Source organism: Neophocaena asiaeorientalis, unplaced genomic scaffold (assembly GCF_003031525.2).
Source record: "Neophocaena asiaeorientalis asiaeorientalis breed wild unplaced genomic scaffold, Neophocaena_asiaeorientalis_V1.1 scaffold59, whole genome shotgun sequence".
Lineage (NCBI taxonomy): Eukaryota > Metazoa > Chordata > Mammalia > Artiodactyla > Phocoenidae > Neophocaena > Neophocaena asiaeorientalis.
The window spans coordinates 5,527,214-5,599,302 of record NW_020174268.1 but is presented as its reverse complement, the minus strand read 5'-3'; the positions used below and the strand labels follow the sequence as shown (position 1 = coordinate 5,599,302).

General features: G+C 39.9%; 2 protein-coding genes and 1 long non-coding RNA gene across 8 annotated transcripts in view; 1 reads left to right on the top strand and 2 right to left on the bottom strand.

The window, feature by feature from the left end:
- Nucleotides 1–13,470: 13,470 nt before the first annotated feature.
- On the bottom strand, nt 13,471–22,377 carry LOC112406519 (uncharacterized). Of its 2 annotated transcripts, none has more exons than XR_003004574.1 (3): nt 22,241–22,377; nt 19,393–19,544; nt 13,471–14,670 (listed from the first exon to the last, which is right to left on the bottom strand). It is a non-coding gene; the product is annotated as an uncharacterized LOC112406519 (long non-coding RNA). The 2 variants fall into 2 exon arrangements; XR_003004573.1 differs by having other exon boundaries at nt 13,471–14,652.
- Nucleotides 22,213–60,434, top strand: RCBTB2 (RCC1 and BTB domain containing protein 2). 5 transcript variants are annotated; one of them, XM_024755323.1, is made up of 15 exons: nt 22,213–22,356; nt 30,097–30,196; nt 33,157–33,224; nt 34,475–34,525; nt 38,818–38,973; nt 39,190–39,340; nt 41,563–41,729; nt 42,500–42,658; nt 42,776–42,883; nt 43,939–44,081; nt 48,422–48,612; nt 49,127–49,253; nt 51,003–51,142; nt 55,461–55,591; nt 59,119–60,434. In XM_024755323.1, the coding sequence occupies exons 3-15, from the start codon at nt 33,171–33,173 to the stop codon at nt 59,257–59,259; spliced, it is 1,719 nt and encodes a 572-aa protein (XP_024611091.1). In that variant the 5' UTR covers nt 22,213–22,356; nt 30,097–30,196; nt 33,157–33,170; the 3' UTR covers nt 59,260–60,434. The 5 variants fall into 5 exon arrangements, with proteins under 5 accessions (XP_024611091.1, XP_024611094.1, XP_024611093.1 ...); XM_024755324.1 differs by lacking the exon at nt 22,213–22,356 and adding an exon at nt 22,361–22,495; XM_024755326.1 differs by lacking the exon at nt 33,157–33,224.
- Nucleotides 60,435–66,711: 6,277 nt separating this feature from the next.
- Nucleotides 66,712–72,089, bottom strand: part of RB1 (RB transcriptional corepressor 1) — a 126,677-nt gene continuing 121,299 nt past the window's right edge. The window contains exons 25-27 of the mRNA XM_024755424.1: nt 69,854–69,996; nt 69,306–69,355; nt 66,712–67,179 (exon numbers count right to left, since the gene is read on the bottom strand). Of these exons, the coding sequence (XP_024611192.1) occupies nt 67,106–67,179; nt 69,306–69,355; nt 69,854–69,996 (267 nt within the window). The 3' untranslated portion in view covers nt 66,712–67,105. The remainder of the gene's footprint in view (nt 67,180–69,305; nt 69,356–69,853; nt 69,997–72,089) is intronic.

Here is a 72,089-nt window from a genome sequence, read left to right as displayed (position 1 = left end):
AAGAAATGAGCTATCAAGCCATAAACAGTTATATAAGGCAGAACCTTAAATGCATATTCTTAAGTGAAAGAAGCCAATCTAAAAAGGCTACATACTGTATGATTCCAACTATATGACATTCTAGAAAAAGGCAAAACTATATATATATATAAAACAAACAGTGGTTGCCAAGGGCTTGTTGGAGGGAGAGAGGGCTATAAATGCAGCACAGGTGACTTGGACAGTGAAACTATCCTGTACGATACTGTAATGGAGGGTACATGACATGTATTTGTCAAAACTCACAGGCCTGTACTACACAGAGTGAAGCCTAATGAAAACTGTGGACTCTAGTTAACAAAAATATATCAATATTTGTTCATCAATTATAACAAACGTCTCACACTGCTGAGAAATATTAATAACAGAGGAAAGTGAAGCAGGAAAGGGACAGGAAAAAGGGGCATATGGGAACCCTTTAGACAATCTGCTCAACTTTTCTATAATTAAAATTACTTTAAAAAGTACAGTCTTAATTAGAAAAATAAAGGATAAGAGGGGAAATATGAAAGATAAGAAAGTTAGAGGATTAATTCAGAGACTCCAATATCTGACCCACCATTGTAAGGATACAAGTTTCACATGGGGAGGGATTTTATCTCTTGTTCACTCTCATGTCCCAAGAGCCTAGAACTGTTCTTGGTATAAAGCAGAGCTCTACAAAATATAAAACAATACTAGGTGCTCCAGAAAGAAAAAGCAAAGAGAATGGCAAGGACACATTTATTAAGAAGCTAATACATTTCTCAGAACTGAAGTATGCTCAGAAACAGAAAACTGAAAGACAAAAGGCCCAACAAGGCATGATACTGCACAGCTTCAGAACACCCACAATAAGGAAAAGATCCTGAAAGTTTACAGAAAGGACTAAGAAAGAATGACACTGGATTTCTCGACAACACCAAAAGGTAGAAGGGAATGGGAGAAACGTCTTCAAAGTTTTGAGGGAACTCTTCACCAACCTAGAATTCTCTGCCTTGCTACACTATCAATTAAATATGAAAGTAAAATAAAGCCTTTTTCAGGCCAGCAAGTGTTTCAAAATTTCCCTCTACTGACTCCTTCTCAGAAAGTTCCAGAAGGAAGTGCTCTACCAAAGTAAGGAATTAGACCACAAAAGAGGAAGACACAGATTCTAGGAAACAGGGGCTCCAACACAGAGTGTGAGCAAAGGGTATTCCCAGGGTGCTGGTGAAGAGAAGTTAGAATCATAGCTGGGTAGCAGACCCCAGGAGCAACCAGTCCCAAACTAGATGTATCTCCAACTCAACCTCCACCCAAATACCCATGGAAACCCACAATGCCACTGCCAGATGGGAAAGAATGATGGAAGGGAAATCAGAGAAGAAACAGGATCTTCACTGATTGTGGTTAAAATATCTCTTGCAAATTTTATGTTTTAAAAAACCATATGATCATGAGAACCTATTTCTAGGGCCTTAGAAGGGCCAGTGCAAAGGAAGTGCCCTGCAGTTTAAGCTTCACTCCCTCTGACTGGTAATTAGGCAGGAAACTGGCCAGCACTCCAATCCTTCTGCCCTGATGTAAAGTGTTACAACTTCTGCCCTGAGGATGGGGGTGGGGGAGGAATGGGCTTGGGGAAGGTGAAGAGGTAGGGCTGGCACCTGGCTCACCTGGGCTGACCTTGGCTATATGGCTTAAGGGATATGAGCAGAGGGCAAAGGAAGGAGCATTCCCATCAGTATCACCCTGGAAGCACTTTCCCTGCCAGCTGGCAGGGGAGGGGGCAGGGTGGGGGGAATTGAAGGGAGACAGGAAAGAAAGGAAAACCAGTCTAAGTCTCCTGGTCCCCAGCAATTACTAGTAGGCACCAAAGAAGGTCTCTTCTGGCATTGAATCGTTGTTTCACATCACCAGGATAAATCAATTAATTGATTTATTACCAATTTTTCTAAAAACAACCATCTGTCCAGTATTTGCCTGAATTTATTCATTCTGTGGATTGTGACCACAACAGATTGCCACAAATTGTCCTTTGGACCTGTCTCTCCCATCATCAATTGTATGTGCAAAAGAAATAAAAAGGATATTATTGGTAGGCCAAGGAAAATATAATGAGGAAAATGATTCAAGGCAGAAAGTAACATAATACATTCCATGGTCAAACAGAAATTATTCTTGAAAGTCTCTTTATTTCTGGCTCTTGGACGAGCAAATATTTTTAGGGACTTACTTTGTGCCATTTGTATTATCTCCTTTAATCCTCACAATAATCCTGAGAGGAGGTGTGATTATTTGTATTTTGCAGATAAGGACACAAGCCCATAGTGAAGTAAATCAAAAAGGTTGGGGGCCCTGGACAAGACAACACACTAACAAGGGTTGTCTGACTCCCAAACTGTGTTTTCTCACCACCCCACACTGATAACTGAAAACTGCCCATAACATCAAGTTCCCAGGCTGGCCAGAGTCCTCCCCACTAAAGGTCTTGGTGTCCAGACCTGTCATGCTCTGAGCATCCGGACCTGAAGAAGGCAAAGAACCCAGCCGGATACCTCCCTTGTACTTTACAGGGCTGCTCGGTGCTTGCTGACTGATCCCGACAACTAATGGATATATTTTATTCTTTTCCAGAAGAATTACCACTATCCTCAGAAGCAAACCCTAGAGCTAAGAAAGTCTGTAGAAACATTATTTTAGAAACACTTAAAAACATAAATTTGTTTATTTATTAAAAAAATTAATTTGTTTATTATTTTTGGCTGCGTTGGGTCTTTGTTGCTGTGCACGGGCTTTCTCTAGTTGCAGCGAGCGGGGGCTACTCTTCATTGCGGTGCGCGGGCTTCTCATTGCGGTGGCTTCTCTTGTTGCGGAGCACGGGTTCTAGACGCGTGGGCTCCAGTAGTTGTGGCTTGTGGGCTCTAGAGAGCAGGCTCAGTAATTGTGGCACACGGGCTTAGTTGCTCCGCGGCATGTGGGATCCTTCCAGGACCAGGGCTCAAACCCGTGTCCCCTGCATCGGCAGGCAGATTCTTAACCACTGCGCCACCAGGGAAGTCCCTAGAAACACTTTAAAGGTCCATTTTCAAACTGTAGATTAGGGAGCTTTAAAGGTTAATAGTGCTGAGGTAGATGAGTGGGGAAAAAAATCCTTTCATTTTTGAGCCATTGTAAGTACACAGAGGCATATTTTCACTCTATACCCCTAGGAAACAGCAAAACGCTGGCTTCCTTCTCTGATTTCTTGTATCTGAAACAAAAGCTGCTACTTCTTGCTTGCGTGCCTGGCTGTCATTTCAAAATGAAAGCGGAACGTTCCCAGCCTTCAGGAAGCTCCGGGAGCCACAGAGAGCTGGCAATTCTGCAATCGCAGTGAAGAAGGGTAAGGGAAACTCCCAGCAGTTCCCCACACACGTCACATACTTCTTTTAAAATGAAGCACAGAATGAAGACTCAGAGAAACACAACTGCAGTTACAGACTCAACTACCTACCTGTCCTCGTTTGCAGTCCACTGTGTACGTGGTGTTGTGGCTGAGGAGAGGAAGAGGCCAGGGGCAAGAGCTCCTTGATTTCATCAAAGCTTTAGAGACGTTTCTCGAAGGATAAACTGACTGTCTTATTTTTCTCAAAAGAAATTATTTTTACATAAAACATATGTCAGGGAATGGAGACCTTTGCTTTTTCCCACACAATCACACGTAGCTATTTTAGTCTCTGCGGCAGGAAAATGTCCTCGACCTGCATGTGTTGTCCCATAAAAGAGTAAAGGCCATCGTGATGCCAGACCCACGCCAGCAAATTTTGAATGACTTCAAATGACAACAATAATCATCACGTCTGAGTGACGTCTTTCTCAAAGGTACCCAGTGAGTGATAGCCTTGTCTTTAACTCTGACCTTTCCCTCTAAGACCCTAAATCTCCTTGGCCACAGAACTGTGAGGCATCCGTTCCTGTGTCTCCCTCCCTAGGGCCCCCTCATCCCACTAGATGCCCAAAGCAGTCTGATGGCTCTGGGTTGCTCAGAACCCCCACAGCAGGGCACAGGACTGGTACAGCTTTGCTACTCTATGGCTAGCAGGATTGGCCTCACCTGGGGGCTGGTCAGAAATGCAGCATCCTGGATCTCAGCCCTGACCTGCTGGATTGAGCCTGCATCCTAGCAAGACTGCTGGGGACTTGCGGGCACATGTGTGTTTGTGAAGCATTGGTCTACCCTATCCCCATGGAGGAACAGTGAGTCTTGTCAGCAACTTGCGTGTGAGGCAGATTATGACACATCTCCGGGCCTCAGTTCTCTCATTTGTGAAATGAAGAAGTAAAACCATCTTCAAGTGGCTCCAGAGTCAGGCCATACACTCACCGCTGTGTCAAATGAGTCAACCCCTCCAAGCCTTAGTCTACTCATTTGCAAAATAGCAATATTAAGTACCCATCTGATGGGGCAGTTGTAAAGGGGCAGTGAGAAAACCTGTATTTGTTTCCTATTGCTGCTGCAACTTTACCCCAAAGTTAGTGGCTTAAAAAACAACACAATTTTTATCTTACAGTTCGGAGGTCAGAAGTCTGAAACGGGCTTCACTGGGCTGAAATCAAGGTGTCAGCAGGGCCGGGAAGCTCTGGAGGAGAAACTGTTTCCCTGTGTTTCCAGTTTCTAGGGGCTGCCCACATTCCTTGGACTATGGCCCCCTCCACCTTCAAAATCAGCAATGGCCAGTAGAGCTCTCACATCATATCACTTCAACCTTTGCCGTTCCCTCTCCTTCTCTGACACTGACGCCTGCTTCTGCTTTCACTTATAAGGACTCCTGGGATTACATTGACCCACCAAATAATCCAGGATGATCAACCCATCTCACAGTCGGCTGATTAGTAACCTTCATTCCATTTGCAGCCTTAATTCCTCCATTGCCGTCTAATGTAACATAGTCACAGACTCCAGGGACTGGGACATAGATGTTTTTGGGGGGCCATTATTTGGCCACGACACAGCATTAAGGGGTTATTACTGTGCCTGGCAAGTAGCCAACACCCAATAAATGTTAGGTGTTTTTATCTGTGATTCTGCCCCACTAGTGTAGGAGCCGAGTAGTGGACTGGTTGTGTTTTCATGATGAAATGACCAAGATATTTTCCATACAAGTGTCCTCTGATTCTGGCTTGTCTTACCCTCTCCAATTTTGGCTCCTGTGGCTGGACACACACCCCTAACTAGGGGGCTCCCGCACCCCTGACAAACCAGCCACATTCCACGTCTAAAGCTTGAAAAACTTTCATATATACACTATGCGTGGACGATAAGTTACAGCCTCATGATGTAGTTACAGAATCCCCTGAACCCACTTATCTGAATTCTCTCCTGTAGACCACCTATCCTCTATCACATTCATTCATTGGGGCAATACTGAGTACCTCTCAGGTGCTGGGTGCCAGAGATGAAACAAGGTTGAGTGGGCTTATCTCCACCTCTCGGTAGAACCCTATGTCCCTGCACAGATGCCTTGGAAGGTGCCAACAGGCTTCAGAGGGAAGCTGGGAGGCCCTGGGTTCTCCAAGCCTGGCTTCAACAAAGCAGAGACTTTTGCATGGCCTTCAGTGCAAAGACCTTAGATCAATTCTTTGTATTACACTTGGTTGCCTCTTGGCCATATAACTTCTGAGTGCAAATCACGAACTCTTTAACAAAGTATTGTAGAGAATAAATCATAATGGGTTTTAAAAAAAAGCAGCTTCAATTTTTTTCTGTTTCACATAGTCCAGTACCTAGCACACAGTAGACACTTGTAAATAAGTAAATCTCTAGGTGTCTGAAAACCACTAGTCTAGGATATGGAGCCCTTTTCCAGCTGATTCTCCAGGGTTTGCCCCTGGGGTTGCTGACACCCTGGGCCCTCTGGTCCTGAGTCTCAAAATGCCTTCTCACCTCCCCTCAGTTGTGCAGCCGCCCCTGTGTGCCGTGAGCAGCTATCCCACCTCTGTCCTTATCAATCTTGACTTCCTTTGTTTTCTTTCCACTTCTAGACAACCCCCCCCCATCTTTTGCTCCACTTCCGGTATTTCTGGAGCACGTTTGGCCCCTCTTACCATCCTTCTGTCTCCTGTTAATTACATCCTGGTTCATCATCATAGTTGCAGTCTCAAAACCCCTGTGATAATTCTTGCCTTCTTCAGAAAGTGATTCAACTCTGCCCTCCTTCCTGGGGGAGAGGAGAAATCACCCCGTTCCCCTTGCCAGCCCTACCCTCTCTCCCCTCTTACCATAGAGCAATAACAATATCTAACCCTCACACAGCTCTCCTCGACCCTGAGTCATTTGAAATGACTTAAATTAAGCTGTCTCATCATTTCCTTCCAACCACTTCTAATAACACCTTATATTTATAGTTCTTTAGAGTTCACAAAGCTCTTTGACATTATCACATTTAATTTGAGCCTCGAGCGCCCTTATGAGGTAAGCAAGGTGGTGAATTTTATTCTCATTTTGCAGAGAAGGAAACAGGCTCAGAGCGAACGAGCGCTGCGCTCAAAGCCACTGCTGCCTTAAGTGGTAAAACCGGCTCCAAGTAGAGATTTTCCGAAGCGCAGCACTCTCTGCACCGTGTATTCGGCCTCACCTCCAAAGATTAAGAAGGTTCAGGGACTGTTTCTTTTCTTTCTTTCTTTTTTTTTTTTTTTTTTGGTACGCGGGCCTCTCACTGTTGTGGCCTCTCCCGTTGCGGAGCACAGGCTCTGGACGCTCAGGCTCAGCGGCCATGGCTCACGGGCCCAGCCGCTCCGCATGTGGGAGCTTCCCGGACCGGGGCACGAACCTGTGTCCCCTGCATTGGCAGGCGGACCCTCAACCACTGCGCCACCAGGGAAGCCCGACTGTTTCATTTTTGTTCCAGGAATGGATTTGGCAAAAGAACAAGACAGTGCAGTTAATCCTAGCTGCAGCTGCTGCGTGCCCTCCTTGCCTTAGCTGCATGTTGAATTTGGAACCTCAAACAAAACGCAGTAGGAGGACAAAGAAATCTTCCGTTTGCATGTTTGCATTCTATATTGTTTCCTCCTTTGATTTCATTGAAAGAAGCAGGAAACCTGCACTTCTGTCATTGTTACCATCACTTTAATTATACCATGCCACTTGAAAATTAAGCCAGCTTTGTTACGAAAAACACATTTCTTTTGAGGAAATAGGGCAGCCTTTTGGAGCCAATGAAGATACAAAGTTCTGCAACATTCTCCACAGCACACCCTTGAGGTGCAACAGAAAAGGATAGTTAAGACATTGTATCTTAATTATCTGGTAACAGAAGTAAACTCTCCTAGTCTTAGGACTCCAAATATTAAGAAATACAAATGTAGACTGTAAGAGATCACGGGACAGTCAGCCCATGTCCTTTCTGTTCTCTCTCCTGCGCTCTCCTTGGAGAAAGCTATACAATTTGGGCTGTCCTCAGAACCTTAGAGACATGTGAAGTACTTAGGATCTTCAAAAGCTTTTTTTTTTTTTTTTTTTTTTTTTTTTTTGATATTGATACTAAAAGAAATAACAGATTGCACCTTCAGAGCCAGGCAAAAGGGATGGAAACTATTGTATTCTGCTTGGGAAAAGTGGTTCCCCTAAAAGCTAATCAGTTTTCACATCAGCTTTCCCTTTACTGAGTCAGGCTGGGAGCAGAATAAGAAATAAATGGTTCCAAACTTGAATGCCAAACAAGAAACACTCCTGACTAGGGGGAACTGATTTGAGTTAATGAATGTAGAATACCTTTCCATTAAAGGAAGAACCCTGTGGTTTGGATGAGGAACAGAGGATTCAGTGTGATTCAGCCATGGCTTAAATAAATATATACTCTAACTCTCTCTACTGAAGGGCCCTAGAAACGATGATACCTCAGTAGCAATAAACACACTGTGTGCCCAGATACTGGTTTCTAAATGCCATTATACTGGACTCCGGGCTAGGATGGTGGGGGGATGGAATACAAGATGAGCCTGTGCTATGCCAGAAAGCAGAAAAGCAAAGACTTACAGGCATGTGTAAAAAAGATCATGCCAAGACACATGAGTCTTAAATGCATATTGCCCAGTGAAAGCAGTTGGTCTGAAAAGGTTACATTCCATTTACATGACATTCTGGGAAAGGCAAAACTATAGAATGCTAAACAGAACAATTTGGGGTGGGAGAGGGAATTGAATAGGGAAACTTTTCTGGAAAGTAAAGAATTCTGTGATAATACAAAAAAACCACTTTGAGGGTTATCTGTTTCCCAACTTCAGATTTTACTCTATAGGATTTTCTAAGAGGAAAGAACACACCCCATACTTATATATGTATGTGTTATAGAATATATATGAAGAACTGAAAACTGCAAGTGTTGGTATATGGCGTTTGTAAATGCATGCAGATAGTCACCTTGATGGAAAGAGTATAATAAAGTTCCACTACATATTGCAATTTGTTTAATAGAATATTTGATTCAGACATCACCTTAGGTTTCATACTGCATTGTAAATAGACTGATTGAAGTTTAATAACAAGTGCAACTGAATTAAACACATAAAATTTCTGTCTCCATCATGTCCTACCCCATTGCAGCAAAAGACTTAAAGTCTCATAACACCTAAGGGACCTACGTGTCACGGACCCTGGGGCACGAAAGGCCAGAATATCATTGATGAGGCTATCACTCTGCTAGCACCTATTCAGAAGTCTGGAACCCACCTGTAGTGTCTCTGAGAAGGGGGACATTTTGATTTAATGTGACAAACTCAGATGGGCCCCATCAAATCTTAAGAGCCCATCTTTCATGGTCCCAGTTGTAAGAATGTCTATAAAATATGAAGAGATGAAATATCACCTGAAGTCTACAGAAACTAAAGTCTGAGGCCTCACGCTATCCCTAGGCTAAATCTCACGGTCCTCTGAAGAAGAGCTTCCCCACCCACGAGCGTGCCTCATCTGGGGCACACGCACACACACCCACACTCACACACGCTCACATACGTTTCCCCCTTTCTTCCCTTAATACTCAATTCCAAGGCAAACTCTGCATTGCACCATTTATTTTCATTTCCTTTTGCCTACATAAGTGGCATGGGGCCAAGCTTACTGATAACTGCAAACTTATGCAGAGTTAGTATTTGTAAAACCTCTCAAAGTGCCTCTTATCACTATCAAAATAGACTAGGTCAGCAGCCTGAAAAGGAAGTAAAACACCGACAAAGAAAGATGATCTCCTTAAACCAGCGTAAACATCCTTCTTTATTTGCCATGGTCTCTTATTATCATCACTTTTCTTTGCTGAAATAGCATGATTTTTTTTGTGTGTGTGTGAGTTGTTATCACCAATTACCCCAGAGAAAGGATAGCACTTATTACTCATTCTTTATTTCTACTTAAAAAACCTGAGGATCTTAAGAGTCCTTCTGCTTTTTTTTTATCACAACCTCAGTTTCAATCTCTTTCCAAGATGCTGATTGGCACCTTTGTATCATGTCTTCCCTTGGACAATTTTACCAGCAAACAGTCTAAAACACTAACAGAACCTATTATTTTTGTTTTCCTGGTGAGTCACACAGCTTATTAAAAGCATCTCGAGGCCAGTGCAAGCGTGAATGACTGGATGGTTGATGAAACAGGAAGTTGTTTCAATTAAGTGAAGGGTCACATGGCCTTATGTTAAGATTCCTTTGGCCACTGTCCCTTATAGTTCAAACACATATTTAAATGTGATAATTCCCCTTAAACAATTCAAGCAATTTGGGTTTGGATACAAAGCAACCAGAAGAATGGAACTGATAATTGGAAACCTTGTATAACGCAGGGAGCTCAGCTCTGTGCTCTGTGGTGACTTAGATGGATGGGATGGGGGAGGAGGGAGGTGCAAGAGGGAGGGGAGATATGTATACGTGTAGCTGATTCACTTCGTTGTACGGCAGAAACTAACACAACATTGTAAAGCAACTATACCCCAATTTAAAAAAAGAAATGAGGGTAAGTTCACTCTCTCTCAGTGCTCTACAGAATCAGGGAGTGTCAGAGCAGGGAGGGACTTTGGGGAGGTTATCAAGGAGAAGCCTTTTATTTTATAGATGAGGAAGCTGGGAGCCAGGGAAGTCTGGTGACTCATGTAAGGCCGGCAGTTAGCTGCTGGACAAAACAGATTTGGCCCAGTGTTTTTCCATTAAATGATGGATTTGTATTATTTTTGGCTATTTTGACAATAAAGAGATTTAACTGTTAATTAAACTGCAACCTTATTATAGTCGTAGCGCTGGGTATCATATACATCTCCTAGAAACATGTGGGCAAAGGGCATATGGCTCTAGGCCTTAAACACTGATTTCTGGGAACATTTAGGTGCATTTAAATTCAGAGAGGGATTCAGAAGAAGAAAACCAAGTTCAACATTTTCTGATTTCATTGAAGAATAGATTGCACTAGAAACCATCTTGTCCAACAGAGGAGGCAGTCAAGTACTTCTGGGAACCAAATGTTTTCTGCCATTTACTCTTGGTTTTAGCAATCTTGAGATACCACTGAAAAGGGGGTCGATGGGAAGAATTCAAGGCAAGGAGATCATTATGGTTAAGCGGACAACCATTCTGGAGATCCTAATATCTAAGTCACTGGAGAGGGCAGGAATCGTGGTCAGGAGCCCTCGTTCTGCATCCTCCGCTTCCCCGTTTCAACCCACACCCACTGTGCCTATTAATCTTACCCACCTTCTCCCACATTATACTACTACCATCAGGCTCCTCCCCTTCACCAAGTAAGGAACCATTTAAACATCATTTTGGGGATCTCCCTGGCGGTCCAGTGGTTAGGACTCAGCACTTTCACTGCCGGGGGCCCGGGTTCATCCCTGGTCGGAGAAATAGGATCCCACAGGCCACGTGGTGTGGCAAAAAAAATAATTTTAGTGTTCTCCCATACTTTGTCCAAGTTTGGGCATACAGAAAGCCCTTAATTTGTATTTTAAGTTTGGTATCAACTATTTAGTTGATGTGGAGAAACTGTACCAAATTCGGGTCTGCAATTTGGAGCCATGAGGTTGACCACATAGCAGAACAGAAACCCACACCTGGAATCTCCCAGGTCGTCTAAATGTGAAGCCACACTCTTTGTGTGTAACTATTTCTGTGGCTCAGACCCAGTTCTCACTGCCTCTTATTGAATCTCTCGTGTATGTTTTTCTCTTTCTCTCAGGTTAGTGGTGCTTCCCGCAAATAAGGCACAAAAATATCTCAAGTCAGTATATCACTTTTTCTTTACAGGTCACATTCAGCAAATAAGACACACTGGTCAACATAAACTCTACTTGCGTTAGATGTGGTTTCTGATTTATCAGCATCAGCAACAGGATAATTATGGATTTGCTTTCAACAGCAGAGTTTGTATATCCAGTAGGTCTGTAAATCCATTTCAATGAACATTCACTAAGCACCTTCACTGAACGCACTGTTCTGACAGGCACTGTAGAAAATATGGTCTCTTCAGGTGATAGAATCTAATTTATTTAACCTGTTGTGTTATTAGATGTAGTTCCTGTAATTTGCTCATTTTATCTTGTGTTTCTCAGTTTTTGAAAACATCAGAGCAGCAAGTGGTACAGTAGCTGCTTAGTTAATTTTTTATGCACGTTATACTTCTGCTTAAGAGTTTGAAAATTTACCAGTTCATATGCTAATCTGCTACGGATCTGTGTTATTTAATAAAAAATAAATCTGAAAATAGTAATATTAATATTTATCAATGTTTAATTGGCTAAAGTCAACCTTATTATGATCTTATATATTTTTTACATTAAATATCACTGTAAACAATGAAACCATAAAAAGTTCCTGAGCATTTTGAGTCAGATTTTTCAAATCTGAAAGGAATGAATAAGCCTGGGGAATCCGCACTAATCTTTTAAAAATCAGGGTGCTTGAAGAAGAGCCAAAATTATAATGAGCTTGAAGCAAATTATCAAATTAATCCTGGTTGATGCAATGACTGTCTTAACTCACGAAGCCACCTGTCTCCATTTGAAGATGTCAACATCAAAAGTGAAACAGCATTTACTGAGTGCCCGCAGTGCTTCAGGCAGTGAAGAGGAAAGCAAAATGAAAGGGCCTCACTTCAGTGAGCTTATCATTACAGGGGAAGTAATGGGGAGGGTATTTTAAGAGAGAAATAAATAGAAATAACAAGATAATATTGAACAAGAAGAAATTTTAGCATGAGCTCAGGAAAATAATTCCTGTATCAAACTTCTCAGTATAATTGCTGGAGCCATTACGCTACATAGTATTGTTGGAGCCATTAGTATTAATCATAGTAATCATCATTTATTATAAGTGCAGCATAGAGAACAATTCTGCAGTAGTAGGGAGATGGAACAGATAGACTTGAAGAGCTACGTCTCTTCAATTCCACGATGCTGTGCCTACTATGAATTCTAAGAACAGAAGGTCTTAAGCACTTCATTATCAAAGAAAAGTGCCGCCTGATCACATCCAAGCAAGTGTCTTCTTTGAAATTCCACTCCTTTAATTAAAGAAGATAATTCTTAATATAACTGACTCAGTTGAAAAAACACTAGATCCAAGAATGTTGTTTATTGTTTGTTATTGGGAGCATGTGTATCCATCTCCCTATTTTTTTCCTCTTTAAGAAGTAATCTGCAAAATAAGTTTATCTTGTTATTGTGTATAATTATTTGTTTATCTTGTAACTGTGTGCAAAATAAATCAGGTAAAGGATAAAGAATGGAACTATAGTAGAAAAATTAAAGAAATTTAGATTATTTAGTAAATTGATTTAGTAGACTATTTTTTTTTTTTTTTTTTTTTTTTTTTTTTGCGGTACGCGGGCCTCTCACTGCTGTGGCCCCTCCCGTCGCGGAGCACAGGCTCCGGACGTGCAGGCTCAGCGGCCATGGCTCATGGGCGCAGCCGCTCCGCGGCATGTGGGATCCTCCCGGACCGGGGCACGAACCTGTGTCCCCTGCATCGGCAGGCGGACTCTCAACCACTGCGCCACCAGGGAAGCCCCATAGTAGACTACTTTTAATTGAATTTTTTACTGAGGTAATTGTAGATTCACATACAGTTATAACAAATAATACAGAAAGTACCTTCTACTCAGTTTCCCTCAACACTTTGCAAAACTCTACTATAATATCACAACCAGGATACTGACATTGATACATTCCACTGACCTTATTCATATTTCCCCAGCTTAACATGTATACATTTGTATGTACTCAGTCCTATACAATTTTATCACATATGTAGGTTCATGCATCTATCACCACAGTCAACATATAGAACAGTCCATCACCACAAGGATCCCTCCTGTTGCTCTTTTATAACAACATCCAGCTCTCCTCTTCCCCCATTCTTAACTCCTGGCAACCACTAATCTGTGTTCCATTTCTAAAATTTTGTCATTTCAAACATATTGCATAAAAGAATCATACAGGGGTGTAAAAAATACAAACACATGGAGGCTAAACAATACACTACTTAATAATGAAGTGATCACTGGAAGAAAGGCCCTTTTTTAATTTTATTCTAGAGGCCTAGACTATTCTTAAAGCCTAAAAGATTTTAACATCTTTTAGGCTTTAAGCATATGCAATTTCTTTCGAGAATTAAATGTGCCAAAGAAATTAAAATTTCTTAAATGTAGGCTAAGGGGAGACTACTTATTATTTTTACCACTAGGTGAAAATTGTGCCCGTTTTATTTTCTTGGTGACTGGAAAATATCTCTCTAATAAAATTCATGTTTTTCTCAAAGTTTTTTTTTTTTTTTCCTGCAACAGGTTGATTCTGTCCCACTGGGCTACAGAGTATTGTTAATTATAACAATAAGATACACAAAGAAAAAAAATCTCAAAAATTTTCAGATCAGGAAATGCTTAAATGTTTCCAACAAATGTTTATCAGGAAATGTTATTCCAGAATCAAAACATTTCCTGTCTGATGATTATGCCATGGAGAAAAATCACATGATGCCAGTTATGTGGTCTTATAAAAAAGAATTTTTATGATGGGACGTATTTGTTTGGAAAAAAAATCCATTGTAAGTAACATGAGATAGATGAGAATTGCCCAGAATCATACTTTTTTAAAAAGTTGATTATTCACATTAAAATCTAAACCTTAAACCTTACAGAAAAATATAAGGAATAAAGTAGAAATTCACCAACATCTCACTACTCAGAGATGACCACTCTTAATATTTAAATGAACATAATTCCAGGTAGGTCTTGGTGCATATATACACAATTGTGTTCAATTTTATGTAAATAGTTTTAATGTTACGTATCATATCAGCAACATAACATAGATATCTTTCCCTGTCAATAAGTCTAGAACTGCAGTGTAAGTTCATAATTGTGCATATGTATCATGTGTATCCATTGGGACATTCCAAGCTTCAGCAGCAGCTCTCCAAATATCAAGTCCTCATGAGACAATATGAAAAAAGCCTGAAGAGAAGAAGGGAGCAGCTGAGTGGGTGGAGAGGTCTTTCTTCAGCGTGACCTTCCTCATAAGTGTCTTCATCGGGGACTAATCACCTGCCGACCCCAGACACTGCCAATGAGAATGGATTGATATGACGCGCTCACACAAGCCAGGATTTCTTCTCTGTGACTGACCACATCACTACCTAAACAAAAACAGGGTTCTGTGAGCAAGAAAAAAGGGAAGGAACACATGAAGCAAGTTTAAACCCATGAATTCACAATGATACCAACAGACAAACTCATTTGGTCACCGTTGGAGACTGTTAGTGAAACAACTCATTATTTTGTAAACTAGCAAATTAAGAGAAGGAATTAAATGCTTATCCTGCTCTCACTGGGAAACCAAATCATTGAGGAAAGTAATTTCCGTTTATAAAAGTATTCCAGCTAATAAATGGAGGAGAAATGATGGAGTTAGGAGATCACCATTTATAACACTAGATGTTAATCTAATTCAGTTGACTGTACCCAGTATAGTATGGATATAGGCATTGAGCATCAACAATTACTAACTTCATAGAAAGAAACAATCCAACATCACATGCCTCCTGATGGAAGGACACGCCACCATCTAAGAAGTCATCTTGCCAAGAAAAAAAGAAGAACCCAAATCTAACCAAGACTCTAGATTACCAATTTATGAAAAGCATAAAGAGTGCATTCAGCAAAAACCAGATTTTGGAAAATCCAGAGGACAAATAACCTGGTTTCTTTAACAAATAAATTTCAAGGAAGCAAAAGGAACTGAAGAGGGAACCTATGGATTAAAAGAGACTTAAAAGACATATCAACCAATTGCAATGAGTAGACTTTATTTGAATCCTGAGTCACTGAAACTGTTAAAAAATATATATGGTACTTGTGAAGGTAATTAAAAATTTGAACTCTGAAAGGATGTCTCATGATCAAGGAATTCATGTTAGTTTTTGAAAGTATGATAATATTTTGGTTATGCTTTTTATGAAAGTTCTTATCTTTTAGAAACATCCATTGAAATATTTACAGATGAAGTGATAAGATGCTTCAAAATAATATGGTGGTGGAGAGAAGTATTAATAAAACAATTTTGGCTGTGAATTGCTAATTGCTGAAGCTGAATGATGAGTACTTGGGGGCTTATTAATCTTTCTGCCTATTTTTGTATATGTTTGAAATTTTTCCTAATAAAAAGTAAAAGAAAGAAAGAAGAAAAGAAAGGAAGGAAGCAAGGGAGAGAGGGCGGCTTTTAGGTAGGCAACCAACAGTATTTGCCATACTTTAATTAATCTAATTAGTTTGTCATAGAACATATAGGCTGTTTTCCATTTTTTCCTAATTATAAAAATGCTGTGACATACATCCTTCTGCATACATCTTTTCATATTAACAGATTCCTAAAGGTGGGATTATTGAGTCAAAGGACAAATTTAACACATAAAGTCAAACTGCCTTCAAAAGGGCTCTACCAAACCACACTTTCAAATGGATTTTTAAATTATTTAAATAATATCATTGAGATTCTTATTAGGATAGCATTAGACTTACAAATTTATCTTAGGAAAATTGACATCCTTACATTATTGAATCTTCCCATCTAAAAACAAATAACCAAAGCAATCTTAAGAAAAACGGAGCTGGAGGAATCAGGCTCTCACACTTCAGACTATACTACAAATCTACAGTAATCAAGACAGTATGGTACTGGCACAAAAACAGAAATATAGATCAATGGAACAGAATAGAAAGCCCAGAGATAAACCCATGCACATATGGTCACCTTATCTTTGATAAAGAAGGAAGGAATATACAATGGAGAAAAGACAGCCTCTTCAATAAGTGGTGCTGGGAAAACTGATTAGTGGGAAGCAGCTGCATAGCACAGGAGATCAGCTCGGTGCTTTATGTCCACCTAGAGGGGTGGGATAGGGAGGGTGGGAGGGAGGTGCAAGAGGGAGGGGATATGGGGATATATGTATATATATAGCTGATTCACTTTGTTATACAGCAGAAACTAACAAAACATTGTAAAGTAACTGTTCTCCAAAAAAGATGTTAAAAAAATAAATTAAAAATTGTAAAAATAAAAAACAGTATTCCTCTCGATTTTGCCTTCCTCTGTCTCAGTAGTTTTATAGTTTTCTAACTGATTTTTGTATATTGCGTTTGTAACTGGCCACATCACTAAACTCTATAATTTCTAAAAGCTTTTCAGTTTACATTCCTGGGTTTTCAAGGTATATTTTGGTCATGCCAAAAGTAAGAGCAATTAAGGTGGTGTTTGACAAAGAGATCCAGAAAAACTCAAATTCAGCTCTTGACCTGCTTTTCTTTAATGTCCCCAAGAAAAGTACATGCACATGCACAAAAAAACAAAGCAAGGCAAGTGATCACTGTTATTACCTGATAACTTGCCCTGGGCGCTAGTGTTGAACTCAGGGAGATCAGGCTACACCATTACCCTGTATATGCCAACATGACAGAACCAAAGCAGGCCCTGAAACCTGTCCTGGATCTTGGCTCTTGCCCCTGCAATGCGGGCTAAGGACAAGCCAGAGCACTTGGCCAGGAGAAGCATGTACTAGAGCAAAAAAGCATTTGCTACAATACTTGGGGCAATTGGATTCTCACTGAGCTTGCCTTTCAGGCACAAGGAATGTAAAGTCACAAATGGAGTTAGTATGTTGGCTGTCTCACAAGAGGAAGCTCTGGCTTTTTTTTCTCAAACCTTAAAAAAATGGAGCCACTCTCAGTGCCTCCCACTAGACAGGATGGCACAATAACAGCTCCTTTCTCTGGGGGCAGGCAACTGTAAAGTGCCTTTGAACTAGATCAATCTGAAAACTGGAATGGAACAATGGGTTAGGGAAAAGAGGCTGTGAGCACCCCTTAGCCAAAAAATCTAGTTGCATCATCTATAAATAATGGTAAATTTTCTGTATCCTTTTCAGTCTTCAATATTCCTTACTTCACTTTCTTATCTAATTGCATTAGCTGGTACTTCCAGAATAGCATTATAGCATTAATTAGAGATAAGTAGCACTACTGTTTTATTACTATATTTAATGGACATGCTGTTAGGATTTCACCAGTAAACATGAAGCTAGTTTTCAGTGTGTGTATGTAGCCATTTAGCAAAAATTCTTTTATCAAAAATGAATATTGACAATTGAATTTTATCAAAGATGTTCTCAGCATCAATCAAAACATTCCTATTGCTTTGACCTATTTTTTTAAATGTACTACACCTTCATTGTGCTTCGCAGATGTTGTGTCTATTGGCACCATTTTTTCCAACAGCGTTTTCTCACTTCATGTCTCTGTGTCACATTTTGGTAATTCTCACAGTATTTCAAACCCTCCATCAACAAAAAGATTACGACTCACTGAAGGCTCAGATGATGTTTGTCATTTTTTTTTATCATTTTTTATCTCAGGTATGTACATTTTTTAGACATAATGCTATTGCACGCTTTATAGACTACAGTACAGTGCAAACACAACCCTTACATGCACTGGGAAACCAAAAAACTCATGCAACCCACTTAGGCATACCTTGGAGGTTGGGTTCCAGATCACCACAATAAAGCAAATATTGCAATAAGGTGAGTCGCATGCATTCCTTGGTTTCCCAGTGCATAAAAAAGCCATGTCTACACTATACTGCAGTCTTTTGACCTATTATTATGGAAAACTATGTGAATATTTTCTCAAAATCTTCTCAAATCCGTCTTCTCCTGTCTTTAAGCCCACCCCACTGTCACACTGAGTTCAAGGACTCCTTGTGTCCTGCCTGGGCTGATGCAATAGAGCCTTAACATGGTCCCCCTGGCCCCAGGCTCACCATCCTCCCCACTGCACACTCCTGGCACCTTGATCTCGGACTTCCAGCCTCTAGAACTGTGAAAAACAAGTTTCCATTACTTATAAACCATCCATTCTGGTACTTTGTTAAAGCAACCAGAACTGACTAAGACAGTAGATAAACTTAACAGATGTGGTGATGGGAATTTTAATCTCTAAAATAGTGACCTATAATGTCTCAGAGTAAAACTTTCTAGTTCAAAGAATTTAGCAATACTAAGTCAATAGATCAAAGTAATCAAAGATTTTGGAAAGGAACTTACATGTGATCTAGTCATCTTTCCCTCCTGCTTTTAATTTTGAACTCCCTGGAGAAAATTATTGGTCCCAAATAAAATGGAAATATTTAATGAAACACACTATTTTGTACACAGATTTTCTAAAAAGAAACAGTTTTTTAAAAAAATTTTTAGTTGATTTACAATGTGTTAGTTTCAGGTGTACTAAGTGAATCAGTTATACATATATATCCATTCTTTTTAAAAAGAAACAGTTTTAACTTCTGAGAAAATATTCACACAATTTTTAAAAAATGATAATAATACAGAAAATGTTTGTATTGTTAGATAATTATCAGGATTCAGCTGGAATACAGTGTAAGGAATGTATGACCTTCAACTGTCCATAATGTGGAAAAAGTGAAACATGCAAGGCAGGAAGATCTGGCCTTGAGAGTTGATAGGAGTGACTTAATTTCTTGGAATCTGAGTTGCTTTACCCGTAAACTGAGGATAACCTCTTGCCTTACAGGACTGTTGTAAGCTCTAAATGAGGTAATATAGGTAAAGCTGCTGGTATAAAATAGGTGCTTAAAAAATTGTAGCTCTCATTATTAAACCTATCAGTTTGAGCTTTTTCTGAGAACAAACATATTAACTGATAAATTTCCTCCACTTACAAAATATAACTAGGGGGAAAAATGGGGCAGGCACATGGGACCTCTCTGTACTATCTTTGCAACTTCATGCGAATCTATAATTATTTTAAAGTAAAAAGTTAGAAAGAATTTCTTCTACTTAGAGTCCTATGAGAAGTACCTGTACCTTCGCATCTTGTTCAATGGCGTTGCTGTTATCGTTCATGTGGTAGATAACGAAATCCTGCTATTTGTCCTATGAGTGGCAGGATGGATTGGAAGAAGCACTGCAACTACGATTCCAAGGACTTGAGACAACTTACTTCACAATCACAGCATCTATAAAATGAAGATTTATATTTAATCTCTCTCAGCTCTATGATTTTCTAAATCTGACAGTACAAAGCTACAGTTACTGCAAAGAAACATTATATAAATTACCAAGATTTGCTGAATAAATGTCTGTTAAAAGTGACTAAACAATAAACATTTACTTATTGCATAGTAAAAGTTAACATAATATAAAGGTAAAACAAAATATTATATATATTTCAAGATTGTAATATTTAAAATGTTATATAAATCCAAATTATTGTATTTAAAATATTACTTAAATTCAAAACATGGTGAAATCAGATGCCTGCCTGCAGAGCTGATGGTACTCTAAGGAAGTTGGTTTCTACACATTTTTTTTTCTACACATTTTTGATCATGTACTCTGATCACAAAAAATATGCAGTATTGTCAGTCTCCATATTAAATACTAGTCAAGTTTGATTTCTTAATTTAGATAAAAATAGAGATATTCTAACAATTTCTTCCCACATTCCAGCTGCTCTAGGGGTCAGATTTGTTGCAGGAAGTTTCCTATTCTATATTCCAGGACTACACCTGTTGAATCCTCTGTTCTGATCATTCGTGCTGTAATCACATCTTAACATTAAGTTCCCCATTAGCAATTGGTTTCAGTGGTAGATATCAGAGAAAGTCTATGCTATAAACTGTCTTTTCATTTTTCATCATTTAGGAGTAATCTCAGGACTAAAAACTTCAGGACTTTTAAGAAGTATCTATCTTATTTTAAGAATACCCTAATTTTAAAAAATAAATACTAATTTGTAAAGCACATTATTTCTGCAGGGAAAGGATTATTATACAGGTTGATTTGTAAATTATGTGTGACATTTTGTATGAAAGTGGTTTTCTATAATTTTGCTCTCTAAATGGTGACTCAAATCCCTTAAAATGCCTTAAATATAATGTAGTCTGGATACAGGGACAAAGTGGAAGGAAATATTGAATGTTTGAATTAGAAAGAATTCCTAAACTTGTTTAATGATGAATTTTAGCTTTGATGGTGATCAGAGGAAAAGTCTTTTCCTGAACAGAAAAATAAGTGATTTTTTAGCGTGGACTCAGCGTTATGCTGCTTTGCCACAAGGAAAGGAAGAAGAAGAAAACTGGTTGATCAGGGTATAAGAAAAGGTGACTTAAAGCCTATCTGGATTAGTATCAACCACACTTAAGAGGTGCGTCTATCCAGGCTGTCAGGCCCAGAACTGGCACAAATCATCCAAAATGAAAGTAGACTATAGATCCATGCTCCTATTTAGGTCTTTTAATGCAGTAGGAAAGCATATTTGAGGAACTAAAGGCACATAATCAATGTCAATTTGATTCCACAAACAATTCTTAAGCATTTTGTGATACAGGTATTAATAAGGCATGATCTGTGCCCTCAAGAGTTTCACAATCTAGTGAGACAGACATATCACAAATAATTGTTGTATAAGGAAGGTATGTTTAAATGATAACCCTACCTCATCTGACTACTCTCCTTAGTCTGGCCACCCTCCCCCTTAGATAAATACTGTTGAAGGAGTTCTTTCTGATTATCCTTTTCAAATGAAAACTCTAAGCTGTCCTTTCACTTATGGCTATATCACAGTTTACATTAAAAGGCCAAAGGATAACATTGTTTCGGGGGAAAAGTTCTTCGTATGCAATGCCGTGCATGTTAGATTTCTGCCCGGCTTATATCCTATAAAATCGAATAAATGCAAGCCTTCTTCTGGGGCTCAAAGGACTATGCGCTGATGATAGACATAATTATCTGCCAACTATAGCAGCTGCCATAAAAGCAGCTAGACATTCTGGAATGATGCTTTTCCAATGAAATGACAAAAGCCAGACCAAACAAAAGACTGACACGGTCATTCTGGGTTGAAATCTGTTATTCCATCCAGCTGTTCTACTTTTGGCAAATCATTTGAACGTTGAACCTGTGTCATTAAAAAGCCAGTGTGAAAGCAGTCAGCTTTACTCCATAGGAACAGCTAATAACACCAGCTGTGGAGCATTTTACCAAAACCCACTGGGGCCGAAGTAAGTGTAGTAAAGTGGGAGAAATTATTGCACATTATCAGGCTGTGATGCATTTTACTAAAATCTACTAAGGCCAAGAGAAGTGCACTGTAATACAAGAAATCACTGCAAGTTAATAGAGAGTGTGGTTGTTCCAGAAGACCTTGGTCCCCGGGTCGGCAGGTCATCCCTTCAGCACCCATCACTCATTATTTCGGCCTCTGTATTAGAAAGGTACAGCAGTGAGAGGAAAGCAGGGAAACCGTGGGGAGAAGTGATCTGAGCTCCTTGATGGAGGGACCACCAGTAGAAAAGCTGGCACAGACTGGGGGAGAGGGACTGTGTAAGAGCTTGCCGCATCATCCGCGCGCCTCACCCTTCCGGGTCAGGCATCTCCAAATTCCCAAGACTCTGGGGACCAGAACCCTGGAGAAGGTGGGGGTTTCCCACGGCGGAATCCCCGGGGAAACGGCGGAGATGGACCCAGCGGGAGAGCTAGTGTCCAGTCCTAGGGGTCTGATCGGAGCCGAGAGAGTCGGCGAGAAAGGGGCGGGGGCGCCAGGGGGCGGCAGGGGGCAGCGGAGAGGAGGGGCGAGGCGCCGTCGCCCGGCCCCCTCCCCTCCCCTCCCTTCGGGCGCGCACCCCTCCTCTTTCCCTCCCCGGTCGGTCACCCGAGCGCGTCCCGCCGAGGCCGGGCTGCTTCAAGGGGAGGCGCCAACTCATCGCGGCGGCGGGCAGTAACGGCGACCTGGGAGGCGGAGCGGATGTGGCTCGGGCCTGCGTTGTGGTAAGGACATAGGGGATGGCGTAGGAAGTCGCGCGGGGGGGAAGCCAGGCTAGAAGCCGGCCGCTCTCAGACCTCCCCAGCGGCGAGTCACCTCTCCCCACACCGTCCCCGCCGCCCGAGCTCTCGGCGCCAGGTTTCGGTGAGGAGTAGCCCCTGGGGCGACAGCCCCGCCCGAGCCGCGAGCCCACGCGTCTCCGCGCGTGCGCAGGTCGTCTGGCGAGGGCCGGGAGTGGGGCTCTGGAGCGACACCCTCGCCCAGGCCTAGGGCCGAGGTGTCGCCGCGCGTGCGCAAAGTCGATTGGCTGGGGCTGGGTGCGCGGCTCCCGGATTGTACTTTGACCCAGGCCGCGGGCCGAGGCGGCACTGCGCATGCGTGAGTTGGCTGGCGGAAGTGGCGCGCCGCTGCTGAGGGTTGTCTCTGGCTTCGCACCAGGGCTGTTTCCTTCTTGGAGGCCTCTCCTCCTTCGGCCAGCGCAGGGGAGGCACCTGCCTCGGAGTTCCTTTCGCGCTCTACGACCCCGTTAGGCTGCTGTTTTCATTTATGTCGCCTAGACCCTCGGCTCCCGTTCTGTGTATCTATATTCACCGAGCTTCCGGCCCCGGCTCGTTAAACTCATTGTTATGCGTTCGACATTTGGTCTTGATGTCGAGGGATAGCGCAGAAAGTTTGACTAAGCTCGGCGAAGCTGTTTTGGAACTGCTGTGGAGGGATGGGGAGAAATCACCATAAATCTTTATTTTAAGCCGGAAGATACTACCCTGCTTAGCCCCGGAAATAGGGATTTTCAGACGCTGAAAACTTTCCAAGTGCTCTGCCCTGGCCGAGAAAGAACTTCCTGCCTGAGTTGGAAGGCTAGTTCAGAGTGAACTTTTTGCTTTTGTTCTTTGGGAAATTACATAAGTCGGAACAGTTAGAGCCCAGGACTGTAACAAAATGCATGTCGTAGAGCTGCCTGATGCCGCGCTTGGCGACTTAATTGAAACGACGCTCTTTCCCCCAGACTGGGAATTGACAGTCCCTGTTTAATGTTTATTGAGCCTCCTGGCCTTGCACCCTTCACTACGTTCCTGCTTGGCTTTACACCTTCCTGGGCAGTGGTACTTAAGTCAGTTTCGTGACTCCTGGGGATGTTCTTGGAATGATTTTTAACGTCATTACTGTGTGCTTTGTAATCTTATATGATGTGATGATACGGACATTTGGAGGCTAGAATAGAAGAAGCCCTTAACTATCAGAGAATCTGAGTACTCAAAGGTGAAATGTAATCTCTCTTAACCAGGGCACTAGGCAATATACACGTTATTAAGTAGTAGGTAAAGGCAGGTGGAATGCTATATTCTTGCACACCCCACTCCTTCCACGCAGGCCTCAACTGCTGTTACTGGGTTTACCAAGCCGGCCTCCACCCTTAGGCCTGTGCATTTGCTATTTTCTCAATGCTCAAAGCTCACTTTCCCCCTCCACCCAAATCTGCATGGCACCCAACTTCATTCAGATCTCAGATTAATTGCCATCACTTCAGAGATGACTGCCTGAGCCACTTCTCTCACTCTCCATCTCCTTATCCTGCTCTATTTGGCTTTGTAGCATTTATCACTATCTGATACTCTGGATTTGTATGTGTATGTGCTGTCTCCCCCATAATGGCAGCTCAGTAGATATTTGTTAACTGTATAAATGAAATTGGTATTTGGCTCCAGAAGTACTTTATACTGAAGTCACAGTGTGCATTCATTCATTCAAAAAACATTTACTGAGTGACCACTTTGTATCAGGTTGTCTAGGTGTTTAGAGTATGTCAGTGAACAAAATAGACAAAGATCTCTTCCCTCTGGAGCTTACATTCTAGCAAAGAATGATTAACAGTAAACATACTAATTATTTATTGGGTTAGAAAATTATAAGTGCCATAAAAAATGAAAAAAGGAGAGCAGAGAAAGGGGACTGAGTACAGGTGTGCGTTGCAATTTTAAACAGCATGGTTATGGTGGGTCTGAAGGATAAACTGAAGATGATGTTCATGACGGAGAACTGGTTTTTAGAATTCAGTATCTTTCTGGGACAACTTTGTTTGTTTTACCATTCTCTGCTATGTGTTTCATGGGGCCCCACAGCATGTCCATTGTGACAAATGTAACTGTCCTTTGTAGTATATAGGTGAAAAAATATTTTTTCCAAAAAGAGTTCACATTTTTCAGAATTTTACTTTAATGCAGCAAATCAAATGAAGAGACTGGGCTCTTGAATGGAAAAGACTGGCCAAACGAATACTACAGATGGGTTGAAAAATAACCTGTATATTTTCTTCACGTTTTACTGCACTTTGCAGTTGCTTCTTAATGTCCCTCTGACTGTGGATGACTAAGTGAAGTTGTTTTCTAAGAGTGGTTATTGATTTTCTTTATTTGGAACTGTGTTGAAGATTCACCTGGTATGATGTCATGCTTTAAGTTACAAAATTATTGCTCTTTGAGATTTCTGAATGAACCAGACAAGCCTAGCCAAATTGCACTCCGTAATTAAAGGATGCTTTGTGAAAGAGGCTGATAGGAACAATTTTGGAAAGTGAAGTGTTTTTCCCTTTGGGTCCTTTACTTAAGTGGATTACAAACACTGTGTTTAAATATCAAAAGCTATTAATCTAAAACTATAAATGTAGAGTACCCATGGGATTTGCTTATGACTTTAGCAGTTTGTCATATTTAATTTTGGTTTTATCATGTGGTTAAAGTGAAATTAAAATGCCCCTAAGATGCTGTTACTTTTTTTTTTTTTTTTTTTTATTTTTTTTTTTTTTTGGCTGTTTTGGGTTTTCTTTTCCAGGGCTCGAACCCGTGTCCCCTGCGTCGGCAGGCAGACTCTTCAACCACTGCGCCACCAGGGAAGCCCCGATGCTGTTACTTTTGAGGTTTACTGGAGTTGACTTACTATAAATCAAAATTGACCAGGAAAGAGATATGAGAATATCTTTGGAAGAGAATGGAATGATGGAATGGAATGATCAGGGTTGCAGGGTGGCATCAGGGACTCCTGTTCATGAAAATGGAAGGCTAAATGAGGATGCTTACTTAAAAGGAGCAAATAGCTTGCCTCCCTGAAAGGGATATTCATAGTGTCCTTCAATGGAAGGCTGATAGGATCCTTGTCGCTTTCATTATCCAGAAGGAACATGTGTCTAATTCACACAGTGACTTCATCTTAACGTGAAAGTCTCCAGGGAATTTAAGGTGTAGTAGTTTCTTTCAGCATGCCTGTGACACTGGGGTGTGTCTTCTATGTGTCTTCAGCTTTGCTAATCTAACCTGAGCTCATATCTATTGGGTTGGCCAAAAAGTTCGTTTGGGTGTTCCCGTAACATCCTATGGAAAAACCCGAACGAACTTTTTGGCCAACCCAATAGTACCTCTGTCTCCCCATGCAAGACATTGACAAGTACCAGTATGTGAGTAAATCATGAATTGTGACCCCATTATAATATGTTCTGTATTACGCTGAATGTATTTGACTGAACAGTTTGAATCATAAATGGAAATGAGCCAAGGCCAAGAGGGGCTACCATGTTGAATGAATATTTACATTGTGGGGCAGAGATGGTTAACAGTTAGTATTCTATTTAATAGGCATGTTAAGGGCTTTAAAAAAAATTGTACTAGATATATAAGAATCTAAAATTCAAATGGATTTACAAATGTCTCAAGTATCAGTTCATTTTTGCTAGTATAACAATCTAAAAATATTTGTATAGTTTACGTTGATTATTTTTCGTATTTGAAAGTGACACTTTTTGCTGTACTTGGCCGAAAAGACCAACTTTAATGAGCTCAGTAATATTTTCAAACTAAATGCAACTTTGGTTTGGATTAAAGCTCTACTTCATCACTCTTGGCGAAGTTTGGAAACCTTTGTACAGTGAAATCATTAAAATAGCAACTATGTTTCTGTGTTTCATAAGTCAGTTTGCTGTTTATCATACACATATGGCAATACCATTCCCACTGAGGTTGTGCTTTAGTTTTAGTTCGGCTTTTAGTTTTTTAGTTTTGTCCATCCTGTTTATAATTGTCCCACTTTAGTTAGCAGCTGTGTAGGGTATCTTACTGTTATTTGTCATTGACTTATGGCAGCTCATTCAAGTGGAGGTAAATTATGCCTATCATCCTTTTTTGCAAGCGATAATTGGGATCATGTTTAATTATTTTATATTACATTTATACCTATTTATATTATTTCTAGCTTTCTGATGACATACCATTTAATGACTCAGCTAAGCATATAGGTGGGAACCATCATTATCCCACTGACATGTACTTAGTTTGGAGCTCGTTAACACACTGATACTGTAAACTGTATGCTGGTGTCCTAAAAGACATTGGTTTTCCTTCATGCCTTGTTTCTTTGATTATAAAAGAATCATCAACTGTGTTGCCCAGATGGGAGAATTTGTTGAAAGCATTGAGTTATGTATTGCAAGAAAACTTTTCTATACATTATGTGTCTCAAGCATAGCTTTAGATTTGACCTCATACTGTTAAGTTGAATTTTAAAACATACATGACACTGGACTTTCTCTGCAAAAATTCTTCTTTTTTTTCCTTCTGGGATCACTTTTAGAAAACAGATACCAGCATTTAGAAGCTTCTAGTTAATTGCAAGATAACAATTTCCATGGAAAATACCTTCTCTCAGATACAGTGTATCTAGTTTATTAGCTCTTAAGGCCCTTGCATACTACTGGGTTGGGGTAATATTGACACAGTCAGCTACCAGCTGGATATCCTTTTGCTCCAACTTACTTCTTTTTTTTTTTTTATGTATTTGCTTTCAATTTAGTGCCCGCTGCAGGCACTAAGTCAATATTTGTTGAATGAATTAGGCAAATGAATGTCCTATAATCAGTTTAACTCATTTAGGTCAGAAGTATTATCAAGTAATACAACACATTGTCATATTAGCAGACACACTGATTAATACTGATTACTTTACCATTAATAACATGTAGAGACTGCTTATTATATGCTTTGTACAGGGAAATGAATTATTTGTTATTTAAGAGGATTAGGGATGGGCATGTTTATCTTGTTCAGTTACTGAAAGACTGTCGTCTTGTCCACTGATCTTCAACTGTGTAGTTATTAAGAGTATAGGGAAAACTCTCAAAATACAAGATGTACGAAAACGAATTATCTGTCCCAAACAGGGATAATATGGAAATAAATTACTGAACTCTACAAGTTTAGAAAAACAGTCAAAATAGGAAATGTCATGCAAAAGATTACCTTAGTTGATACATATTTGGTTTTGAAAATTACTCTTGTGGGAAGTCCCTGACGGTCCAGTGGTTGGGACTCTGTGCTTCCACTGCAGGGGGCATGGGTTCAATCTCTGGGTAGGGAGCTAAGATCCCGCATGCTGCATGGCATGGCCAGAAAAAAAAAGAAAAAAGAAAATTACTCATGCAAAAACTTGGAACATTGGCTCTTGAGTGTCCAGTTTGGAGCCTCTGAAGGCAGAGGTCAGTGCCAGGAGCTTCTGGCTGAAGAAGGTACCTATTCTCCCATTTCTTTTTATATTGTAAGGCAAATATCAGTACAGTAAGACTCTATAATAACATAGTTCTTTTTATTACATTGAAACAAAATGAGGAAATGCATAAGAAACTACTTTTCAAAACACAAGGCACTTTTTAATGTAATTAAGTATATATATGAGCCAAGTTATGTATCCCAAGACACATGTAAGGAAAAAAATAATAAAGCAACATACAGTACGTATCATATAGGATGATCTTATGCCATGACACTTTCACCATGAAGAAGAGCTTCCCAATACAAATGCCAGCCTCTACCCTGGGTCTCCCTCCTGTGCAGAAAAGGGGGAAATTTGTAAGCAGATTAAGACAGGAAGTAAAAAACACATTCTGATACACTTTTTTCTATTTCATATTTTTCTTCCATGGCATTTAAGATACTGTACTTTTTCTGTGTTATTTATTATCTTCCTATGGTGTTGGTAAAATTTTATTTTACTGACGGTGAAAGAAATTGTGGTTTATGAGTTGTCATTATCAAGCCTCTATTGAATTCCTATGTTCGCAGTAAAGGCAGTATTAGAATGGTGGTATTCTGATTCTACAATTTTGTTTTCCTTAATATTGGGTAATTATCCTTATCCTCCCATACTCAGATGATTAACTTAAGCTTAAAATCTTGAAAACTGTCTTGTTAATTGGAAAAGCCATATCACACCAATTCATTGATAGAATTACATGGCAAATTTTGCCTTTGACATTATCTCCATCAAAACTTTCTTATGAAACATTTCCATCAAAGTCCAGCCATGTGTATGTCAGTATCCATTACACGTTAAAATAGTATTGTTTTCTGCATGTTTTAAAACTTTATCAAATAGTGTATCATATGCATCATTCTGTGACTTAGTGATTTTTGATCAGAATTGTTTTGGAGACTTATCTGTGTTGATTCTAGATAATTTATTTTAATTGCTGTGTGGTATACACATTCCACAGTTTATAAATTCTGTTGATGGAGTCTGTTGATCAATTCTATCCACTATTTCTAGTTTTTTGCTATTGCAAACAATTTTGTATATGCACTAGAGCTCATCTAGGCCATTGTTTTCTAAACTACAAGACATGACTTATTAATGATTTTGAAATCATCGTAGTGGGCTGAAGCCAACATTGAAAAAATGAAATAGAAAAGGACAAAATAGGGTAGGGTAGAATAGAATAATGTAAAATAGAGAAAAATAGGTAAGAGGATATCCCTTAGCATCTCGTATAGGAAGGGTAAGAATTATTTTGTGAAACTCTTGTTTCAGGTACATATATGTATCAAAAAAGATTGAAAGACACTGCTCTGACCTAAATATTGTTGACTTGCTCTAAAAGTGATTGTACCAGTTTACATTCCTTCTAGCTATATGAGTGTGCCTTCTGATCTTCATCCTCACAAACACTATGTATTATCCCCTTTAATTTTGCCGATCTGATTGGTGAGATCTATCTGATTGTGATTACATTTCCATGATAAGTTCCATGGATATGTTTGTTAATTTCTTCTTCTGTGAATTGCCTGTATCCTTTGTCCATTTCTAAATTGGATTGCCTTTTTTGTTCTAATTTTTAGGTGTTCTTTATACATTATGGATACTAATTAGGTGTCAGTTATATATGTTGAAAATATCTTCTCCCATTCTGTGGCATGTTTTTCCCTTTGTTCATTTTGTCTTTTATTATGCCAAAGTTTTGATCTTTAATGTAAAATTTACCAGTCTTTCCTTTGTGGTTTATGCTTGTGTGTCTCATTTAAGAAATCTTTCCCTGCCCTGAGGTCATAAAGATGTATTCTATACTTTCTTCCAAAAATTTGAAAATTTTGCGTTTTTCCCTTTCCAAATGGTTTCCCCTGCATTTTTTTATGTTGAAATACTATAGATTAAACGTTAAGTGTCGTTTTGTAAGTTTCAGCGTCCAAGTTGTTGAAGCCCTTTCCCAAAACTTATAAAATATAATATCTGAAAGTTATATTTTATAATATTAGTTCTTTTTATAATTGAGCACCTCTGCTGCTGACTTTCTAACAGTAAATAGAGCTGATACAATTTTTTAACTGTATTTTTCTGAGATAAATACTGGCTTGTTAAAGTTTCAAGATGGTATATTCTTGTCCTTTTCTTTTGTTCTCTAATAGAATTTATTTATGTATTTCCATTTTCAGTCACATTTACCTTACCCTAGACGACAACTTCACAAGGATCTAGAAGGAACAGGGTTAAAGATGACTGAATACTGGGCTCCAGAAATTTAGAAACAATCAGGTATAAACATTTTTGGTGGGAATGTTCTTAATCAGTCAGTACAAAATAAAACCATCTGGAATGTACACAGGAAAACTTAAAATATCCCTGCATTACAGGGGAGGGTCCAAGAGCAAGGACTTTGGAATTAGTCCTGGCTCTGACCCTGACTGACTGGTGACTGTTAGTCAAAGTATTGAAATATGTCCATTAAACAGAGGCAATGATTATATCTGTTTCTTTTTGACTATTGTAAAGATTAAATGAGATCACATAAGGCACTTAGTGCTTGGCACCGGGTAACTGTTTATTTTAACTGTTATTATTGTTGCTGTTATTTAGAATTCATCTTTTATCACATCATGGATGTGATATTCTATGTGCATATTATGGATTTTTAAGACGTATATGTTGATATATTACTATAACGTTGCTATAATAATAGCCTGGTGATATCACATATAACAGGATGAGATAACTATAATCCTCACATATATTCCACAAACTATATTCCTCAAGTAGTGCAAATTGGGAAAGCTAGTTTTCTCTATTTTATTTGTATCACATTGGAATAATGTTAAAAAAAAAGCCAACCAGGGAATTCCCTGGCAATCCAGTGGTTAGAACGCCGTGATTTCACTGCCGAGGTTGCAGATTCAATCCCTGGTCGGGGAACTAAGATCCCCGCAAGCCAGCCGCGCAGCACAGCCAAAAAGGAAAAAAATAAATAAAGCCAACCATTTTCCACAATGCTACAGATTTTGACATCATTTTTTTCACATACTTCACAGTATGCAGGTATAATAGTAATTAATCATGAATCACTTTTAAATCTTCAAGGACGTTCTGACTGACAAAAATGAAATGATGTTAATATTATCTTTAGTGTTAATTGAATTTTACTGAATGTTATTTCTTTGAATATGGTAATTTTCATATGCCATACATGTAATTATGTCTTAACCTGATTAGTCAAATAAACGGAATGACCTGCTTTTCACCATTCTAATTTTTAAAGAGTTACTCTACTTGAAACTGATCAAAGACACTGAAAAGAGCTATTTATTTTTCTCCTTAAAAACCCAAGGTATGCAGGTGTTAAAAAATTTCTATTAGCTGATATAGAGTGCTTTCCAGGATACATTGTTAGGTGAAAAAAAAAAAGCTTGCAAAAGGGTATGTAAAGTATGCTATATTTTGTACAAGAAAGAACTGGGGAATAAAACACATACATATGTCTGCTTATTTTTGCAAAAGGAAACAGAAGAAGAAACCAGAAACCAGTGAAGTTGATTACCTACAATGGTAGAGGGATGGGGTGGGGAAACAAAACAAAACAAACCCCAGGATTACTGTTCAGTGATCTCAGCATATTAGCAAGAATTCCCTTCTGCTAGGGACACAAAGGGGTCCTAAAGTCCAGCGAGGGGCAGTCACTTCTCTAATTAGATCCCTTTTCCTTCTCTTGTTTGTTTCCTTTTTTGCCTTTGAATTCCCTTCCTCTACTCTTCTACTTTCTCTTCTCTTCCTCTTTCTTCTCTTCCCTCTCTTATCTTTTTATTCCACTAAACTTGGGGCAGGTATGGAAAAGGTATTTCCAGTTAAGATGAGGCCAAAAAGAGAAGAATCCCCAATATAGGCTCTCTGCAATCTACAAAAAGCTGTATTCAGAAGATGCTTTCAACGAATATCTTGTGTTCTGCTCTGAGCCATGTGTTGTGGTAGTTATAGCAATGAATGAGTCATGGTCCTCTCCCCTAAAGAGCTTGAAAATTCATAGAGAAGACAGATGATATAGGAGTAGCTGCTGCATGAAATTATTTTTCCATGTTGGCAACCAGATCAAGTTTTAGAAATTTATAAGTGAGAAAAGTCTAAGTGATCCTTTTCACAACAAGCATATCTTTCCCAAACATTAGAAATAATGATTTGTATTAATTGCCATAGTTTGAGTAATAATTATTCTGAATATATTATTTATTATTCCTTATATGCTGAGAGACCTTTTACAGCTGAAGAAAACAGAATTTTACCAGTATCCTCAAGTGAATATAAAACATTGATAAGGAACACTGTTAAGACTTAGCCTTATTTTGGTTATTGTTTTTATCTATTGCAAGGCTCTAACTGCTTGTAGGTAGTATTAGATAAAATGTTCTGATGTTAGGCATTTGAAATATGGGTTGTATGTGAGTAAATAGGAGCCAGCCTAATGAATCAGAATATCAACATCATTAAACACGATTTCATTAAATTGCTTCTGAGGGGAGAGAGAATATTTATTCATATTTATTTTTAGTGATAACCGTGTAATGATTTAACCACAGTCCAGACATACTGCCTATTATGTGATAGGGCTGCTTCTGCTGTTACTTGTATGTGGTAGAAGGTAGTCATTGTGGAGCTGGTTAATTAAGGCAAGCACATTCAGTGCTATAGCTACATACTTGATGGCTGTTGTTTCAGATTTTTTGTTAAGATAACAAGTCACATGTGTTCATTCATTCTTTCATCCTTTTATTCTGTTCATTCATTCCCCCCTCCCTCCCCCTTAGCAAATCATACGCTCTTCAGTGGAGCTGAGGATTGATAAGTCTCCTCTTCACAGTGATTTGGAACTTTCCAATCCCAGGGGAAATTTGACCAGGGTCTAAAGTTTATTTTTTCCTATCTATAGGAAGTCAACTCTGAAATGAGAGTTTTCTGCTCACTCCCTAATAGATTTAAGAATATAGGTTTATTATCTTGGGATTATTTTTCCACACCTCAGCAGGAAGATTCTCATGGGAGAACAACAGTTAAAACACCTTCTGGGTTTTACAGCTGTTAACTCCCATGCCCCAAACTTAATTCCCTTATTTTCCTTCACCATATTTGAGCTTAGCTTATTTTCTCTGTTAATTAGAAGTAAAGTAATTTTAACCTGCCCAGTTTCACTCGACATACGGGATCTTGATTTTACCACATACTTTTTCCCCAAGGACTGCACAGGACCATGGAAGACCATATGGAAGAAGAACTTTTCCTTCTCTATGGAAAAAGTGTCAAGGTTAGAAAAATCATGCCCTTGGAGCATATATTTTCTGTCACATAAAACATACTTCATCCAACCTCTATTGGTCATCCAATAGGAAGATCAATGAGATAGTGTCTGTCTTTGAGGGGCTCTCAGTATAGTGACTGAGAGGCTGGCCCATCACTATTATGGGTGTAGAGAATGCCAGAGGGACCAGCAGGGGACTCTGGGGATTGTGTGAGGAGTAGAGAAAGGGTCCCCAGAGGCGGTGACGTTTGAGCTGGATGAGGAGCCACACCACCCCTACTTTCACAGAAAATGCTGTCCTGCAAAAGGGTCTGAGTTGAACAATGTTTGCTCCAATGCCAGAGCTTTTAAAAAAATGACAAAATACTTAATCTTAGATGACATGTTCTTAATTCATCGCAGATATTCTTTATTTCGTTTCCATCACATCTGAATATTACAGTCAGCCAGCTTAAGTCCGGTCAGTGTCCAAGTGATGTTAAAAGTTTCACATCTTTCAGCATGCGCATCAACCTCTATCTCGTGTTGATTTTTATGAAATTTACGAAATATCTGCTCTTCACTGCTGACAGCTTAATATTAACTGCCACCATTCACTTTCATTTTTCTGTTTTCCACTTTTAAAAAAAATAAAATACGGTCAAAATTCAGTAAACGACGTAAATCATCGTCACAGCCAGCGTAGTGTACAGAAACAGCACAGCTTCTGAGCTGAACTGTAGTATCGCCGCGTGCTGACTTGAAGTGCTCATTTGTGAGCTCCTGTAGGAAAGTAGCTTACAAAAGCAATGTATAGAACCTGAAAGTCTTATAGAATGTTCATAGAAAATTTCATTATTTTTCTTCTGGGCACAGATTTTGTAAAATAAAAAACTCATGGAATTAGCAAAGAAATTACTTTATTACATGGTGTTGTGCTGCCCGGAAATTCTCAAAACATGAGGTGTTGGCGGCTGTTCTTTAAGAATTTTTTTTTTTTTTTGCTAGGCATGCCCAACATGTAATTTTAATTCTGTTTTTATATGCGGTATTTTAAATTGAACTGTGACAACTTAATAGTTGTCCATAGTTAAATGAAGTATCATAATCCACTTGGTTCTTCATATGGATGGAGAAGCAGAGTTAATACGGGGAGCACACACTCAAAGCAACGATAAAATGCATCTTGGTCTCTAACTTTATGGAGATGTATTTCCTTAATTATGTTTTCCTTGAGCTAATATTAAAAAATTTTACGCTTTGCATTTCCCAAACAGATGCCAGTGAAAGATGAGAGAGGTGGCTTGGATGTGAGCAAAGCAGTGAAGGTAAGCTGGCCTGGGGTTAATTCTCACCTATGCTGGTGACAGGTGCAGGAAGGAGGCTCCAAGCTAGGATGCAGATTCCTGGGACACGACCTTGATGACGTATATTGCCGAGCTCTTGCTCCCTGGTAGTGCTTTTTTTCCCCTACAGTTTTTTTATTGCCCACTCTTGGCTTCTGCTCAGCCAGTCCCTTACTTAATAGTTGGGCCCAGAGGTAGTTGGGTGCCTTCTGCGGAGATGCCTGCTGTCATGCAGGCTGGCTGTGGTGTGACTGAGGCTCCTAAAGTGTGTGCATCCTTATATTATGTACACTCTTACTATATACAATGTATATATATATATACAGAGTATACATGTATGCTATATATGTACATATGTATACAGTATGTACAATGTGTATAACTATATATGCTCAAGATTATGCCAGACAGAAGAATGTATTTTTCTTCTGTGAGAGAAGATACTCAATTCCTGGAGACTGATATTAAATATTTACTTCAAAAAAGTATAAACATGTGCATTTCATAAATGAAGTCATTGGTTCCCTATGAAGAAGTTTCCCCACAGACTTAGAAACATGAATTTTTGATGACTAACCTCCAGTAGCCAGCCTTCTGGCAGAGATTTAAAAAGCAGTGTATTCACACCTGTTGTATTTAGGTTATATTGGAATTATTTGTTTTCTATTAAATTGTGAGCTCCATGAAGGAAGACAACCCACAGTGGGCATTACTGCCCTGTTCATTAAGGACTTCATGAGCACAACAGCCAAAGCCCTACAAATGCAAGCAAACACTAGGCCTGCCAGGAGTTATCACTTTTTTTTTTTTGCGGTACGCGGGCCTCTCACTGTTGTGGCCTCTCCCGTTGCGGAGCACAGGCTCCGCGGCCATGGCTCACGGGCCCAGCCGCTCCACGGCATGTGGGATCCTCCCGGACCAGGGCACGAACCCAGGTCCCCTGCATCGGCAGGCGGACTCTCAACCACTGCGCCACCAGGGAAGCCCAGGAGTTATCACTTTTTATGTGAACTTTTTACTTAGCAACAGATGATTTGTGGAAAGAAATCTGGCTTACCCGCTGAGAAGCTGGTGATCTTGGAATATTTCTCAGTGTCTCGGGCCCTCAGGTTCCTCATATGTAAAATGAGGATAGCAATGTGTATGTCCTACACTTGTGAAGATTAGAAATACTATGTAAGAACTCTTAACTGGCACGTTAGCACGTCTACATGAAATATTTGATGCCACATCCCAAACATTGTTCTTTCTGAAAATTACAGACTTAAATCAGAAAAAAAATATTAAAATGAACACCTCACAGAAAGTAAGATTCCTTCATAATATAAGGAGGTGGGTAATTTAAAGTAGAAGCTTAGACTAAAAGGTAACAGAACAAGATTCTGTCATTAGCCCCACAGTGGCCTTAGGTGCTGCCCAAAAGATAAGAGAAAACATCATTCTCCAGGCAGGGTCTTACAGTTTGGTGGTGTCATGGGGGGAAGTGGCCCGATCGGGCATTAGGGGAGCTTCCCCTGGTTCAGGCTATGCCACTCACTGAGGGTGATGCTGTAAGCAGTGACAAACTGCTTCCCCTCTGTGTTAGTTTCTTAGTATTAGTTTCTGCCCTGATGAAGTACCACAAACCAGGTGGTTTAAAACAACAGAAATCTATTCTCTGACAGTTCTGGAGGCCAGAAGTCTGAAATCAAGGTGTCCGCAGGGCCACGCTCTCTGAAGGCTTGAGGGAAGAAGCCTGCAGCTTCTGGGGGCTCCTGGCACCCTTGGTGTTCCGGCACATATAGCTGCATCACTCCAGCCTCTGCCTCCATCTTCACTGTGTGTCTTCACACAGTTAACTTTACATGTCAGCTTGAGTGGGCCCCCAGTGCCCAGGTTAAACATCGTCTCTGGGTGTGTCTGTGAGGGTGCTTCCAGATGAGAATAGCACTGGAACTGGTGGACGCAGTAAATGGGTGGGCTCTTCCTGGTGTGGGTGGGCATCATCCAATCTGTTGAGAACCTGGTTGGAACAAAAGGCAGAGGAAGGAAGAATTCATCCCTTTTTTCCTGCTTCGCTGATTTACCTGGGACGTCTCATTTCATCCTCTGCCCTCAGACTGGGATTTACATCATTGTCTCCTCTGGTTTTCAGGCCTTTGGATTCGGATTGAATTATTCCACCAGCTTTCCTAGGTCTCCAGTTTATAAATGCAAACATAGGACTTCTGAGCCTCCATAATCTTGTGAGCCAAGTCCTATAAATGAATGAATGAATGAATGGATAAATAAATAATTTTTTCCCCTGACTCCTAAGGTGGAAAGCACAAATATCCTTTCTAAAACAAGTAGCTAGTCTGATCTGCTCTCTACTAGACATATATCTGGTAAGACTGATTTAATATCTGATGGGAAAGATAGGGCTTAGAAAATCCTTTGTTCCTTTAAATTAAGCTAGAGTTTGGCGATTATTGAGGGAAATGGCTAGACATGGCATTTGATAGGCATGTTGGCTACTTATGCATCTTATTATAATCTTAAAAATGTTTGGAAGTTGAAAAGTATGTAAGTAAAAATGTTTCCAGTGTAGCAAATAAGTAAAAGCTCTCTTTAAAACAGCTTTATCTGTTTAAAACACCAGGGACTTGCCTGGTGATGCAGTGGTTAACAATCTGCCTGCCAATGCAGGGGGACATAGGTTCCATCCTTGGGCCAGGAAGATCCCACATGCTGCGGAGCAACTAAGCCCGTGCACCACAACTACGGAGCCTGTGTGCCACAACTGCTGAAGCCCACGCGCCTAGAGCCCATGCTCCGCAACAAGAAAAGCCAATGCAATAAGAAGCCCATGCGCTGCAACGAATAATAGTAGCCCCCGCTCGCTGTGCACAGCAACGAAGACCCAATGCAGCCATAAATAAATAAATAAAAACAGCTTTATCATGTCCACATTGAATGCTCTTATGGGAGTGCAGATGCTCATGATCTTAATGCATCCTGTTGTGGGTTTGATTGTATCCCCCCCAAATTCATATGTTGAAATCCTAACCCCCAAAGGTGATGGTATTAGAAGGTGGGGCCTTCAAGAATTGTTTTAAGTCCTGAGGGGAGAAACCTCATGAATGGGATTAGTGTTTTATTAAAGGGGCTCCAGAGAGATCCCTCGCGCTTTCCAGCACGAGAGGACACAGTGAGAAGGCTCTGGCTCTGAACCAGGAAGGGCGCCTTCATCAGAACATGATCATGCTGGCACCTTGAGCTCGGACTTCCCAGCCTCCAGAACACTATAAAAAATAAATTTTTGTTGTTTATAATCCACCCAGTCTATGGTGTTTTGGTTTAGCAAATTGACTGAGATACCCCATTATTTTTGAAGGTGACCTTTTTTGGAAATGGGGTCACTGCAGATGCAGATCGTTTAGTTAAGATGAGGTCATGAGGGTGACCTAATCCAGCATGGCTCGTATCCTTATAAAAAAGGGGAAATTGAGACACAGAGACAGACGCATGTGGGGGAAGATGATGTGAGAGACACAGGGAGAATTGGGCCGAGGGGAGAGGCCTGACAGATCTTCCCCTTACAACCCTTAGGAAGAACCAGACCAGCTGATACCTTGACTCTGAACTTCTAGCCTCCAGAACTGTGAGAAGATAAAGTTCTGTTGTTTAAGCCACTCAATTTGTGGTACTTTGTTACAGCAGTTGTAGCAAACGAATACATGTCCTTTCTGGGTGTTTTCGTCCTACCAATCCCCAAACCTGAGTGGGGGGATGAGGGAACCCACCAGTTGCTCAAACTGAATGGTCAGAACTGACCCATGAACTGAAACCTTCTGGACTTTTTCCTTGGTATCACCTTTGGCATTGTTCTTTCCCAAGGACTTGTTTTGCTAAGACTTGGGCAGCAGATGAAACAGCAGTCTTCTCCCTTTTTTCCTGCTTTGGCAAGCAGCTTAGTTTCCAGAGCTACATTTAAGATATAACCGACACTGAAAGTGCTTGCCAGACATTCACCTCCCCAGAGTTCAGCCTTGTATGATTCTCGTGTCCTTGAGGAAAATTAATAGGTGAGATCTGATTCCATCCAGGACCTCTGGCTCTTGGTTGCAGTGAGAGCGGTCCTGAAGCAGTCAAGCTTGTAAAGGCAGTTCCCAAAATAGATGGGGTTTGTTCCTCCTCAAACCAATGCTAACTCTTCTACAGAAATGAAGGGGGCAAAGAAAATGTATTTTTTATTATTAGTCAATATATATATAGATTTATTTTATTTACTTGTTTTTTAAATTCTTTTTCAGCCAGTACAGGCTACTCTGTCATCTTTGAAGATGTTAGATGTGGGAAAGTGGCCAATTTTCTCCCTTTGTTCTGAGGAAGAACTGCAGTTAGTCCGTCAGGCCTGTGTCTTTGGCAGTGCTGGCAATGAAGTTTTATATACTACAGTAAATGATGAGGTAATGTTGAAGAAAAAATTACATTTTCAGTAATGGATTTGCTGAATTGAAGATCTTGGGGGAACTAAGGAAGGAATTAAGGTAAAAAAAATGCACGGAGAGTAGATTCTTATTTATTAAATAATGAAGCAGTTTCTCTAGGGGAACTGTGCCTGTTTGAATGTACAGGTTTGTCAGAAATAGAACTGCTTGAACTAACTCTGGTTTTTCCCACAGATTTTTGTGCTTGGCACAAACTGCTGTGGCTGTTTGGGATTAGGTGATGTCCAGAGCACCATTGAACCTCGGAGACTGGATTCTTTAAGTGGCAAAAAAATTGCCTGCCTCAGCTATGGGAGTGGTCCACATGTTGTCCTTGCAACAGCAGGTAACCTAGGAACACAGGGTGGAATTTTAGCCATAGCTTTCTTTGTTGAGAAACAAGACTAGGACCACCCCTTACACTGAGAACATACTTTTTGATTGGCTTTCTGCCTCTGCCCTGGGAACTTGACTGTGCTTTGGACAATATGTAATATCAATATCAATATCAAAGTAAGATAATGTAGCAGATGGAATCTAGCAGTTACTGGCACTTTGGGTGTAAGAATGACAGTGCGATAAGCCCAGTGAACTCCTTTTGTTGATATGTGTAATTATTTTGCATTAGAATGCTGAACTCACTCAGGACTTTTTGAACTTGAGATTCTTGATCTATGAGAAGAGCAATGAAAGCTAGATTCCAAGATCCCCTCTAACTGTTAGCGTTCTGTGATCCGGACTTTAAACAGTGACTGACGGCTCTAGCTGGTATTAGTAGTATAAAGAATTAAATATTCTCATGGCTGTTTCATGCATTCAGACTTGTAAGACAACATAATTAAAACATACCTTAGAGTTTCCCTCAAGCTGGGTATTCATTTTATTAGTGTTCTTTAAATGGAAAATAAATTTTATAAATACTCTCGTATATTTCACATTTTAAAAATAAGGTTTAGGGATTTTTGGTTGCCAGTAGTAGCAGGCTGGATTATTCAGACCATTTCTGCACTGAAAACAAATATAAATTCTATATAAAATATACTTTAAAAATTTTCTAAAAGCATCAAAACACTGATAAGGCAGAAAGGAATTATTAGACCAAATATATTTAAGAGAAAGTATGAACTAAGAAGTTAGAGGGGACCTTGAAGCTAATTTTGCCTTAAAGCCATCTGCCTATGCACTTAAAAGAGTGTTGGGTCTGATGTTACTTATGAGGTGAAGGGGTCACAAGTCAAAGACCTCACATGTTAGGCTGGGACCACAAAGGGCTACATTCTCAGGGCAAGGATGAGTCAGTACTTTCATCTCTAAGGGACTCAACAGAAGAATTCCTTGGCTCTGAGCAAAGCAAGGAGAAAAAAAGAAAGAAAACCTCTCCCTGAGGTATTGTATCCATGGATTTGTATTCCAATTCACCTTAGATTGGATGGTCCAAGAAATCTCAAGCCTTGGATTTATCAAAGAGGTACCTTTAAAGTGCCTTAAGAACATGAGAGAAGTTAATGCAAATTCTTTCTAGACGAAAGTACCTTCATTCTAGGCCTGAAGGAATATAATGCCATCGAAAAATAATTTTTCAATGGCAATTAGTAGCACATAGTCAAAGATAACCAGGTACAAGGAAACAAGGCACCCTGAATAAGAACCTGCAAAAAAGACAGCAAAAAACCACTACTAAATATCAGATACTAGAATTACCAGATACCACTTATAAGATGGCTGTATTTATTATGTTTGAAAAAATAAAAAATGAGCTTGAAGATACCTGAAGAGGTCATAGAAGACTTGAAAGAGAACCAAACGAACAATATAATTATCAAAATGAAAAAATCAGTGGACAAGTTTTGCAGCAGTTTGAACACAGCAAGAGAAAATTAATAAACTGGAAGGTAGATCAGAAGAAATTACCTGGAATGTCGCACAAAGAGACAATAGGGTAGAAAAATACAGATGAAAGGCGTATATACTGTATTACTCCATTTATGTTAAGTTCAAAACCAAGAAAGACTAAATCCTGTTATTCAGGATGTATATGTGGGGGGCTTTTGGGGTGATCATAAGATTGTATTTCTTGACCTGAGTGGTAGTACATGGATGTGTACTTCGCAATTATTTATAAAACTGTGTGTATACAGTTTAAGAACCTTTCTGAATATGTATTGTACTGCACAATAAGTAATATAACAAAGATTCAAAAAATTAACTTGGAGATCATTTTGTAGATAAGGAAATTAAGGTTCAGAGAAGTTTCATGACCTTACGGTCTAATTTCAATCTGTTTTTTTTTTTTCTCTTACTCTTAGCAGCCTTTTCTCTGTTGTTTATTAAAAACCTATCTTCTAGCTATTATAACTGAATCCATTTAAATTTCATCTTGTTGCTTTGAGGTAGAATGTAGTTAAACTTTCCAAATGTATTCTTTTATAAAATGAGTTTTGTGGAATAGGGAAGTTGATTAGCTTTTGCATATGAAGTTTTAGTTTCCATTTGTGGAAATGTGTAATATATATATTTTCATATAAGAATAGATGTTTTGAAAGTTGGTTATGTTTCTTTTTATTTCAGAAGGAGAAGTCTTTACCTGGGGTCACAATGGTTACAGTCAGCTGGGCAATGGGACAACTAATCATGGTCTAGTGCCCTGTCATATCTCTACTAATTTGTCAAACAAACAAGTCATTGAAGTGGCCTGTGGGTCTTACCATTCTTTGGTGCTAACATCTGATGGAGAGGTGAGAATAGTCAGCATAAATCCCACTGATCATAAGATTTCAATAAGATTTTAATTTCAGTACATTATATAGATTCCTGTAGCAGTCCTGGAAATATGATCATTTGATTAAAATAACCACCTACCTCAAATTCAGTCTTACTCTTGTTAGCAGTTCATAGTCATGGTGTTTATATTATGAAGTGTGTAGTAAGGATTTCTATAACTGCAAAATTTAAAAGGATGTATTGTTACTTCTATGTTGCTATACTCAAGGGGATTATTTGCAAAGAGAAAAATCCCCAAATGCTGGAAAATATGGCTGAAGCAAAGTAGATATTTTTATAAGGATTATATGATATTTGATTATAATCATTGCTGTTTGTGTAGGTAATGCCAGTAACCAAATTTTATAAAGTAATATGCTTTGGGACTTCCTGGGCGGTCCAGTGGTTAAGACTTTGCCTTCCAATGCAGCAGGTGCGGGTTTGATCCCTGGTCAGGGCGCTAAGATCCCACGTGCCTCGTGGCCAAAAAACCAAAACATAAAACAGAAGCAGTATTATAACAAATTCAATGAAGACTTTAAAAATGGTCCACATCAAAAAAATCTTAAAAAAAAAATAAAGTAATACATTTTGTAAGAATGCGTTCTATGGAAACTTCCCTGCCTGTGTTGTGAGCATTTATGGTTATCAAGCACTTTGAGGGCAAAGATGAGGCACCGTAAGTGCCAATTGAGACACTTTATATATTAGTGTGTTTCATTTATTGATCTCTTCTTTCAAATAGGTATTTGCCTGGGGTTACAATAACTCCGGGCAGGTAGGGTCTGGATCAACAGCTAATCAGCCGATCCCTCGAAGAGTCACTGGCTGCTTACAGAATAAAGTAGTTGTGAACATAGCCTGTGGACAGATGTGCTCGATGGCAGTGGTGAACACTGGGGAGGTAAGAAAGTTATTTTCTGTGTCGCTTAAAAAAGCCTGTCTACCTTCTCAGTGTCATACTGACATGGAATGCTGCTTTTCATCTTTCGTGGGCATTGAGTCTCTCATCTTCTCTCAGGTCTATGTCTGGGGTTACAATGGAAACGGGCAGCTGGGACTCGGCAGCAGCGGCAACCAGCCAACCCCCTGTAGGGTAGCAGCTTTGCAAGGCATTCGTGTCCAGCGGGTATGTCCACTGTTGCTTCACATGCTGCCTGTTTTTAAGGCTACAGGGGCAAGGATACCAATGTACTAAAAACTCAGTTGTCTTAGCAGGATGAAAAGGTAAGCTGCTTGGCTATCTTGACTGAAGTAAAGGTTAAAGCTCTTTTCCTGAATTTAGTTGTAGATGTTTATCAGAAATTTTATATTTCCAGTGCACTCTCATACATAGCTGTTGGGATGTAAATTTTTATCAACTTTTCCAAGGAAACTTTGGCAGTATGTATCAGGAGCCTTAAAAATATTCATACCCTTTGATCTGTAATTCTACTTAAATTTAGGGCATTATCCTAAGGAACCAAAGAGAAAGTGACTTGCAGAAGGTGTAGTAAAGATATAGCAAAAAAAAAAAAAGAAAGAAAAAAATTGATAACAAATAATAGTAGCACAATTTACCTAATCAAACAGTAAGTTAATGGTCAAATAAATGAATATCAATACTAAATTTATATTAACAGAGATGATGCTTACAAAGGATTTTTAATGGTAGGGAAATAATGCTATATGCAATGTTAAGTAAAAAGAAAGATACAGAACTACTTATACAGATATGATCACTTTTAAAAAAAGCTATCAGTGCATATCTCTATATTTATATATAAATAGAAAAAAATCCTGATCTTGAGATGACTTTCATAATTATACTTTCCTATGTTTTTTTCACATTGAACATCTTTTACTTTTATAATAAAAGGACAAAATAATTCTTAAAAAATATAAGTGTCTATTTCTTATTCACTTCACACCCCTTGATCTCTGTGAGCATAATGAATGCCGTATTAAAGGTGAATAAACTGGACGCTTTGTCACTGAAGGACTCATGTTGATCTCACTGCAGTTTTCACCACACACGGGGCCTAAGCTAGACCTGGAGGGATGTTGGTTAACCTAATGCCTGCCTCTCTGGCAGACTGCCTCTTCCCTTTTTTTTTTTTTCCATTTTTTGAATATTAACCTATCTTGTGAAACATGTTTCTTTCCGTTTTCAGGCCTGAGTGGATTTGGTTTTTCTCTTTCCAGGTTGCCTGTGGCTATGCACACACGTTAGTATTAACAGATGAAGGTCAAGTGTACGCTTGGGGCGCAAATTCTTATGGCCAGTTGGGCACTGGCAATAAAAGTAACCAGTCCTACCCTACTCCTGTTGTTGTGGAAAAGGACAGGTAATATGTGCATTTTCAAAATAAGTTCAGTGTTCTTTCGTGATTAAACTAAACTTAGGCATTGTATAGAATTATGGGCAATTGACTGCTAGTATTAGAATATTCTTGAACAAGACCATTCATTCCTTTTTAAAATTGGCTTTAGAATTTTGGGGCAAGTTGATTGATGTTAAATATTTTGTTTTCACATACCCGTATTTCATCTATACTTCCAACAGCTACTTTACACAAACGACAATGACTAAACCTCCAACAGCTTTTCCGCATTATTCTTCTCGCTCAAAAAAGACCTTTCCCCCCCCATTCTCATTGTTTTCTATTTCACATTCTTAAGAAGAAGTTGATAACACTGGAGGTCTATCTTCTATTGTTTAGGAGGATGAAAGTATCTCAGATGGGGGCAGCTACTTATACAATTTGCCAGTTGGAATAGGGCTGTTTCATTACTTCAACTCCCAGGCTATCACTGTGAAGCAGAGCAAAATGGTTAAAAAGTTAAAACTGAGTTGTGTGCACTTGTTGTATTAAGTGAGTAGCATATCCAGAGTTTTCCCCCAGATTATCCTACTGTTTTTGAAAGTCTCTTGAAATTTCTCAAACATGGCTATATCACTGCCTTTTCACTCTTCATTGCTTGACCCAGGAGCACAGAACAAGAACATTTTATTATCTGTTATATTAGGCCAGGGTTGAAATCATTGTGGAAATTAATATTGCTGTTTTCATTTTTAGTTTACATATTAATTTTTGCTATATCTGATTTTAAGTAAATATATGGATAAATTATTTTGCATTTGTAGCAGTTCTTTTATATGTTTCTACTGGAATATTTAGGAATGAAAATGAAGAACCAAATGGTCATTTTCAGCTCCCTTGATTTTCATTTGAGTATTGTGAACCTGGCTACTTTTATTTAACCTATGTTAAATTGGTTAAAGAACCTTTTTTTCCCCCATATCTTAGAGTAAGACCCTAGACTCCTTAAGAATTGGGGAAGAGGAAAGCTAATGAAGGTCACGAGCTGGCAGGCACACAGGAGATGCAAGCAGCCATGTTACTTTCATTTCTCTTAAAGGTGGTTCAGAGCCACTCAGTAAAAAGAGAAGAGACAGTCTTGAGACTTTGAATAATCACAAAAATGCCTCCAGCTAGCAAATCCAGTCAGTGGGGACTTCTGGTATTTAGACAAAATAGCAAAGAAGTGTTAAAGGATCAGAGGTAACATGGGTATAAAAACGGACTATCTGTATGGCACTTTACCATTTTTCTCGTGCTGCCACATTTAAAATAAACTGAACTCCTCTATTTGGACTCACAGAGTCCGCTGCCGTCTGCCCACCAGCGACGCGCCCCACCTTGCGCCGCTGGTCCTGACAGTCCCGGAGTGAGTGCCAGGTCTCCTGACTATGGTCAACGCTGGGACAGACAGACTGTAGGGCGGCTCAGTGGGAAAGAGCAAAAGAGGCAGAGAAGCTGGGCCCGGAAGTTATGTGAGTGTCAGGGCACGTGGCACTGGAGAGTTATCTATTGCTTTCTGTCTTTTTCAAAAACTTCATAACTCAAAACATTTTTTTGAATTATATATGTAAAAAAAAGTAGAAATAGCTAAATACTTGCACACTTGGTCTTGTCCACGTAAACACAATTTTGGCTACGGATGTCACGGGTGCATGTTTTGAATGAGATGCTCCCGCTTTTCTCAGTTTTCCGTGCTTGAATTTTAGGTGGTGGTTGCTGAGCTTGCAGGCTCTCCATCGCACAAATATTGCAAGGGAGGAACCTATAGGTTTGCTGGGACTTGTTCGGCACCTACCCGCCCTTTTCAGTGACTGAAACTTTGCAGATATGTTATGACTCATCTCTCGGGAACTCCTGACTCTTGGGGCCCATCACGGGGAGGCTTGGCTAATCAGAACGAACAGGATTGAACTTGGGGCGGGGTGGGTCGTCAGGTCTTGGTTACGTGTTCATAGAAGCAGAAAGGGGAAATTTGTCTACGTGGAATTATTTGCTCAAACAGCAACCCAAGAAAAACCTGATTAAGTCTATTTATGGTGAGGAATGCTAACACTGTTTATGTTCACATAGAAGTGATTTTAATAATTAAAATGATTCTCTTCTCTAACCCAGTCATTCCCAGTCTTTCTGAATTTTCAGTACTTTGATTTACCAGCATGTCTTTAAAGTTCCCTAAAAACACAGTTTAAGTTAGATTGATCTAAAACTAACTTTGCCTTGAATTTTTGTGAATTTTGTGACTTCTTGAGGTCATTAATCATGTGTTGGCCTCTTACAGAACCAGGATTGGGAAACAGTGCTCTGGTCTTTTTATAATCATGATTTCTTCTCCATTATTCTCCTCCCTCACAAATTACCTTTTTTCTTTCCTCGCTTTCTGTTTTGCATTCTGTCTCAGTCTCTGCTGTTTCATGTCTAGTACTTCTCAGACATTAAGCTGTGCCATTGTTGCAGATCATTCCGTCGAGGTGACACCAAACCTATTTATTATGAACATATAGTAATTTTTTTCCATTAAGAATGGCTACAAAATAAAGTGTGAAATATGCCAGACATCCTGACAGTAAAGGTTAGCTCAGCTTATAGTCATTGTCTGTTGCATGTATGACTGGAAAATCTGATCTTCCACATTTGCTTCTTGGTGTGAATCAGATGTAAGGACAGATGACCTCAGGCAAAGGCAGGGCGCCTTGGCTGATGGTCGAGTCCCAAGCTGAGACCTGAAGGTTCCCTCTAAACCTTCTCCATTCTCGGTTGCTCTAGCAGCTGCTGCAGTCAGCCAAGCCTCAGCCCCACCCCTGACTTCCCGCATGGCACTGGGTGCTCCAGGTAAATGCCCCAAGGCCATGCTCAGGGAGGGCCAGCTTTCCCAGCTTTTCTGCATCCTTAACCCCTGTGCTGTGGAAGCAGTGTCCCACCTCCTCTAATGAATGGCAAAGGCTGTTCCCCTCTCCTGGAGGCTAATGGTAAACATTTCAGAAGTGAATGTAGGAATGAAGTTATTTTGATTTCCTGATGTTGAGTAGTTTAGCATAGAAGGACACAATTGTGTTCCAGTCAGTTACATTTTTCATGGAACGTTATCAGGGAAAAGAGAGGCTGTCATTGTAAGTGGTCTCCCAAAGTGTGAAAGAACATTCCTGACCAAGGACTTTGTGCATAATGACATTGAGGGGCAGTGAGTACATCTGTTGATTGGAACAGAGAGTGTGTGGGCAAAGGTGATTTGAGAGAACGCTGGACATAGATGGAAGGCAAATTAGGGAATGCCTTAAGGCCATGTGTCTGGATTTTTGCCTTATGGGAAGTCAACGAAGGTTTGAATGTAGTGACGACAATGGTGTTTCAGGAGGATCATTAACCTGCCAGCGATTTAGGTCGGAAGAGAAAGTCTGAGGCAGGGAGACCTAAGCGTTGTGTTGGTCCAGGTATGGGTGTGCTTGCTGAGGGTGTGGCAAATGGGAGGCACTACAAAGAAAGAATTGCTGTTATTCGTCAAGCGGATGTTCTGAAGAAAGAGATACATGAGGAGGGAGAAGTCAAAGATGACCCTGAAGTTCTGAGCCTAAGTCACTGAGGATGCTGGTACCATTGCCCGAGACAGAATCAAGATGGTACTTCACTTGGGGAAATAGTTTCTTTTCCTTAATTCTGTATGGTGGCTTAGTCTGAGAGAAAATAATTATTTTCAACTCAACAAAACAGTGGTTTCCACTGGGAAGTGTTCTGAGAACTACCTGCCTATCGATGGTGAACTGACTGAAATAGGGTCTAACATGTGGTTGATCCCAGAACACTGCCCTCTTGGGTTCCAGATGATATAGTCCAGTGAGTCAGAACCACTGCACTTACTGTTTGCAGTGTGAGTTGGGGTGACCCACAGCAGGCTTCATTTAACCCTAAAATTGGTAAAGTTTTGATGAAAATATTTATTGACCCTGGGTTGAGATGGCCCAAATCTTTCTGATCTGCTTTAGTAAGTAATGTTTTAAGAAAACAATTAAATCATTTTTTTTTTTTTTTGGTCTTTGTTTTTGGTCTCTGCTCTCTTGGATTGTATTAATACTTGAATTTCAAAACAGGATGGTACATATTTTTATGGGCCTACTGGCTAGAAGTGGTAACAAGCAGACCTTCATGATATATAAGTGCCACTGAGGCATAGCTTACATATAAATAACTGTTGGGTGTCTGACAGTTGAGAAGCTTAGGTGTCTTAAGTCTTGTTTTTGTTTTTATTCAGTTAGACCTAAGGGAAGAAAAAGTCACCTTGTTTCTTCTCCTGTTTACCGTGTTTACTTGGTGTGTGTTTGTGGACCTAGAATTACAGAGATTGCGGCCTGCCACTCTACCCACACGTCTGCAGCCAAGACGCAGGGAGGGCACGTGTACATGTGGGGCCAGTGCCGGGGCCAGTCGGTGACCCTGCCTCACCTCACCCACTTCTCCTCCACCGACGACGTGTTCGCCTGCTTCGCCACGCCTGCCGTCACCTGGCGCCTCCTGTCCGTGGGTGAGCTGATTGCTGTCCATCGGGGTGGTGGCCTGAAAGCTAGGACGAGAACTTCTGGTGTTTTCATTCTTTGATAGTGAGACTTTGTTCAGTCTAGTATCAGGCAATTTATTTCCCTCTAATGAGCTCCTGTGAAAGGGAACTCATTGGATCGATTCATTTTTCTCAAAAGTATTAGAAATCAGTATCTCATACTAAATTAAAAGTCCTTTGGATTGCTTTCTGATGGGATTGGGAAACTATAGCTTTTATTTTTAGCTGGTGTATTTACTCAGACTTTCAAAAATTTTATTTAGTGTGGTGGTTTGGGACTTTAGTTGTTTTGCCAGATTTATAAGCAGATGTGTCTGAGGTTCTTATCCTTAATGATTGCAGCAGTGGGAATCTGTATTTAGGAAAACAGCGCATAGCTCAGTGGGGCAGTTATTTGGGGAACTGGTGTTTTCGGGTCAGCAGAGCCATGCTGGGCCTGCATCCTCCTTAGAAAGCGCTGGTGTCACCCCCCGCCCCCCAGAACCTGACGGCCACCTCACCGTGGCTGAGTCCCTGAAGAGAGAATTTGACAATCCCAGCACCGCAGACCTGAGATTCCTGGTGGATGGAAAGTACATATATGCGCATAAAGTCCTTCTCAAAATTAGGTAAGGGATCATTTATTCCAAGAATTGAAATAAATATGTTTGTTGTTTTCTAGTCCCAAGGAACTATGTTAGGCACGTCTGTGATTCTGAACAAAGGTAAGGCTCTTTTTGCCCTTATGAGCGTGCCGTGCAGTGGGGAAAACACATTATACGTGGCATTTCTTCTGTATTCTCTGTTTTCTTTTTTTTTTAATATATGTCTTTATTGGAGTATAACTGCTTTACAATGGTGTGTTAGTTTCTGCTGTACAACAAAGTGAATCAGCTATATGTATACATATATCCCCATATCTCTTCCCTCTTGTTTCTCCCTCCCTCCCACCCTCCCTATCCCTTCACCCTCCCTATCCCACCCTCCCTATCCCACCCCTCTAGGTGGTCACAAAGCACAGAGCTGATCTCCCTGTGCTATGCGGCTGCTTCCCACCAGCCATCCATTTTACATTTGCTAACACTGAACATTTAGATGCTTGAAAAAAGAGAAGAGCCACAAGGTCAGGAGTAAAGCTAACACAGAGATTTTTAAAAATCACTTTTATTGATGTATAGTTATTGAGCAACTGCATCCATTTAAAATGTGCGGTTTGAGGAGTTTTGACATTTCGTATACTCGTGGGGAACCACTGCCCCAAATCAGGACACAGAACGTTTCCATCACCCCTCAAAGATCCCTCAGGCCCCAGCCCTGGGGCAAGCACTCATCTTCTTTCTGTCACTATAGATTAGTTCGCGTTTTCTAGAAGTTTAGGTAAATGTAATTATACAATATGCATTCTTTTCTGCCTGGCTCCTTTCTCTTAGCATAGTGATTTTGAAATTCATTTTGCTGCTGTGTAACAGATATTTAAATCCTACTTCAATGAATCACAAACTCAATATGGCATTTTAGTCTCAAGTTCACTTCTTAGTAAGGTCAGGCTGTGCAATATTTGTTCACTCTCACTGTAGCCCATAAACCTTCATAGAAGTGGGGAGGTTACGGTTTGCTAGGGCTGCCGTAACAAAGTTCTGTAGACTAATCTGTTTCAACAACAGAAGTTTATTCTCTCGTGGTTCTGGAGGCTAGAAATTCAAGATCAGGGTTGTTCATAGAATATGAGTTCTTTCTGAGAGCTCTGAAGAAGAATCTGTTGCATGCCTCTGTCCCAGCTTCTGGTGGTTTGCTGGTAGTCTTTGGCAGCCCTTGGCTTGTGGCAACGTAACTCCAGTCTTCACACGGCATTCTCCCTGTGTCCAAATCCTCCCTTTTGTAAGGATACCGGTCAGATTGGATTAGGGTCCACCCTAATGACCTCCTTTTAACTTGATTACCTCTGTAAAGGTCCTTTCTCCAAATACTGTTATAGTGCGGTTAGGACTCCAGCATGTGAATTTTGGGGATACAATTCAACTCATAACAGGAGGAGAAGAAACAAAATTACTCAGAGTTTATGAAAATAAACCTACCTGATTTCTATAAGTGCTGCTCCGTGGACATGGTGTGGCAGGGCCCCTGGGAGTTCGTGGCCGCAGAGGCAGCCGCCCCGCAGCAGGTTAGGATTTGTAGCCTCGTCGAATAGACGACTGCAGACTTCCGGCCGGCAGGGGAAGCGAGGGGCCCAGGCAAGGACACGAAGTTGCGTGGTGCTGTGTTTCTCCTTTCTCCGTGTTAGTTGTTTCCTCTTTAACCGCCACGAGCACACGCTCCTCAGGAAGGTCATGGGCTCTTGCGCAGAAGCCAGGACCTGACATGCTTCTTTCTTCCTTCAGGTGTGAGCACTTTCGCTCTTCGTTGGAAGACAGTGAGGACGATATTGTAGAAATGAGTGAATTTTCATATCCTGTTTACCGAGCCTTCCTGGAGTACCTGTACACAGACAGCATCAGCCTGTCCCCCGAGGAGGCTGTAGGTAATTGCCACCAGACTTGACCAAGAGATTGGCAGAAAGGTGCTTCGTGTAGAGCCTAGAAGGAAGTGGCCGTGAGGGTAATCACAGAAGCAGTTCTCTTTTTGTGTGTTGAACCCAAACGCTTTCCCCTTGTTCCCACTTCACACAAAGGTTGACTGGATGGATAAAATGAGATATGGATGAATTATGAAACCATCAGCACTGTGGGACAGGTGCCATTCTTCCTGAATTACTAGATACTGTACACGACTTTTTAGCTACCACACAGCTGCTGCCTTCAAGATATTTACATTATAAAAATGATAAAATGCACGTAACAGACAGCCCTGCTGGTCTCCATAACTGTGACTGTCCCTTTGGGACAACCCACTGTGATCTGGTGCATCACTGCACCTCAGGTTTACTGACGGTAGGAAAGCAACACAGGGCGTCCAGCGGGCACAAGGTGAAAACATACTAAATTTCAGTTTACAGCTGTCAGCAGTATTGTTGGCCCACGGGACAGAAGAATTAAGGAGTTACTTCTGTAAGGAACTGAAGAGAGTTCAGCTCTTAAATCTTTCAATTAAATATTCATTTTACATGTATAAATCCAATAACACTTCTTACCAGATCAGCATTTAATTTTCCTCAGGTAAACAAAAGTCTGATTTCTTAAGTTTTATAGTTTTCCTTCCTTTCTCCCACACTACCTGAGCGCCCGGGGCCCACTGTGTGCTGTGCTCCCCTCTGCATCTATGAATGAGACAGACCGACGCCCTGCTCCTGTGGAGCTGCTGCTGGGAGGAGGGAGGCCAGCCCTAAACAAAGAAATAAAAGCAGTCAGTTGGGAGGTCAGGAAAGGCCTCTGTGAGGATGTGTGCTGAGCAGAGAGCTGGGGGAAGCATGCAAACGCCCAGGTGAAGAGTGTTCTAAAGAAGGGAGACAGCAGGTGCAAGGGTCTGAGACAAGAACACAGGTAGCACATGGAGGAGGGGGAGGGGGAGGGGAGGAGGAAGAGGGGGAAGGGGGAAGGCCCGAGTGGTTTGGAGGGAGAGAATGAGACCGGCAGTCGGAGGAATTGAGGCCAGGCAGCTGGATCTGGGCAAGACCAGGTACAACCTTGGAGGCCACTGTGAAGGGCTCGAGTTTTATTCTTGGCGTGATGGACAGCCTTGGAAGGTTTTGAGCACGAGGGTTGCGTTATTTAGGATTTGCTTTAGCAGTAAAATGAAAAAAGGAAGTGGCTTAAACGACAGTTTCTCTCTCTTTGTCACATAGGGATACAGTGCAAGGCATCCTTACGTGTGGCCCCTGCACTCATGTCCAAGACCACATGTGCGTTACAGGCAGCAGGATGGAGGAAGGGACAGTGACAAGGGACAAAGGGCAAATCCCAGTGTTGGTTAAGGAAGTCCCACTTCTTTTAAACCATGGACCAGAGATAACCAAGGCCTTAACTCAGCTGCACAGGAAGTTGGGGGAAGTGGTTATTTCTAGATGGTCATGGCTCAGCCACGTAGTCTGTGATTTTGGAAGAAAGGGAGAATGGGTTTGTGCATATATGAAGGGAGAGGCACCAGCAGCTTATACTCCAGGGGTGAGAGGATTTGTTTTTAAAAGATCAGTAACTGTAATGGTTGAGGTTGAAGATGGTGGTGCCCTGGGTTAGGGTGGTCTAGCAGTGGAGGTGTTGAAAGAGATCCGATTCTGAATATATCTTAAATAGGGAGCTGACAGGATTTGTTGGTGGATGGGTTGTGGGTTTTGAGGGCAAAAGAGAGAAGGATGCTTGCTCTGAGGTATTTGGCTTGAGTGTGGAGAGCACCAGGTTTTGCTCTTGAGTTTGAAAAATCAAAGGAGTTTGAGCTGCTTTTTAGATGTCTGCGTGGCAGGTTTTTTTTTTTATGGGCCTGCCCCTAACATTTGCAGGGCCCTGGGCAAGAGTCTAAATGGAAGCCTATGCACCATTTGTCTAAAAATGGAAAGTTATATGTCAAGCTAAAAAGCTTCAGATAAAATATGTTCAATCCTCATACCTTGAAAAACATACCTTATCAAGAACTGAAAGGCCAGGTAGGAGTTTCAGCTGGAATTTAGAGTTGTAGGACTCGTGGAGTTCTGTGCTAGGACACAGTGGCACAGGAAGGACAGGCCTCTGGCCTCCAGCTCAGGACCTGCCCTCTTTCTTTACCCACCACCGGTTACATCCTGCATCCCAGGGGTGTGTGGGCACCCAGCCTGCATGTCTGTGCTCCAGTCCACCCCCCTCCCCCCGGCCACCCCTGGGCGCTGGGGGCCTGCACGTGGTCTGCAGGGGAGGAAATACCGACATATGTGGCTTCAGGGCTGATTATTCAGGGAACCCCAGGGTCCCAGGAGCACAAAGTGTGGTCTAGGAGTGGGCACTTGGCTCCTTGTCCAGCCTGTGGAGAGGGGGGTGCCTAGAACGGGTGCAGATCTGGGCCCCCTGGAGTGGTGGCTCAGGGCAGTACCTGTGAGTACACGCATATGGGAGTCTGATGGCTCAGAGTGTGTGGGGCTGTTGATGTGAATTTGGGAGTTGTTGAGAACTGACCAAAAACAATCGGGCCATTCACGACTCTCAAGATTTCAAAAGATTTCAGAGGGCCATAGGCCTTTCTTCTATAATTTTGATAATATTTGTCATGTTATAGTGAAAGCAAGTTTCTACCAAACTTAGTGGAAATTTCTACCAAATTCTACCACATGTACAAAACTTATTAGCAGATATAAAAACAGTTAATGTTGTAAGGTTGATGAAATCCTGGCTCTCTGTCCTTTCAGCCCTCTATGAAGTACCTTCCGTGAAAGGTTATTGTAAAATAACCTTTACGTGAAGTAAACGTGACAATATTCTAGAATCAGGATTCAGCTAGCCTTTTGATCAGGTGGCAACCAGGACTGAATTAGACCCAGCAAATGTACCACTCCAAGGGTGTAGTGGGACTGCTGAGCCCATGGTGCTTGAACCCCAATCACACAGGGGCCAAAGGCACCCTCACAGTATCTCTAGCCAAGCTACATAGCCTGAGTGCCACTCATTTCACCAGTGACAAAGTGTTTGTAGCATTCTTTATGCTAATTAACACATCCTCTAATGAAGATTTAGGTAGCCATAACTGAAGCCCCTGATAAGGACCTTTCAAATGCAAACTGACCAACCATTCTTTTTTTTTTTTTTTTGCGGTAAGCGGGCCTCTCACTGTTGTGGCCTCTCCCACTGTTGTGGCCTCTCCCGTTGGGAAGCACAGGCTCCAGACGCGCAGGCTCAGCGGCCATGGCTCATGGGCCTAGCCGCTCCACGGCATGTGGGATCTTCCCGGACCGGGGCACCAACCCGTGTCCCCTGCATCGGCAGGCGGACTCTCAACCACTGTGCCACCAGGGAAGCCCTGACCAACCATTCTTGATTGGAGTGCTTCATAGTATCCCTTGGGGTAGATTAAAATTAACTTAACCATCTAAATCACTCTATGTTGAGTTATTGGAAAGCAGATGACAGATAATATAACAGGAATCATCAGTTTTTACAGACGGTATTTAAAACTGAGGGGCTGGAGATCATTTAGGGAAATAAGTGAAATAAGAATCTGAATATTGAACTCTGGGGCATTCAGATACGTGGAAGTCAGGAAAGATGGTCCAGCCAGGAGACTGAAGAGTAACTGATGAAGGAGAAGAAAACACGAGCAAGTAACAAGGCATTTCAAGAAGGGGAGCATCCTTAACCCCATCAAATTCTGTGTAAATGTTGAGTAAGATGAAATCAGAGGAGAGCCCCTTGGATCTGGCACCATGGGAGCCATTAGTGACAATCACAGGTGTGGTGTCAGGGAGCAGAGGGGTTGGGCTTCTGCTTAAGGTGAGGATAGGAGGTGAGAGAACAGAGACAGAAAACAGAGACCTCTCTCCCCAGGAGGCTCGCTCAGGAGAGGAACAGAGAAATGGGGCAGGGTCGCAGGAGGCCTGAAAGGCATTTCTTTTCTTTTTGAAGAAGATGGGCACTATTACAGCACGTGTGAATGCTGCTGGAGAAGTGTTGATAATTCAGGGGGAGGGCTAACTAGAGCATTTCTAAGGAAAAGACTCGGGCCATTTTCACTCGCTCCTGTTTTCCCACAGCTGCTTGTTTGTGTGTTGCACTCGCTCAGTGCAGCTGCGTTCTCAGGTAGAGCCACATGCACAGAGTAAGCCCAAGTCTCTGTTTCCACAGCCCTTCACTGAGGATTATATTCAAAATCATCTCTGACAGGCTGAGTGAGTTTAAATCAGGGTGCTTGAGATCACTCCCCTAAGAAACCTCTCTTTCCACCAGGATTGCTAGATTTGGCTACATTTTATAGAGAAAATCGTTTGAAAAAACTCTGCCAACAAACTATCAAGCAAGGAATCTGTGAGGAGAATGCCATCGCGCTGCTCTCGGCCGCCGTGAAGTATGACGCTCAGGTAAGAAGAGCGTTCTTTTTCAAGGAGCTCACCTTCTGGAAGAAATGGTTAGCTGTCTACTTCATGCCTTAAACTAAAAGAAAGTCTAAGTAGATTAAAGATCTGAGGTATACAAATAAAGTACCAGAAAAAATATAAGGGAATGTTTATATAAAGTTAGGGTGGACCTCAAGGGCAGAAACCATAAAAGAAAGGATTGATAGATCTGATCTCGAAAAAACAAAAATGTTTATACACAAAAAAATAAACAGAAAAAACCAAAGTGAATGATACTCTGGGGAAAATATTTGTAATATCACGAAGCAAGTTCACCATAGTTAATACATAATTCTTAAAAAGAACAAAAAGAAAACATGAGCAGTTTGATGGAAGAAAATGGACCAAATGGATTTATGAACAAATGAAAAATATAAATGAAAATAAGGTGTAATTTTTCAGCTGTCAAACCAGGGAGTCTATTTTTAGAAATAGTATAGGCTCAGGATAATGGGTGTTCTAAACTGCTGAGGAGAATGCAAATTCGTATAATCAGTCTGGGGGGCTGTTTGGTAAAATATGTATTAAAAGCTTTAAAAATGTAATTCTTTAAGGAATTCAGTTATAGAAACTTATCTTAAGGAAGTAACCATGGATTCAGACAAAGTTTTAGCTTCAAAGATGTTTCCTGCAGTGTTGTTTATAATTTTTAAAAATTGGAAAAAGTCAGTGTGAACAGGAAAGGATTGTTTAAACTAAAAAATGTTAATACTATTCAACATATATCATTGAAGAACTGTGCTCCTATTTTTTTAATAAGTATATTTATTTTTTAAATAAAAATAGTAAAAAAAATTTTTTTAAGTAAAAATGGCTGAATTTAAAAAGACCAAAATTTATTATCTACATAGGAAAAAAGACTGAAAAATACAGTCAGTGGTTATCTTTGAATGGTGGGATTGTGAATGATTTTTATTTCCTTATCTTTGCTTGTTTTTCCTGAAGTTTCTACAGTGACCATGTATTGTTTTGATAATAAAGAAAGGAAAGAAAACTTGTCTTAGAGTTAAATCTTTAGGAAACAGGCCATACTTTTTGGAGTCGATTTCCTTAAGGATATCCTTTCCTTTGGTCAGAAAACAGGGACATTTTAGTCGTGGGCAGAAAAAAGGTTATAACTTCTTTTCTGCTTATATAAGTAATAATGTGCTTATTAAAGAAAATTTGTAAAATACAAAAAGTATGAGGAAGGAAATGACTCCTCAACCAGAGGACGCTAACATTTTCATACAGGTCCTTCTGATTTTTTCCTAGGTTATGTATTGCGTTGGCCAAAAAGTTTGTTTGGGTTTTTCTGTAACATCCTATGGAAAAACCGGAACGAACCTTTTGGCCAACCTAATATATATTTCTAAATACTAGATTTTTTTCACTTAACATTTAAAAAAATCTTACCCACTTTGAAGCATTGACATTTACAAGCATAGTGAATGTTTGTCTTTCATCAAGGTAATAATACTTTGGGCACTTACAATAGGCAGAAGGCTTCATGGCCGAACAATAACAATTTCACGAGTTTGTTAAAGTCATGCTGATAATACTGGACTCTGGTGGGCTGCCTCAGATGATGAGATTGTGGGCATATAGTGTTTCCATCTGAACTAATGTCCAGGACTTTTTCATATTCCCTGTTTATGTGAATTATTTGTATGGTTACCATTCAGCCCTGTTTTCCAGAAAGCAAGCTCCCTGAGCAAATGGCAAGGAATTTGTTTTGCTCACAACCATATCCCTAGTGCCTAGGATAGTGCCTGACACATAGTATGTGCTCATTAAATATTTGTTTAATGAATGTCCAACTTTGCCTGTAGAGGCACTGTATTTTACTGCAGGCTGTCTGTGTGTGGTACCCTAAATTAGTATAATAGACCACAAGTAAAATAGGCTCAATGTATACTTAAAAGTTTTTATAAATAAAGAACAGTGTATTTGAGTTGACTAGTATTGTTACTTGCTGACTCTAATAAGCAAGAAATGGACCTTTTCAGCAAATTATCCCTCATGCTTGACTACACTTAAAACATAATTAATACACACCAGGGATTATTTGAAGCACAGTTCATCTCTCGTTTAGTTCTCAAAAGAACCTTGTTAAGAATATATATATTACTATTATTTGTTCCAGTTTACAAATGAGGAAGCTGAATCTCAGAGAGAGTAAGTAAATTCTTAGTAAGCTAATAATTGTAAAGCTGGAATGCAATCCAGTATTGGACAGATTTCAAAACCACACATTTTACTACAATTCTCTATTGCCCCCATATTTCAAAATCAGCAGTGTTTATTCATTGATTCAACAAATATTCCCTGAGTGCCCATTAAGTGCCTGGCGTGGTTCTAGACACTAAGGGTACAGGAAGTGAACAAAACAGACCAAAATCTCTGCCCTCCTGGAACTTTCTGGTGAGGGCAATAGATGACGAATATAATATATGGTCTGTTAGGTGGTGATAAGTGATATAAAAAAGTAAGTTAGAGAAGGGCAATGGGGCAGTGGGGGGCAGGCTGAGATTAAAGCTGAAGTTTTAAGTCGTGGTCTGGGACGGAAGGAAGGTCTCACTTAGAAGGAGACTCGAGCAAAGACGTTAAGGAGCATGGCAGGAGCTGCGTCAGGAGGGCAGCAGAGCCCCAGGTCTGAGGCATATCGGAGTCTCCGCAGGCTGGCCTGACTTCAGCTCTCATTCCTCTCAGACCAAAAAAAGTGTCCAGCCACCTTATTTCTGATCTCAGGTTTGCAGATCTAATCAAGAGTATCACTACAGTACTATTTTTTGGCCTGGTGTACATTACAGTAAGCCAGAAATCACCACTCTGGAGTTTCTCTTAGCAGAAAGTCGTGATTTCTTCAAAGCATTTTCCCACTTCAGATTATAGAAGCTATGTGTGATCTGATGAAATCTAATCATCCCAGCCTTTATCTTCTTGTAAAGGAAAGAGCAGTGGCCTGTTAACACTGCAGAGAAGCATTTCCCAAGATGACTGTTTATGGCTTAAGCTTTTCTCACAAACTCTTTACAGGTAAAACTACTTAAGCCCCTAGAAGAATATAAAAGAGGAGTGTTGGGCTCAACATAAAGAAAATCTTTTAAACAATTTACTCAATGCATTCATGCAATAAATAAATATTTATCAAACAGACAAACAAGAGGAATGTCGTACTCTGCATAAATATTGAAAGTGGAATGAACAATACATCTAGGTGCCTATCTGGGAAGAAAAAGTCTCATTTTTTGCATTGGTTAGTGTGGAGGCACTTGAATGCTTTACTCTGTTATTTAAATTTTTACAAGCATAGATTCATATTAGCTATATAGTTTTACAGCTATTCTTTAGGCATTGCTGTCCCATTGCTTTCTGCTGGCCATCAAATCCTTTTTCCTTGCCTATGTGTTTTAGGAGTTTTTGTGCTATGTTGCATTGCATTGGGATATGTGAATTTATTAAAACAAATTTGTTTGTTTTATTTGTTAAATTTCTGTTGTCATTCCTAGGATTTAGAAGAATTCTGCTTCAGGTTTTGCATAAACCATTTGACTGTAGTAACACAGACGTCAGGCTTTGCAGAAATGGACCATGATCTCTTGAAGAACTTTATCAGCAAAGCAAGCAGAGTTGGAGCCTTTAAAAATTAATTCTCACCTGCAGGAAAGAATTTTTAGCATTTCCATTTTCCCTGTAAAAGCCAGAGAATAATTTCTCTTTAATAGTATTTATGATGAGCTACATTTGGCTTAATACTTAATGTTCTGTCAAAAGAAGGATGGTGGTCAGTCTTCCCCACCTTTTGAAATCCACAATCTAGAGAGAAGGCATTAAATGCTCTCTGATCAGATGGGACTAAGCTCAAGGGAAAAAAGTTGAAATATCTTACTATACTTACTGTTTCCTCTTTCGGGTCACTTAAGTTGGAGACTTTTGGTAGGTACATGGGTCTAAGTATATGCTATTCTGGCCAAATTTCCATATTCAACAGGCTGATACCACATAGATAGCTTGACAAGGAATGCTGTCACTACTACACCTGCAGCATCCAGCACAGTGCCTTGCATAGAGTAAGGCACTCAGCTTATACAAATCTTAATTACGCCCCGAGAACAGCTTTATTTGTGGGATACTGGATGAAGGAATAACTTTCACAAAACAAATTTAAAACATCTGAGGCTCATATTCTTCTGTAAATCGTTCTGAGAAATAGTGGCTAATTTAGAGCGTTAATTGGAATTCACAAAAGGCCTTAGCAATTAAATTGTCAAAGACCCAAGGGCTAATTTTAATTCTGTCTTTACTCTGAGTCATTAATTTCTCACACGGGGTTATCGAATAAGAAGTGTCCTATCTTTGAATGAATGTTGTTTCTGGGCTCATTTGCCTTACATAATTGCACAATGTCCCTTACTTCTGTGTTAAGAGAGATTTGCCTCTGTAAGTAGAAACGATTTTGTTTTTCTTGTAGTTGACTTTTATGTCACTATGAAACAGGTCTTTTAACTTGGCACAGTGTAATTATAAAGTACTAGCCGAAAAGGAACTACGCTTACATTTCATGGACAGCACTAGTGAGATGAATTTATACTGTTTAGATCAAGTTACCCAACTACAAATGAGAAACTGGAGTAGGATGTAGCATGTAGAGTCTCCTAACATGTATTTTCACAATACGATGCTACGGAGGGAAACAAACCTCTTTTGGAAACCTTGTTCTGATGCTGAACCGTTTGATAATAAAGTGCTTATTTGCAGATAATAGAACAAATGTGTGTGTGTTTTCATTCTTCAGAAGCAGCAAGATTCTGTCAACCTTATGTCTCTTAGATATGCACAAATCCATTTGATAATAAGCTTATTTTTTAAAGCAGGTACTCAGACAAGGCATCATGGCGAAGCCTACCCTAAAACGCAAAAGGCTTCTAAACAGCTAATTCTAACCAACTGTTCGTGTGACTGCCCATGTTCTTTCCTGGTGAGGTCACTTTTGAATCCTTAGTTTCTTTTTGTTTATCTGTTTTTGCAGACCTTGTCTGGTAGAGGCAGAGGAGTCTCGACGCCTCCAGTTCTAAATCAGAATCCCATTTTTGGAACTGCGTAGTAGTTGTTATTTTATTGGGTTGGCCAAAAAGTTCGTTCTGGTTTTCTTCCGTAAGATGTTATAGCCTTACACCATTTGTCTGTATGTTTTAGTAGGTTAGCTGTTCTCTCCAGCAAAGAAACATTGAGGCCTGGGTATTACCAGTCGCCATCAGTTCTCACAGTCAGACGTCCACAGGCTTCATTTCCGACTCGTTCTCCTCAGCCCACTATGCTCGCTGTCACTGACCAAAAAGCCTTTATATTTTACAGAGTCTTCCCAAACCTCCTCTTCCTCTTTCTTGCCCTTTTCTGACAGGGTCTTCTGAATTTCCTCAATGCCTTTTTCTTTTATGAACTCATTTCATGGAAATACTGGACCACCCAAAGGGAACAGGTAAGTTTATTTAGGGATGAAAAATGGATTACCCTCCATGAGACTCCCCAGCGGGTCACTGCTCTGCCAGAGTACACGTTAGTAAGAAGGGGTGGGTGGAGTTTTATCTTGATTTCCTCTAAGCTTGTTATGTGTAGGTTGCACTGCTCTGTATCTCCGTGCTGCTTATCTCTGGGCACAACAGAATAATCTATGAAACTTTTACAAAATACAGATTCAAGATTCTAACTCAGTATGTTTACGAAGCTCCCCAAGTAATTTTGATGTTTAGCCAAGGATGAGAATCATTGGTTTAGCTCTTAAGACCTGGGATGCCAAACAATAAGGAAGGGCTGATTTTAGACCAGTTGGAGATGACAGACGAGTCCCATGGTTACCTCTCTCTGAAAAAACATGCTTTCTCTCTGGTCTTTGAGGATAGGCTGGCCATCAGTGCTCCTGTATGAAGGATAATATCACTTTATTTCCTTCATTTCTTTCTAATAGATGAGTGTTTGTAGAGCTCAGAAACCCTAAGTTTAGTCAGTGATACGTGGGAGGGAAGGTCCATTTTCATAATGACACTACATCAGAAGTCATTGGATCCGTTAAATTCATCTTACATTTTCCATCCTTAAGTTTTGTTTCCTCTCTGCTCACACAAGAAATTCAATGTTTTAGTGCTTCCAATATAATTTCACCCAAACTTACACAGAGAGAGGTTTAGGTTTTACAGGAATAAAGTAGCACCCTCATCTGCCGAGAGTGGTCTGTGAAGGTGCCATTCAGTGCTCTTTAAAAAGGGTGAAATGCTTTCATCTGAGACCTGAAGAAACTGCCGGTCATTCCAGACCATAACCTGGTGAGTGTTAGACGCAGAATTCTTGACCAGTGATGACGAAAAAGAGGCAATTACAGACTACACAGTCTTATCTATCTTATGAGTCCTCCCTGTACTATTATCACAACAAACAGGTTGGGAGAACTGTAAAGAGAAAGGAAAAACCATACCGTACTGTCATTTTTAATTCAGTCTTTGCCAAAGCATAAAAACAAACCATGACTTTCTCTCACTAAATTCAGTTAAAATCATAACATTTTCTGTTTAGAAAGTAACTGATATTGGTCTGTGGAATAAATTTAACTTTCACAGTAAATTGTCATACGTCAATACTAGACTGTAAGTATAGTTCCAAGATAATGGACACAAAAAATATTTCTAAGAATAGATGACTATTCCAGCTTCTTACTAGAAGAGTTGCTTTAATTCCTTTCAGACATTATACAGTGTTACTATATTTCTATTTAAGACCCCATACTTGTGGAAATTTGCTTTGTCTAGAGGCAAGGTTTCAGGTTGTCCTGTAAAACATTTATTTAGTCCAAAGGAAAATTCTACCGAATAAATCCTTGCCAATGCCATGTACGCTGTCTGGTCCAAAAATGAGGAACAAAAATATGCTTCTACGGGCAAGTTTCTAGGAAATCATCCGGACGGTAATAGAACTGATACTCCCCGCCGCCCACCATTTGTACCAGAAAACTGTAATGAATAAAGTAAATACTGAATTTGAACTTGTCCCTTTCATTATAAAGACCTTTAATTACTGGAATACTAAATTAACCTCCAGAAGTGATCAGTTTTCTATCATCCAGACTAAAAATTTTTAATGTTATAAAGGCTGCTTGATTTTTCCCTAAGAGACTGCATTTCATGGAAGATCCGCATCCAACGTAAATACAGTCCACTGAGGTATGCTTGCTGCCTTTCCTGCTGGAACTTCCTTATTTGCCTTTCTTCCTTCAGGGACAAACATGCTGCTGTTCCAGAAGGAGGGACTTTTACTGTCCACCTGTTTTTGAGAAATCATATTACTTCAACTCAAGATTATCCCTTGGTACCAGATGGGTTTCTTCATTTTTTTTGGAGTTTAGTATGATCATATGGTACATATATTACATAATATATGTATGTGATAATAATATATATATAATATATAATAATTATATAATATTATAATAATATATGTACATATATATATATATATATATACATCTACCTAAGCAGGGCCTAGGTTAGATCCCCCAAATCAATGCATTAATGGTGAGACAAGACTATTCCCACTAAGTGGGATAAAGCCTCTCAAAAGCTCTATGCCAGTTTAGATATGTTTTTGATGCCATATGACTTTTGGCACCAAACACACAGAACCACTTGGTTTTGAAAGCTTTTTGGATTTCAGAACTGCAGATAAAGGACTGCAGACTTATATATATATATATATGTGAAGGATGCTTGGAAGGAAAGGCCTTTATAAACTCTGTGTTAGATGAAAAGAGATACTTGCCCCCCTGCCCCAACTCCTTTTCTTAAAACTCTCCATCTTACTATGACATCTTATGTTTCCTCAGACACACCCGACGCACACCCACCTCTGAGCACTGGCTTTTTCCTCTCTGTGTTCTGTTCTACCCCCTCTGGTGCCTGGCTCACTCCCTCACCCTCTGCAACACTTGGCTCAAATAGCACCTCGGCAAGTCTTGCCCTGACCACTCTCCTTTAAGTGTTAAAACTCCTCTCCCTACCGGTACTCCCTGCTCTCCCCCCGGCACGTCTTTCTCCACAGAACTTAATACAATCACATATACTATATTCCTCGTTTATTTATTCGTTTGCTCTCTTTTCCCGAAACTAGAATTAGAATGTAAGTTCCACAGAGAGGGGGAATCTTAATTTTATTTACTTCTTGTTGTATCACATTTTAGAATGTGCCTGAAATACAGTAGGTACTCAATACATGGCATTTTCAAAGAGAAAGAGAATATCGTTTCTACATACTTGGAAAACATACGGAAAACATACCTTTTTTCCCCCCTACATACGGGCTTCTTCTAGATGCTACAACTATAGTAGTAGGTAAGGCCAGCCAGGTTGATGCCGGGGTGGGTAAACAGGCAACAGGCAACCCGAGTAAGGCCGTTTCTGACGGTGATGAATGCTGTTACACTTTTGAAGGAGAGTGGCACAGTACAGAGGAAGGATTTTAGCTTGGGTGTCAAGGAAGGCCTCTGAGCTGAGCCCTGAAAGACAAGAGGAAACCAGCTAAGCAAAATCCTGGGGGAGGAGCACGCTGGACAGAAGGAACAGCAAATGTAAAAGCCTGAGGTAGGGATGGGCTTGGCGTCATAAGAGAAGAAGGCCAGTGGGGGTAAAGCACAGTGAGCAGGGAGAAAGTAGCCTGAGAACAGGACGGAGAAGAAGGTAGGGGCTGCTTCCCAGGCCGCGATCAGGAGTCTGAATACTTCAAGGCGAGGAGCAAAGTGAATCAATTTATATTTTAAAGGGGTCTTTAAGGAGTAGAAAGGTAAAGAGGAAAGAGAGCGAAGTGGAGACCAGCTAGAAGTCTTTAACAGTGGTCCAGACAACAGCTAATAGAAGACTCAGGATTTTATCTTGAGCAAGTAAGTGTTTAGTAACATGGGAAAAGACTAGGGTAGAAAAGGGTGTTTTTGTTTGATTTTGGTTTATATTTTGAGAAGCTGGGTGGGGAGGAGGGGTAGGAATCAGCGGTTCTGTTGGCTGTGAGAGCTCTGACCTCCATGAAGAGGTCAGGCTGGAGAAATAAATCTGGGATTCATCAGCATATAAAGCCCATTCTTAAAGGCTAAGAACAGATGAGATACTAGGAGAGAATTTAGATACCCAAGAGAACGTTAGTGCACTTAATACAAAGACCACATCAGACCATTAAGACTCTTAACAACTAATTTATTTAAAAATAGACAAACTATTGTTAATCGTAGAAAATAGTGACAGCGATTTTAAATGTACAGTTTTAACCAATACAAAAAGCAATAAAGCAATATCTGAAGCCTTATTTAAGAAATCTCAATACATGATCTCTGAAGTTCCTTAAGTTCTGACACTAATTCTAACATGAACTTATTAGCAAAAGACTCAGAAATGTGGTAAGCCCTTGACCTAAAAACTAACTGATTTGTTTGATATTCATGCAAAAATGAACAAGGAAATGAGATAAAGCTTTCTAGTGCCTTTGCTATCAAGATAACTGTCAAAAAAATAAGTTTGCAACTTAACTGAGCACAAAATAAAGTTTTGTTTTCTAACAAATAAGACCAGGTTTCTTTTTAAAAAGAACTCCGAGTTTAGACAAAGTAATTTTCCTAAAAGCTAGTAGATGCTACCTTAAATACCACCTATTTTAAATTATACCACCTCTAAATAAGTTAATCACACAAGATATTTAAATACACCTTTAGGTGCTGAAGGGGGAGCGCCTCTTTTCTAATGCAGCTGTTTTATATTGAAGCTTTCGCACAAAATCAGAGAGAAACATTAATGCCTAACCCAAAGACCTTCTGTTACCTGCATTTTGGATGAGAAATGATGCGGCTTTGAAAATGCCAGTGTTAGACCATGCTGAATTAAGAAAAAAAAAAAAGGACAACTGCTAGTTCAAAAGATACATGGAAGATATGTACCATTCCAGAACAAACACACCCTCTTCCCGCATTCAGGAGGGCAGAGTAATTGCTGAGATGTAATTATATAACTCTCTAAGAAAAAAAATAAGGCTCCTATAGTTAACAGTCTGTTTGTGGAGTAAAATTATTTTGTATCTTGATGCTTCGGGACCCAGAAACGTTAGAAAGTGCACTTGGGATATACTGTATTAGGGTCCTCTGCAGCAAAGCTCTAGCTGAACACTTTATTTTCCAAGCACTAGATGGGTACTTCATGAATTCAGTGATCTGAATGGTATAAAAACCAAGAGTACTATTAATAACTCTTTATTTTAAAACATGAGTTGGAGGAAGAAAAGAATAAATTTTTACAAGTCCTGAGGTATGAAATCTGTATCAGTAGTATGACAGTATCTCATATGTTTATACTTTGCTTTCTGTTTGTATTTAAAAACTAATATTTATAAAACAAACACACAGTACATCCATTTAGTTTCCATGAGTAAACTAAAATCTAATGTGTAAAAATTAGTAATTTTTCCCTAGTTTCTAATATGTGTTTTAGCACAAGAGCTCAGGATCATTTGGGCGAATGGGGGCAGTCAGCCAAATTGCATTTGGAAGACAAGATGCATTTTCTAAGGGTGTTCATGTTAAGTTAAAAAAAATAAATATAAATTAATAAAAATAAGAGCAAACATCACATACATGCCACAAGAGAAGACAAAGTACTCAGAGAGGCACAGGTTGTGAGGACTCTCACTCCCAGGGGATCCTGCCACCATTTGTAAAGCAGAGCGATTATAAGTAAAACCCCTACATACGAACGAGTTCCATTCAGAGCGTGCTTCACAAGACCAATTTGTTTGTAAGTCCAGTGAAGTTAGCCTAGGTACCCAACTAACACAATCAGCTATATAGTACTGTACTGTAATAGCTTTATAATACTTCTCACACAAATAATACATAAAAAACCAACAAACACAAAAAATAAAGAAAACATTTTTAATCCTACAGTACAGTACCTTGAAAAGTACAGCAGTCCAGTACAACAGCTGGCACACAGGGGCTGGCATCGCCTGAAGAGGCAAGAAGAGTTACTGACTGGAGGAGGGAGATGGTAGAGCTGAAGGATCCTCAGCAATAGGAGACGGAAGGCAAGCTGCAATTTCACTCACGCCTGACATTAATGGCACAGGTTCTGGTTCCTTGCTGGATTCAATTGTTCGCATCTTTGAAAGTTCGTATCTTGAAGGTTCGTATGTAGGGGACTTACTGTATTTTGGAAATGGAAACATCTGCTACAGCTTTTTAAATGGCAGGACTGGCACAGGATTTTCAATCTTGTACAATAACAATGCATGCTCTAGTGACTACAATGTTGCAAGTGGCTTAGGAATCCCCTGCACAAATACTCAACTGTGCTATCCACAAGAGCTGAAGGTATGTGTCAAATGTGGCCGTAAACAGAACCTGGGAGAGTTCTACAGTCAGATCTGTGGGAGACAATGAAGCCGGAGATGTACAGGGTGCCCACCAAGGTCGTGAGGTCCTCACTTTTCTTCCCTGTTTGAGGTATCCGTGCTATCATTCATTTTCTGCTTTTGCATTCGTGTTCGAGTAGATGCTAAAACAAGGATGAAGAAATGTTAACAGCACTGACAGTGCTGGGTAAGCTGGTAAAGGGCTGCCACATATGTTATGCTTACACCAAACTGATGGAGCCCAGGGCCTCGCAAAAGCAGTGGTTTCGTTTTTTAAATCATACATCCCCATCAGCAAATTTTTTTCCAAGCAGTACCACTAAATGTATGTATGTATGTATGTGTGTATGTATGTATGTATATGTGTCTAAATTATAAGACACACACACCCCAAACATTAAAATAGATGAGATAAAGACAAATATTCTAATAGTCTCTTTATGTACCCCCAAAAGGTGGTCTTACACACACCCAAGTGTGCCCAACTTTGTAGGCCACTGTTCTAGAGATGATATGGTTCAGTTTGGCACCTGAGCAAAACAGAATTCTGGGCTGGTCTGCTGAAGTGAGTGTTATTCTTCATAAAGCCAGGAATTCCCTTGTGTTTGGAGACACGCTGCAAGTACTGCAAACACATCAGCTCACAGCTCATTTAATTTGGACATGGACATTTAAAAATACATCATTAATTACAACACAAAAACAGAATGCTTCTCTTAAATAATTTTAAAAATCTTAACTTGATTTTAGAGGTGGGCAAAGGCTCTTCATAAAGAAGCACAAAACACTCACGCTTGGTAAAGAAAGGAGTGACTCTAAGTCTCCCCTTCTGGCCCTTCCACTCTGAGCAATCTAGCACTGTGTAATGATCTTCTTCTGAATACAGTTTTTTTGAGGAAAGCTGAAGAGCAACCTGGAGAATTCCTTATCCTCATGGGTTAAAACTCCTGCTACCTCTCCTCAATTTTCAGCTGCACAAAGACCCTGAACTTCAGCCCGGCAGAGGGAATTCCTGGTCATAGCTAAGTGTGTCACTGCGAAATGTACTGACTACAGCAACTGAGCTCTTCTATAAGAAAATATACACGTTTTTACAGCTTTCTGCTCCTTTTAAAATGCATATTTGTGGGTTCCAAAATGCTTCCACATGTTTTTAAGGTCTGATTTTGGTTATAAGCTTCATGTCTATTTTCATGTACTGGGGGGAAAAGCTACAACTATTTAAAAGTTAAAACAGGAGTATATTAGTTGATGTAAAATCCAAAAAGAGATCCATTTATAACCACAAAATTTAATTTAGTTTCAACAGTACTCTTCAAAATAATACACATAGAAATACGGTTTAAAAAATCAAAAGTATTTTTAAAAACACTTTATATTTCAAAGTTAGTATCTACAGAGACATATTGAGAGAAAGCCCCTTTTTCAAAAGTCACATTTTAACTGGTACTGATCTTACTGATATGTCCTATGACCTAGGAATGACAGTTTTAATTCTTATTATCTCCTAAATATTTGTCTTCTTTCCAAGACCCAGCTCTGTTTCCTGTTAATGGGTCTGGCACCAGATTATCAGGAAACGTCACACTCACCCTCACGGCTACGTCTCTAAGACAACGCAGTAGCAGTCAGTGCACACGGATCTTTTTCTTAATGTGCTTCCCATCTACTACACTTGGGTTAATCTTTCATAGTGTCAGAGTAGCTTAGGAGAGAAGTCCATTTGCCTTAACATTCCAAACTTAAGTCACTCTGTATAACTTGGAAAATGCTCTTGTGTGCTTTATCAAAATTCTGATTTCCAGTAATGAAAAACTTTTGTTTAAAGTAAGTTCTAAAACTTGCAAATTAGGGAAGTTCAGTAATAGCAGAATAAAAGATTATTCTTTAAATAAGGGTGACAATGTTTATATATGCTAAGTTTATAACATTCTTGCCAACATCCAATACTCTTAAATAAAGGTACCTCATTACAGTTCTGCTATCCTAAAATATTTTCTAACCACAGCCATTCGTGTTGAAGATTTGGTTTCACTTCTTGGTCTTCCCGCACAGATTTTAGGAAGGATGAAGATGACCTTCACTTTGCATCACACATCTAATCCATACAGACTAGTAAATAACACATGCTTGAGCGAATTATATCTTGAACGCATAAGCAAGTCACTAATTGAAGGGACTCTATAAACTTATTCTTTTATAATGTGAAAAGGCTTTCTGCAATGTAAATGACTGTTCATTTACATAAGGTTTAATGATAAGTACTTACTCATTTCTGCCAGTTTCTGTTGAAATTTGGACTCCCCTGGGAGATGTTTACTGCAGATTTAAAAAATGCAAAATATTTCATATGTATATGTATAAATGAAAACTTCAGATTTCCAATAACTATGTTTTCAATGACTTTTTATGCTCTTATTTTAGTGAGGAGCTTTTAATTTCAAAGGTTTATAAATCGAACATCTAAAATATAAATGTCACAAATTTATGATCCTATTTTTTCAGTGGTTCTTATGAAACACAGTAGCATTTTTCAAGAGTAAGCATTTAAAAATCTAATGTTAATCAAAACTAACAAAATTTTATGAATAGCTTTGTAAAAAAATGACCAGATTTTTAACATCTGATATTTTCAATTAATTTCAGTAGATTTACATGGTGCTTTTAACTTTGGGATGCAGTCACACCTACTATTTTGAGCAATCCTCATAATTTCCAAATAAAACTGGCATGAGAAGGACTGGTGTAAGTCGGGAGTAGGGCTGGCACTCTGGGTTCTCCCCATGACCAGCTCAGCTCCTGAAAAACGGCTCCTACCTTCCATCTGCTTCATCCGATCCTTCAATGTCAAAGCGCAGTTTTTTCAGTGGTTTAGGAGGGTTGCTTCCTTCAGCACTTCTTTTGAGCACACGGTCACTGTTACACACCATTTGATTTATTTTCTGGAACTTCTCAGAAGTCTGCAAATTATGGAATTCTTTGTTTTAAATCATTAAATGCCACCACTTTGCAGTTAGCAACCCCTAATTGTAGGTTTGAGGTGGGTCAAAAATCAGGCAGAGGTAATATCTGCATTTTAATTTTCTGCTTTTATGGACCAAATAAGAGACGTGAAAAATGTTAAAATCAGACTAACTGCACCTAACTCTGCCCCAGTTAAATACCTGCTATTTTCAAACCCTCCTGTGTCTTCCCAACAACTCTGATGACTACTCCAAAAGTCCTAGTTCCTCGTTTTCAGAACCTACTCACACACAAAACTAGGTCTACTTCTCAGAAGCATGCAAAGTTGGAACAGCTTCCTGGAACCTTATTTTTGACAGATTTTTTTTTTTCTTTTTAGAGCACAGCATAACCGGAAAGAATGTCACAGGAATTTAATAAGCGATGTTTAGTGAATAATAATTTTGGGCTCACTTTATGGGTATCATGTTGACAAGTCATACTATATATTTGAAGCCATTATTGATGTATTGTTAGGATATCAGTATTTGTTGATATCCTAACTCTAAAAGTTTTAAAATAAAATATTAAATATCCAAAAAACTTAAGCATTTGAGTCCATCCAAGTATTACTAGAGATGATCTGAGATATTTATCTCCTGAGGGAGAATCCTTTCACAGCAAAGAAAGCTTTGGTAAGAAATACCAAAGGGGGCACAATACCTTATTTTATCCAAAAGACAAACACATGGAAAAACTCTATGTCTTGTCTATCTATTTCAGAACCAGAGTGAGGTGATAATCTCAATGATGTGTATTAACACATTTATTTGAACTCAAGAATGAAATCAGACTTTCTGATAGAAATTAAATGCGATTTGACTGATTTGACAGTAAGGATTAGCTTTGCTAATTATGCTTTATTTTCCAAAAATTAAATGAACTAAATTTCAAAAAAATTAAATGCAAAACCAGATTTTGATGGAAAATATATTTAGAGCACATGTACAATATGATAGAAACAAAATTCTGGGCACCTATTAAATTTATAAGATTTTCAGTTATCAGCTTTAAAATATATAAGTACATATAACATTTTCTCAATTCTTTTAGAGGCTATGGCAAGCAAAAAAGTTTGAAGACCACTACTCTATACTTATCCAGATCCAATCCTATTTATGTGGTCCATATCCCCTTTGTGAAGCCTGACAGCTGCAGCCTACATTGAGCTAAATGTCACAGCATTTACTGTTTGTAACAAACATTTTAACATTTGGTCTTTTAGTATACAAACATTTATGGTTCTCTAGTTATTTCATTTGGGGCAGTGCAGCAGGCAGACGCTAGAATGGCTCTCACTAATCCTCATCTCCTTGACTGTGGGTTGGACCTGGTGGTGCCTTGCTCCTGACAAAATAATGTGGCAAAAGTGATGGAAAGTCACTTCCAAGATTACAACAAGACTGACTTCCATTTCGCTTGTTTATCTCCCTCGTTCCCTGCCTCCCTCTCTTGGAGTCCTTGCTCTGGGAGAAGCAAGCTGCTATGTTGTGAGTAGCCTGTCACCCTACGGAGAAGCCCACGTGTCAAGGAACTGATGCCTTGGACCAGTAGCCATCGCGGATCAGCCAACAGCCATATGAATGAGTCTCTGAGAGGTCTTCCTCCAGGTGAGCCTGGAGATAAGTGCAGCTCCAGGTGACACACTGACTGCAGCCTTGTCTGGAGAGACCCTGGATCCTAAGCCATGCCTGCGTACTGACCCACAGAAACTGAGATGAAAAAGGTTTAAGTTACTAAGTTTGGGGGTGATTTGTTACGCAGCAATAAATAATAAATATAGGCAGAGGGGTGGGTGGTATGAAACATTAATAGTAATGCATACTGAATACAGGACTGCTGAATTAGTGATGGTAATCAAAGGCCAGCTAGAGTAATGGGTTCCCAGACTAGAATAACCATTTCAAAGCTAAACTTTGCCCTGCATTCCTCTGGAACAAAGACCACCACAGACTCTCTCACTTACACTGGGGCGTGTAACCAATTCCTTATCAATTTAACAGGGAAAGAATATCCTAGAATTTGGAGAGGAAGAAAAGCAAAAGTGTGT

Excerpts from the sequence above, each read along its gene's own strand:
- RCBTB2 (XM_024755323.1), top strand. The coding sequence starts at position 33,171 with ATGGAAGACCATATGGAAGAAGAACTTTTCCTTCTCTATGGAAAAAGT. Across the intron at positions 34,526-38,817 it reads ATGTGAGCAAAGCAGTGAAG|CCAGTACAGGCTACTCTGTC; the intron begins GTAAGCTGGCCT and ends ATTCTTTTTCAG. Across the intron at positions 49,254-51,002 it reads AAAGTCCTTCTCAAAATTAG|GTGTGAGCACTTTCGCTCTT; the intron begins GTAAGGGATCAT and ends TTCTTCCTTCAG.